General features: G+C 38.4%; 2 protein-coding genes, 1 long non-coding RNA gene and 3 other non-coding genes across 7 annotated transcripts; 4 read left to right on the top strand and 2 right to left on the bottom strand.

The window, feature by feature from the left end:
- Positions 1-9,115: 9,115 nt before the first annotated feature.
- Positions 9,116-9,188, top strand: TRNAR-ACG (transfer RNA arginine (anticodon ACG)). Its single transcript has one exon. It is a non-coding gene; the product is annotated as a tRNA-Arg (tRNA).
- Positions 9,189-11,080: 1,892 nt separating this feature from the next.
- On the top strand, positions 11,081-14,959 carry LOC103710539 (annexin Gh1-like). The gene is made up of 5 exons (XM_008796304.5): positions 11,081-11,267; positions 11,412-11,557; positions 11,651-11,869; positions 13,191-13,403; positions 14,412-14,959. Exons 1-5 carry the CDS (start codon positions 11,192-11,194, stop codon positions 14,703-14,705), a joined length of 948 nt encoding a protein of 315 aa, XP_008794526.4. The 5' UTR covers positions 11,081-11,191; the 3' UTR covers positions 14,706-14,959.
- Positions 14,960-17,834: 2,875 nt separating this feature from the next.
- Positions 17,835-20,660, bottom strand: LOC149753205 (uncharacterized). Of its 2 annotated transcripts, none has more exons than XR_016395984.1 (3): positions 20,469-20,660; positions 19,839-19,891; positions 17,835-19,580 (listed from the first exon to the last, which is right to left on the bottom strand). It is a non-coding gene; the product is annotated as an uncharacterized LOC149753205 (long non-coding RNA). The 2 variants fall into 2 exon arrangements; XR_016395985.1 differs by having other exon boundaries at positions 17,835-19,516.
- A 1,983-nt stretch (positions 20,661-22,643) lies between these two features.
- Positions 22,644-33,905, bottom strand: LOC103711269 (putative pumilio homolog 7, chloroplastic). Its single transcript, XM_008797357.6, has 5 exons — positions 32,077-33,905; positions 31,795-31,957; positions 27,581-27,744; positions 23,251-23,509; positions 22,644-23,165 (listed from the first exon to the last, which is right to left on the bottom strand). The coding sequence occupies exons 1-5, from the start codon at positions 33,498-33,500 to the stop codon at positions 23,058-23,060; spliced, it is 2,118 nt and encodes a 705-aa protein (XP_008795579.6). The 5' UTR covers positions 33,501-33,905; the 3' UTR covers positions 22,644-23,057.
- An 11,982-nt stretch (positions 33,906-45,887) lies between these two features.
- Positions 45,888-45,993, top strand: LOC148703717 (small nucleolar RNA R71). The gene has a single exon (XR_015982318.2). It is a non-coding gene; the product is annotated as a small nucleolar RNA R71 (small nucleolar RNA).
- A 13,003-nt stretch (positions 45,994-58,996) lies between these two features.
- On the top strand, positions 58,997-59,106 carry LOC148715299 (small nucleolar RNA R71). The gene has a single exon (XR_015974340.2). It is a non-coding gene; the product is annotated as a small nucleolar RNA R71 (small nucleolar RNA).
- The last annotated feature ends 6,165 nt before the right edge of the window (positions 59,107-65,271 follow it).

Genomic DNA, 65,271 nt, shown 5'->3' with positions numbered 1-65,271 from the left:
GTCGGGCAAGATGGAGATAAGGGAGGACAGAAGTGGACGACACATCCTTTCGTTCTGTTTTTTTTTTTTGTAATAATGAACGGGACTGTTTGTTGGAAAGGGTGGTGCCTGTTCCGGTTGTGGTGAAGGGGAGACCGACGAAGGCTTTGTTTTGCCTTGTTTCAAGCTGCTGAAACCAGGGATCCGCACTTTGGCAGGGCAAGGCGCACGGCTCTGATACCAAGTTAATGCCAAAACGGGAGGGAGAAATGGCTGCAGTGATGAGAATGTACTGTTGGGATTGCTGTACGTTGTAGCTTTAAGATGGAAACAGAAGAAGAAGGAGAAAAGAATGAGGAAGAGGAAGAAAAAGAGAAGAAGAGAAGGAGGAAGAGAGGAGGAGAAGACGTGGGGGAAAAATTGTTAAACCTTCATTAAGCCCTAATCATGAAAATAGGTCTCTATATATAGGGCCCAAATACACAATTTGCATAAACCCCCTTACACAGCAATAAATCCTAATAAACCCACAAATAACACAAATAAACCACAAATAAGCCCTAAAATGCAAATAAGCCCAGAAATAAAATAAACCACAAATAAACCCTAAAATGCAAATAAAATAGTGCCCTTCTAGCTGATGTCCCCATCAATTCAGCTCTCTCATAATGATAAGGCAGTGTGGAAACTGTTGGGTTTTGACCCACATGACCACATCGTGGTCAGTTACGAGGATTATCGTAACTGTCTCCTTGAGAAGTGGAAGCATAATATCCTTGATGGTAGGATATTCGAAGGGGTCTCACCCTCTGCCTAGAACGGAAACACAAAAAAAAAATGGACTCCATCTCCGGGTGTTTGAACAGGGGCCAAGAGGGAGAAACAAACTAAGCTTGATCATCGATCAGATTACTCATGGATCCAGGTATGCTCCCTTTTCATGATTGGTTCTATTATGATCCTATGAACAGATGTTTTTACATGTGGTATCAGAGCCAGGTTCATCCTAGAACTAGATCACAGTAAAGGATAGAACCAGATCATGGTAAAAGGCCTATTTTGACAGTCCCATGGACAGTCCTCCACGGCCGCAGGGACAAGGCATTGGGATGGTCTGACCCTATGACGGCCGGCCAAGCAACCCCAATGCCGGATCCATGGATTTGAGAAACAACCCCACCCGGGGTTTGACCCTGCTGACGCCGGATCTGGCCGGCATATGGCGCCGTGAGCCATCAGAGGATCCGGCGTAGCCGCCGGCCATGGTCTCCCTCCCACCCTTAAAAAAAAAGGGGGGGGGGGGGAAGAAAAACTCTTACGGGATGATCGCCGTCGGGCGGCGGATTCCAGCAGGGTAGTCTCGGGTGGCTCGATCGCCCGGGTAGTCGCCGTCGGGCGGCGTTTCATCCGGCGGCAGGCGGCATGAACGCCGATCGCCGCTCCTCGCCGCTCCTAAGGGCCGACGGGTTGGGTTCGGCGGAACCCCAACCCGCCGGCGTTGCCCCTGCTGGCATGCGACCGCCGGTGGGCTCGCCATCGGGCGGCGAGTCCACCGGAGGGAGGCGGCGCACTCGTCGCCCGGCGACCGGAGGCAGGCGGGCTGGGTTCGGCGGAACCCTAGCCCGTCGCTAAAAGAGGAGGAAGACGGGTCCCGACCCGTCTTCGGTTCTTTTTTTTTAAAAAAAAGGGAAAACATTATTTTATGCAATAATGGGTTTCGGGTTTGGGTTTCGACCCGAACCCGGAATTGGTAACCCGTCTGCATTTAAAAGGGCATAACGGGCATAACGGGCATAACAGGCATAACGGGTTTGGGTTTTTGGGTTTCGATCCGAAACCCGAATCCGTTTGGCCAATAAAAGAAGAATTTTTGGTTAAGCCCCTATGAAACATTTTATTTATGCATACAGCCCTTCCGGGATGTTAAAAAGAATGAAAATGTTTCAGTTAAGTCCCTGTGAAACATTCTATTTATACTGAAGTCTTAGAGGGCTGTTAAAAGATGAAAATGTTTCTATTAAGTCCCTGTCAAATATTTTATTTATACTGAAATCCCTAGAGGCCTGTTAAAAGATGAAATTGTTTCTGTTAAGCCCCTGTAAAATATTTTATTTATGTTGACAGCCTTCCAGGGCTATAAGAAACAAAATATTTTAATTTAGTCCCTGTAAAGCATATCATTTATGCAGAGGTCCTCAAAATAGGTTAATTTAGTCCCTGTAAAACATATTATTTATGCAGAGGTCCTTGTAGGGTAATGTGATAAAATTTTTTGTCATTTATTTTACATTTTAGTATACTTGATAGCATGATATGACACATGTACTGATTGTGTAGATTAGTAAAATATTAAATACATATTTTATTTTAATTTGTCATATTATGAATTGTCAATTATGTGCAATGTCATTATTTTAATTTGATGTCTATATTATGAAATAGTTTGGTAGTTGCCAAAGTAACCCAACTAGAATGTTTAATAGACATCAAGTCATCAAATACTCTAATCCCAGGTATTAAGATAATGACTTTGCAAATTATGACTTACAGTTTTTCAATCATGAGATATTATGGATTGGCCCAAAGGTGCACCACTTTCAAATGATTGATTTGCTGAGTTAGGATAATTAATGAGTATCCTTGATTTAATAGGTATTGGATGCTCAAAGGCAACAGACCTATTTGAATTTTGGACCTATATCATTAATTATTCCTAGGTGAATTGGGAATCACCATAATAGTAATTTAGTGTTTCATAATTACTACCCAAAGGTGTATTATGGTAATACTATTTATGTTATTCATCATTATTGCTAACTCAAAGTGTTAATGTTGTAAGCATTTTCTTATTGTTAATTTTCTTATTGCAGTATCTATTCCTGTTTCGCTTCATTCGCAAGCTTCATCTGTTACGATCTTTAATGGAACTAATTTCTCAGAGTGGAATGAACAAGTCCAGTTTCACCTAGGTGTTCTGGATCTTGATTTAGCACTCCGATCTGAGAAACCGGCTGACATTACTGATTTGAGCAGCTCGGAAGAAAGGTCTTTTTATAAGACTTGGGAAAGATCGAACAGATTGAGCATTATGTTTATGCGGATGAGTATAGCGAATAATATCAAGTCAACGCTTCCTGAATGTGACAGTGCTCAAGCATTATTGAAAACTGTGGAAGAATGTTTCCGATCTGCTGATAAGTCTCTGGCTGGAACATTAATGGCTAAACTTACCACCATGAAATTTGATGGTACTTGTGGGATGCATGAGCATATCCTTGAAATGACAAATATAGCTGCTAAGCTGAAGGCTCTTGGGATGGATGTGAATGAATTCTTTTTAGTTCAATTTATTTTGAACTCCTTGCCTCCTCAATTTGGATCATTTCAAAGTGTTAATGTTGTAAGCATTTTCTTATTGTTAATTTTCTTAGTGCAGTATCTATTTCTGTTTCGCTTCATTCGCAAGCTTCATCTGTTACGATCTTTAATGTAACTAATTTCTCAGAGTGGAATGAACAAGTCCAGTTTCACTTAGGTGTTTTGGATCTTGATTTAGCACTCCGATCTGAGAAACTGGCTGACATTACTGATTTGAGCAGCTCGGAAGAAAGGTCTTTTTATAAGACTTGGAAAAGATCGAACAGATTGAGCATTATGTTTATGCGGATGAGTATAGCGAACAATATCAAGTCAACGCTTCCTGAATGTGACAGTGCTCAAGCATTATTGAAAACTGTGGAAGAACGTTTCCGATCTGCTGATAAGTCTCTGGGTGGAACATTAATGGCTAAACTTACCACCATGAAATTTGATGGTACTTGTGGGATGCATGAGCATATCCTTGAAATGACAAATATAGCTGCTAAGCTGAAGGCTCTTGGGATGGATGTGAATGAATCCTTTTTAGTTCAATTTATTTTGAACTCCTTGCCTCCTCAATTTGGATCATTTCAAATTCACTATAACACTATTAAGGATAAGTGGAATGTGAATGAATTGACCAGTATGCTTGTTCAAGAGGAGACAAGACTTAAGCAACAAGGACATCATTCTGTCAATCTTGTAAGTCATGGAGCCAAGAAGAAATGGAAGAAGCCAAGAAAGGGCATGAAGAGTGGACCATCCAAGAGTAAAGAGCCTCATCATGATACCGAGGTTCATAAGAAGAAACAAAACAAAGATAGATGCCATTTTTGCAAAAAATTGGGACACTATCAGAAGGACTGCCATAAACGCAAGGCATGGTTTGAAAAGAAAGGTGAGCCTTTGGCTTATGTATGTTTTGAATCAAACCTTACTGAAGTTCCTTCTAATACTTGGTGGTTTGACTCAGGTTCTAATGTTCATGTTTCAAATACGATGCAGGGATTCCTTACAACCCAGATGCAAGATCCAAATGAGAGTTTTATCATTTTGGGGAATGGGGTTAGAGTTCCTGTAATAGCTGTTGGAACCTATCGTTTGTTTTTAAATACTGGTTGTCATTTAGATTTGCTTCAGACTCTTTATGTTCCTTCTATTTCTAGAAATTTAATTTCTGTTTCTAAACTTGATGTTGAAGGATATTTTTTTTAAAATTGGGAATGGTAGTTTGCGTCTTTTCAAAGACAATGTCTTCCTTGGTTCTGGTGTTTTGTGTGATGGCTTATATAAAGTAAATCTTGATAATCATTTTGCTGAAACTCTTATGACCTTGCATCGTAATATTGGAATTAAACGAAACCTGATAAATGAAAGATCTTCTAACTTGGGGCATAAAAGATTGGGTCATATATCCAAAGAAAGATTAGAGAGATTAGTAAAGGATGGGATTTTGTCAAACTTAGACTTTACTGATCTCGGTATGTGTGTAGATTGCATTAAGGGAAAGCAAACCAAACACACAAAGAAAGTTGCCACAAGAAGTGAAGAACTTCTTGAAATTATCCATACAGACATTTGTGGGCCTTTTGACTCTCCATCATTTGGTGGAGAGAAGTATTTTATCACCTTTATTGATGATTTTTCACGTTATGGTTATATCTATTTGTTGCATGAAAAATCTCAGGCAGTGGATGTCCTAGAGGTATACATTACTGAGGTTGAAAGACAATTAGATAAAAAGGTGAAAATTGTCAGGTCTGATAGAGGTGGTGAATATTATGGTAGGTATGATGAAACAGGACAACACCCTGGCCCATTTGCTAAACTCTTAGAAAAGCATGGCATACGTGCTCAATACACTATGCCGGGAACGCCACAGCAGAATGGAGTAGCTGAAAGGCGTAATCGTACACTTATGGATATGGTTAGGAGTATGTTAAGTAATTTTCTGTTACCCATATCGTTGTGGATGGAAGCCCTTAAGACCGCTGTATATATATTAAATCAGGTTCCTAATAAGGCAGTTCCAAAAACTCCTTTTGAGTTATGGACGGGAAGGAAACCGAGTTTAAGACACCTGCATGTTTGGGGTTGTCCGGCGGAGGCCAGAATTTATAATCCACATGAAAAGAAATTGGATTTTAGAACGATTAGTGGATACTTTATAGGTTATCCCGAAAAATCAAAAGGGTATAGGATTTACTGTCCTAACCATAATACAAGAATTATAGAGACCGGTAATGTCAAATTCATCGAGAATGGTGAAACCAGTGGGATTGATAAAACACAAAATGTGAAAATTCAAGAAGTTAGGGTGCAAGTCCCTTTACCCATGACTTCTAAGAAAATTGTTGTTCCTACAGTTGTCACACAGTTTAATAACAATGAACAACAAATTAATGATCAAACACTCCATAATGAAGTTATCACCACCGAACAAGTTGTAGAAGAACCACAAGGGATGACATTAAGGAGATCTCAAAGAGAAAGAAGATCTGCCATTCCAAATGATTATATGGTTTATCTACAAGAATTTGATTTTGATATAGGGACAAGAAAAGATCCGGTTTCTTTTAAATAAGCCATAGAAAGTATTGATTCTACTAAATGGATTGATGCCATGAAAGATGAGTTAAAATCAATGGATCAGAATGAAGTCTGGGATGTCGTTGATTTGCCCGAAGGTTGTAAGACAGTTGGGTGTAAGTGGGTCTTTAAGACCAAGCTCGACTCAAAGGGTAATGTTGAACGACATAAAGCTAGACTGGTGGCCAAAGGTTTCACTCAGAAAGGAGGCATTGATTATAAAGAGACATTTTCTCCTGTATCTAAAAAGGACCCATTTAGAATCATTATGGCTTTGGTTGCACATTATGATTTAGAGTTGCACCAAATGGATGTAAAAACTGCTTTTCTGAATGGAAATTTAGATGAAGAAGTCTATATGGACCAGCCCGAAGGTTTTCCATTAAAGGGAAAAGAACATATGGTTTGCAAATTAAAGAAGTCAATATATGGTCTTAAACAAGCTTCCCGACAATGGTATCGCAAGTTCAATGATACCATCACTTCCTTTGGTTTTAAGGAAAACACTGTTGATCGGTGTATATACCTGAAGGTCAGTGGGAGTAAGTTTATCTTTCTGGTCCTATATGTTGATGATATATTGCTTGCCAGTAGTGATCTTGGCTTATTGTATGAAACTAAGGTTTTTCTCTCAAAGAACTTTGAAATGAAAGATATGAATGAGGCAACCTACGTGATAGGCATTGAAATATTTCGTGATCGATCACGTGGATTGTTAGGGTTGTCTCAAAAGGCATATATAGACAGAGTTCTAGAGAGATTTGGTATAGAGAACTGTTCAGCCAGTGTTGTTCCAATTCAGAAAGGGGATAAATTTAGTCTCATGCAATGCCCACAGAATGAATTGGAACGTAAGCAGATGGAAAATATACCTTATGCTTCTGCAGTTGGTAGCTTGATGTACGCTCAGACCTGTACCAGACCGGACATCAGTTTTGCAGTTGGAATGCTAGGAAGATACCAAAGTAATCCAGGGATGGATCACTGGAAAGCTGCAAAGAAGGTGATGAGATACTTGCAAGGAACAAAGAATTACATGCTTACATATAGAAAGTCAGATAGCCTTGAGGTGATTGGCTATTCGGATTCAGACTTTGCTGGATGTGTGGATAGTAGAAAGTCAACGTTTGGCTATTTGTTCCTATTGGCTGGAGGAGCAATCTCATGAAAAAGTGCCAAACAGACAAGCACTGCTTCGTCCACCATGGAAGCAGAATTTGTGGCATGTTTTGAGGCCACGGTTCATAGTTTGTGGCTGCGTAACTTCATCTCGGGACTTGGGATTGTCGACTCTATTGCCAGGCCGCTGAGAATCTTTTGTGACAATACTGCAGCCGTCCATTTCTCCAGAAACGACAAATATTCTAATGGTGCCAAGCACATTGAGCTTAAATATTTTGTTGTCAAGGAGGAAGTTCAGAAACAAAATGTGTCTATAGAAAATATGAGGACAGAGCTCATGATTGCCGATCCTTTGACAAAAGGTTTACAACCGAAGATTTTTAAAGAGCATGTTGAAAGAATGGGTCTTAGTTGTAATCCATGATATTGATTGAGGATTGTATTATGTTTATTTCTTTGACACTTAGATATAATTGATTATGTTTCTGATTTTTCTGTTCTTCAAATATATGTACATGTATGGATTTGAATGTATGATTACAGGAATTGTCTCTAACAAAGACATATGTTTGACCATTAAAGATACTTCTCATTTATGGACTGTGGTTAAATAATTTGCTAGTGTTGTAGTACTTGGAAGGAACTATGTCATTATGTTGATGTGGAACCGCCTTGACTCGCATTAGTAAGTTGTTTAATTATGGTATTATGATGACCCAACTGACTGTGGATTAGAATGATGCGCGCCTAATGTTTATATCATTCTAACCAAAGTATGGTCATATGGGCCAAGTGGGAGAATGTTGGGTTTTGACCCACATGACCACATCGTGGTCAGTTACGAGGATTACCGTAACTATCTCCTTGAGAAGTGGAAGCATAATATCCTTGATGGTAGGATATTCGAAGGGGTCTCACCCTCTGCCTAGAACGGGAACACAAAAAAAAAAAAAAACGGACTCCATCTCCGGGTGTTTGAACAGGGGCCAAGAGGGAGAAACAAACTAAGCTTAATTATCGATCAGATTACTCATGGATCCAGGTATGCTCCCTTTTCATGATTGGTTCTATTATGATCCTATGAACAGATGTTTTTACAGAAACTTGATAGAAAAGGTAACTTCACTGCATCTATTTATCAATTCTTCAATGTCGGATGAATTAGATGTCAGTTTGCTTCTTCTATCTGGAGTCTTGATGTACCTCTGAAATGCAAATATTTTCTCTGGCTCTGAAGAAAGCGATATCCTTGGAAAAAAGATAGGTAGGAACATAGGAGGTTGTGTTTTATGTCATCAAACACAGGAACCAGTGAATTAATTGTTCTCTTATTGCTTTCTTTTCTCTACCATTTGGAAAGGGATATGTTTCTCTCTTGAAGTTCTTCATCCTCAAACCTTCTTTCAGGACCTTTGTATAGAATGGAGACACAAATTTCTCAAAACAATTTCAGCCTATTACTCTTATGTTGTTCGTGGAGATAATCTGGGCTATTTGAAATAAGAGAAATACTCAGATTTGTCTTAACAAGCAATCCTCCATCATTTCTATTGCTAGCGCTGGCCTTCAAAATTTTAATCAGTGGTCTATTCTATGCAATCAAAAAAGCTACCAGCTTTCAGGAGAATTCGTAACAAAATCAAGAATATTTCTTACTCTCTTTCTATTGCTTGGTTTTTATTGAGGTGGTTATTATTTATCCCTTACCTCTCTAATTGATCTTGTTCTCTCTTCCAAGTTGTAATTTTTTTTATCTTTAGTCATAAAAGTTGGGTGGGTCCTTCTAGCCTCCCTTTATGATCAAAAAAGCAAAAATAAATAAAGAACAAACAATTATTGTACGAAAAAGAAAGAAAGAAAGAACAAGCAATTCTAGCATTCATTTGCTCCCAAATATAACTAGGATAGGATTCTCTCTCCCCCAGTCACAGGGACCATTTCACAGTAGTCCTGATCCTGTCATCGTTGGCACCGGCAAACTGAACGGGCGTGGGGGAATGGTTGACTGGTTGTGGACCATAGGAGCGTATTAAGTAAGATTAGACTTCCGGCCGGCCCAAGAAAAGACTCCATGGCCCAATGGATAAGGCGCTGGTCTACGGAACCAGAGATTCTGGGTTCGATCCCCAGTGGAGTCGCCGGCGTATTATATTAACCTATTAGTGCATTATTTTACGAGCCTTTTTGTCACTTCTCTGCGCTCCGCCATCCGCGCCACGTCACCGGGTCGCCGCACGCGCGTTCACGCTATAATCCACCCCTCCACGTGCTACAGATCTCCACGTGCTGCACACCATGTCGCTCCTAATCTCCCATTACCGTCGGATGGTGCTGCCTTTTGCCCATCCAACGGCCGAAAAGAACAGGCCAAGCAAGTACGACAAAAACTATGCCTTCGTTCATATCGACTATAAATTAATTTACAATATAAAGTCTAACACGAATCTTAAAGTATGAGTACTCATAGTTGGCTCCCACGGCATGATATCAGTTTTTGCTACGTGGCGGAGCCACGGAGGTAACCCGCCTATTATTCAATTCACCGTCATAGACATGCCTATGGCCATTCAAGGTGCTTGATCGGCGACGGATGGAGTATTGATGTGATGGAGAACCCATGGGTTGATGTAGTTTTTTTGAGACTATGGCCGACGACTATCAGCACTAAGGTGGGGAAGGGACTTCGAGTTTCTGATCTGCTCCGGCCGGAAGAGGCAGAGTGGGATGGCGACAGACTAGGCCAGCTGTTTGGAGAGCATCTAGTAGAGCGGGTTCAGTCGATTCCCCTTTCGGGATCAGCAGGTCCAGATGTCAGGGTCTGGAGCACTATCTCTCGAGCGAGCGTTGGGATCGGAGAGGTTGCCCGGCTCCTTCAGCCAGGCTCACAGCCGGGCCTAGATTGTGGCTGGGTGTGGAGGTTTGGGCTACACCAGAGGGGTTGCTCTCTTTCTTTGGAAGGTGGCCTGGGAGCGGTTGCCGACATGCTCAGTGTTGTGTAGACGAGGTATGAGCCTTTCCCCCTCATGTCCAGACTGTGGGGTGGATGAGTCGGTGGATCATGTTCTATTCCACTGCGTATAGGCGAGAGGTGTTTGGAGTTTGACTGGGATCCCGGAGGACACCTGGAGTGGGAGGGATCTCTTCCTGGAGGAGGTTCGGCTGTGGGCTAGTGCACCTCAGATGCAGGGATTGGCTATCAGGGCGTCTTGTATAGCATACCAGATATGGCTGGCTAGGAACGCCCGAGTGTTTGGTGAGCGTCGGCTATCGTTACGTTTTGTGATAGAGCGGGCTTGCGCTCAAGCTGCAGAGATTGTTCAGGTAGAGCCAGCTCATAAACCTTTGACAGCTCGGGACATCTGGGGTTCCTATATTGCTTCGGCAGCTCCACACAGGGTATTCTTTACTTGGGAGCCCCCACCCCCGAGTTTCCTCAAGGTCAATTTTGATGACTCTGTCATGGATGGTAGCAGGAGGGGAGGGGCCGGATTCGTTGTTAGAGACCCGAGTTTTGATGTGGTGGCAGCAGAGGGCCGTTAAATTTTTGATATCTCTGTTCCAGGGGCAGAGCTGCGAGCGACCTGGATGGGCCTGTCTTATACGCGGCGGGTACTCCGGGCGAGCTCGGTTTTTCTGGAGGGTGATTCGGCCACGGTGATTAGCTGGATCCGTAGGGGCCCGAGTAGCCATGGATGTGCTCATCCCTTGCTTCGCGACATTTGGATGATGGTGGAAGAGAGGGTTACATTACAGGCCATGCATGTATATCGTGAGGCCAATGGGGCGGCCGACTGGGTGGCTGCGTATGTAGCGAGCCACTCAAGAGGCACCCTATGGGCTGGGGAGAGAGAGATGCCCGGAGCACTTCGGAACATTTTGTATTCTGACTTCTTAGAGTGTATTCATACCCGTGATGTATGAAATGCCCGCTTTAGCAAAAAAAAAAATAATATATATATATATATAATTTATCAAACTACCCGACAGCAGATGCTACGTAGGAGAATCAGGATTAGTTATCTTATACCGGGGAGAAGGATACCCTAAACCTTTCTTCTTCCCTCTTCAAAGCCTCGTCTCCTCCTCTCCATTCCCTTCGTCTCTTCCTCTCTCGAGATCGCTTCGTCTCTCGAGCTCAGCGATGGCATCTCTCAAGGTTCCGGCTACCGTCCCTTCTCCATCGGAGGACGCTGAGCAGCTCCGCAAGGCCTTTGAAGGTACTATTGCCTCCTATTTCCTTTGTCCCTTCGTCTTCACTCGGGATCCTCGGGTTAGGACTTCCGATCTCGTCTCAGAAACCCTAGAAAGCTTAGTCTCACTCGGGTTGCTCCATTTTGATCGATTTTTCGTTTTTATGGTAGGTTGGGGCACCAATGAGGGGCTCATCATCTCCATCCTCGGCCACCGCAGCGCCGCCCAGCGCCGCGCCATCCGGCAGGCGTACCGCCAGTCCTACAATGAGGAACTCCTCAAGGCCCTCGACGGCGAGATCTCCGGCGACTTCGAGGTTTGATCCTCCTCTTCGGTCCCTAAACTTTCTTCTTTGTTTGCTGTTTTCCGGGTGCTGGTTTGGGCTGAGATTTGAAGGATTTGAGGGCAGAGGGCAGTGCTTCTGTGGACGCTGGATCCGGCGGAGAGGGACGCGTGGCTGGCGAACGAGGCGGTGAGGAAGTGGCGCCCCGAGAACCGGGTGTTGATCGAGATAGCCTGTGCGAGGAGTTCTGGAGAGCTGTTTGCAGTGAGGCAGGCGTACCATGCGCGATTTAAGAGATCACTTGAGGAGGATGTGGCGGCCCACACCACTGGGGATTTCCGTAAGGTAATCGCAAAGGGTTAGTAGTGGATCTGTTTTGATCTTCGGTTTTGATGCTTGATCTGTGATCTGGGTTTGGTCTCTGGATGGAGATTTTTGTTTAATAATAGTTAAATTTTGATCTTGTCCTTTTTTTTTGATATAACTTTCTGTTTAAAACGATTAAGTTGGCATTTTTGGGCAGTAGTTTATAAGTCATATTTTTGTTTTATTTATTTGATCTGCATTTTTTATGCTTCTTTTCTGACTTGTGTTTGATCTCTGAATGAAGATTTTTCACGTGATGGTTGTCAAATTTGAAATCTGATTGCTATTTAGGGTGCCTTCAACGCCATAGGACTTTGAGAGAATATTATTTATTTTTGTTTGTTTGTTTTGTATAAAAAGATTGTTTAGTATGTGGTTTCAATGTTGCTGCTCTGCTTGAAGGTTTTTTTTGCTTGGTATTCATCAAACTTGAACTTCGGTTACTGTTTAATGTGCCTTCGAGGTAATCAGGTTTTGGTATCAGGGATTCAGTGCAAGATTATTCAATTGATTTTTGCCTTGATGCTTGTTTTAGTCTTTGGATTTTATCTCTGCGTTAAGGCTAGGTGGTCATCAAATGCAATGTCATTGGACTTTGGCCTTCTGGAATTGAGTGTAGTGTATAAATTTCTTCCCCTCTTTTTTGGTTGAAGTGTGGAGAATTTGTTTAGTAGAACTATTCTTGAAAACTAAACCGGGAGAGTGGGATTGTCCATAACTACCTTCCACCTCTTTCTTATTCTTCGCTGTTAATTTGTAGGTGCTTCCACTAAAAGTGTAGGTATGTTAGTCTGTTATACTGAGGTGCTGCTTGGCCGCTTGAATTTCAAAACGCTGGCCTTGGACCATGGTAGTTGTACTCTAGGTCCTGGGGATTAGACTTTTGATCAATGATTAATGGTATGAGAAGTACCAAAGTCATGCCTATATAGAATGATCCACAGAATAAGAATAGATAGAGCTGCAGTGGTGACTTTGGGAGTGGGGTGTTATGAAGGTGCTTATAGCAGCATTACATGGAGTACCTAGCCTGCATTGGAAGATGTTTCTGTTGAGAAGCTTAAGCAAAAAAGGATTAGTAAATAGTTTGCCAGAATGAGGTATTCAATTTCAGAACTTAGTTAATCGTCTGCTCAAAACATTAGGGTCTTCCTGTGTCTCCCAATCTCACAACACATTTGGGAGGCGGTAAACTAGTGCTGTGTAATTAAACAAAAGAAAGACAAAATATAGAGCAACTACAGAGAGCAAAGAGTTTTTCTTTTGTGCGTTATTCACGAATGGTTGTTCTGTGTTTCAGCTTTTGGTGCCACTTGTAAGTGCCTACCGCTATGAAGGAGAAGAGATCAACTTAACATTGGCGAAATCAGAGGCTAGGATGCTGCATGAGAAGATCTCTGATAAGGCCTACAACCATGAAGAGCTTATCAGGATCCTTACTACAAGGAGCAAAGCACAACTGATTAAAACATTTAACCACTACAATGATGAGTTTGGTAAGCCAGTGAACAAGGTATACCCGGTTCTTTTAATTAAGCTCTTCCCTTCACAACCAGTGTTGGTGCTTAAATTTGTGCCGGAATTTATTTGGTGTTCCTCTGTTTTCTTTTTTTCTTTTTTTTTTTTTGGGGGGGGGGGGGGGGGGGGGCTGTTTTGTTTCTAAATTGCACCTGATTTTCCCCTTTAAAAAATTATGCTAATCATTAGTGCCCTTTTTTTGCAATAGATGCCTACACTCTTATTCTTTAAAATTTTCTTGCATATATTATTCTGGTTTGATATATGTCTCATAATTATTCATTCATTCCTACCTAGTGCCATATGCTTTGCTACTAATGACTTTCACCTAGGCATATCAGATCCTCCCTTGCTTTAAATTTCAGTAAAATAATTTGAGACACTATTATGCTCTTCTTGCTAATAGTCATCACATCTTAATTGTCTTGTTCGTCACTTTCACGTCAATCTGTGTAACTCCTTATTGGATGATATTCTTCAAATTTGACAAAAAAATATCCAACTTTAAATCTTTACCTTCCCAGTTAGTGGACAAAATCTTCTACCTAGATGCTGTAGCCTATTTTTTTCCCTTTTTTTTTTTCCTCTCTCCTTGAGTTCTCCACTTCCCCACTCCTGCACCTGAGTCTGCTGGAATGTACTCTTGATTCAGGTTCTTTAATGTGTATGTGATTGAATTACCTATCTTTTGTTGCGTTCCTCGCTCAATGAAATACATTAACATGTCATTTTTTATTAGTCTGACAGCATATCTCCACGTCATCTGATGAATTCATATTTTACTAGTTATGGAAAATTTTCCGCTTAACACTGGAGTTGAGCACACTGTACACATGTAACTCGTCTGCCGGTCGGCTTTGTATTGTTTATATCCCCATAACAAGCCTGAAAAATAAACAAATGAAATCTAAACTGTTGCTCCCAGCGCATTTAATGACCAAAAATCTACATCCCAACTTTTTTTGTTGAACTTTCTAACTGGGTTTTAGCTTGGTTTTCACAGGATTTGAAATCTGATCCCAAGGATGACTTCCTGGCTGCTCTGCGGGCCACCATTCGTTGCATTTGCTGTCCTGAAAGATACTTTGAGAAGGTCATTAGGTTGGCCATAAATGGGCTGGGAACAGATGAGAATGCTCTTACTCGAGTCATAACTATTCGTGCTGAGGTGGACTTGAAAGTGATCGCAGAGGTTTACCAGAAGAGAAACAGCATGCCACTTGAGCGTGCAATTAAAGGCGACACTTCTGGAGATTACGAGGCAATGCTTCTTGCACTGCTAGGGCAGGAAGCTTGAGGAGCTTGCTCCCTTTGGTGTCGTCTCCTTTGAATGAGAATAAAATCCTGGTGTAGCTGAAGGCATGTTCGGGTGTGGATGGTCTCTCAGTTTGTGCTGTAGTAAATTGTGAGTGTCAGGTCGTTTCCCTGTTTTGTGTGTGCTATGTTAATGTATGTGGGTTTTTCCCTTCATCAACATCTGTGCTGTAGGGAATTTCGCCCTTCTTTTACCCTTGGTATGTCTACTTTCTGAATATCGTGGAGTTCTCTTTAGATTTTGGCCCAATTATCGGGATGTTGGTTGACCTAGTTTTTTTTTTTTTTTTTTGCTTAAAAAAATCCTTCAGACCAACCATGATTATTTAGTAATGATCGGTTTGGTTGCCGGAGTAGCGGTTCTCTCTTGCAGGCCTTCCTATTCCACTTATCAGTGAGTTCTACGCTACTTCTTCTGCAGGTACTATCTAATTACGGCATCTCCATGATAAATTGAAGCTGCATCATATATTACCACCTTATCACGGTACCGAAGTGTCTGTTATCTATTAATTTATTTCCTAGATGGCAATTCGATGCCCTCAACGCCACCAAATTGATCTATATCCAACTTTTTCCATCTCTCTCTCTCTCTCTCTGGAGGAGGGTGGGTGCTGTGTTACCCATGTAAACTGAAAAACTGATACTGGTGCAGCTTTCATCAGACTATACATGTTTACATAGAAGCAAATCATGCTGTCTACTGGGTTGTTTTTTTTACGACTCATCATGCGAAAGAATTTGTCTGAATGGATAGGCTTTAGCCAATTTTTTTTTTTTTCTAATTTTATTAACCCCATTCACGTTGTAAGCTGCAGTTGTTAAAAAATAAAAATAAATAATAATAATAATAATAAAGTTGCGGTGTTTACTCATGTAAACTGAAAAAAGTCAGTCCCCGTTAAAAGTTGCACCCAAAAGCTGGCGACGGTAAGGAAAAACGGTTGGTGCAGCTGAGGCCGCCAACTGGTTCGTACCAATCAGTAGTTTGAATCACTCGCAGTGGGGTACGGTACCTTGGTTTGCTTCCCGCCTTTGTAGCACAATTCATGCTGCCAAACTTATCCAATGTTTCTAAAATTAATTTTTAGTAAAAATAAAAATATAAGCATAAAAAATAAATAAAATAAATAAAATTATTGATGGAGAGCAGTTTAGTGTGCCATGAAAAGGGAAGGCCAAATTCTTCGGTGAGCCTCTGTTTAAAAGTTTGGATGGTGTTTAAGTCTTGTACAGAATGGAAATGAGGTTTGTTCTTTTGGGCAGCCAAGGTAGCACAAATTCACCCAATCTAGAAAGCTTGCTATCTTATCCTATTTGGATCAGATTTTGATTAAGAAACTTTTAGTTAGGATCGCAAAGGGTTAGACTTATGGATCCAAAATTTTAAATCAGTTGGGCATGTGTTTGGACCGATAGAGCTCTGTTCAGATCAAAATAATTTACGTAGAATTGAGTTATAATCTTAGATAAGAATTTTTTGATGACTGTTCTTTTCCTCGATGCTGATTATTTAAATCATTTTGAAATCTAGCCCGTAAAAACTGTTAATATTGGATTTGACAGGCTAATTTAAGTTAATTTAGGATTGAGGTCAAAAAAATGTGACTTGAAATGATCCATGGATGGGTATAAGTCAAAAGGTCCGAATCTGATGTCAAATCAGATTAGGTAGGCATCAATGTTTTGTATGTTATTGTCCTTCCTTTACCAGACTCAAATGTTATCCGACTAACTCATTGCCACCATAGGGAGCACCTTGTCATAGTCTCGCATTAATTGACGAAAGAGCACAATATCAAATTACAAGCCCGGGCCAGTTCTCCACAAATACCTTAAGCTTTTGGGGTCGTGAATCCACAACAAGTGATACTAGGGCCCTGTTTGGGGGAGCTTTTGGAGGACCAGAAAGCACTTTCTGGCCCTCCAAAAGTACTTTTAGATGAAAAACTGTGTTTGGTAAATTTTTCAAAAAGCTGTTTCAGCTTTTGCGGGAAGCTGAAAACAGCTTTTGGGAGGAAGCTCCAATTTGAAGCTTTTGGGAGGAAGCTGTTTCAGCTTTTTCGGAAAGCTGTATTTTTGACAAAAATGTCCATATTAAAATAACATAATTTTATAGTTTGTCCCTTTATAAACCTAAAAATCTGCTGGAGCCAAGAACCCTAGCCGTCAGACTCCCTTCCGTAAGAAAAGGTATTTTTCTTTTCAATTTTTGTATGCATTTCTTGAACCACATTTTAGAAGAAAAAAATTTTAATCCTTATCCATACCTTCCGAAATCAATCTATTGTTTTTTTTTCATCAACCTCGCGGCCCACGCTGAGGTCCTCCTCGAGTATGGACCACGAAGAAGAGCCCCTGGACCGTGGAAAATTATTTTATGAAAAATTATGAAAAATTATTATGAAAAATTATTTTATACTAATAATTATAATATTTTATACCTTTATTTTTGTATTATACTATAAGTATAATATCATATTATATTATATCATAATACATTAATATGTTATGTTAAATAATTTAATATTATGTTATATTATGGAAAATTAATTTATACTAATAATTATAATATTTTATACCTTTATTTTTGTATTATACTATAAATATAATATCATATTATATTATATCATAATACATTAATATGTTATGTTAAATAATTTAATATTATGTTATATTATGAAAAATTAATTTATACTAATAATTATAATATTTTATACCTTTATTATTGTATTATACTATAAAAATTATATTATATTACATTACATTATAATACATTAATATGTTATTTGAAATAATTTAATATTATGTTATATTATGAAAAATTAATTTATAATAATAATTATAATATTTTATACCTTTATTATTGTATTATACTATAAATATTATATTATATTACATTACATTATAATACATTAATATGTTATTTTAAAGAATTTAATATTATGTTATATTATGAGAAATTAATTTATACTAATAATTATAATATTTTATACTTTTATTATTGTATTATACTATAAATATAATATATATTACATTATATCATAATACATTAATATGTTATGTTAAATAATTTAATATTATGTTATATTTACAAATATTAATTTACTCTAATAATTATATTACTATTATGCTATATTAACATAATATTATTTTATATTACAATAATATTATACTATATCGTATATTTATGTATTAATTTATGTTATGTTTTATTATGTTCTGTTGTATAATACTATGCAATGTCCTTTATGGTAATTTTGTCATACAAAAGTACTTTCTCAGTTTGTTTACCAAACACAAAACAAAGTACCACAGCACTTTACGAATGTAGTTACCAAACAGCAAATAGCTTTTTATAACAGCTCTACTTCAGACAGCTCTACTTCTAACAGCTCTACTTCCAATAGCTCTACTGCCAGCAGCTCCCCCAAACAGGGCCTAGAACCAAGTCCAGTTTCTCAATCCAAATACTAAGGACCGGGTCATTGGTGGGCCTCCCGTCTCGAGTTAGAAGCGAGGGCATTCGAGGTTAGTGTAAAAGATTGTATTCACACATCGATTGATAAGGGGATGCCGTGTGACATCTTGCTAAGTTCTCCATCCAACAGCTTAAAATTTATGAGCTATGTGTGTGACATCTTGCTGTACATGGCGGACTTTGAACAATACACTAGAGAACACTTGATTACACTTATCTGAAGGTCTATATATAATATATATTGTAGTAAGGAGGGCAAAGTCACCATTACAATCTCATAAAAAGAACACCAAAAACATGAAGCAGACTTAAAAACTAGTGGTGGGAAGGCATCAGTCCAATTAGAGAGATGTTAGATACCCAGTTGGCCAGCAGATCGGCCACCTCATTCCCCTCTTGATAAATGTGGGATCATAGACCGCTACACCGCTCCTTTTATTAGTTGATGTGGAACTATTGCAATCTCCCTTATGCAACATCGTGACCCCTTTGTTATGAATCAGCTCGTACTTGAGAGGGGAGTCCATCGATGGCCTGTGTCCTATACAACCTCATCAGGTTCTCCTCGATCTTGGAATCTCTTAGAAAAGGGACTGCATGAATGATAAGGATTGTGACGTATGTTAGACCTAGTTTTGATGCCATCTGTCACGGCCCCGACTCGAGATCGCGAGTCGGGGGTCCACGCCAACCGCCGCACATCCGTAGAAAACTCTTCCCACGAGTATGCAAGGCATCTTAACCAAATTCTCAATATATCAAATAATTCAACTAAATAAATGCAATCTTATTCCATTAACTAACTCGAGTCATAAAGTCTCACAGTTCTAAATACGCAGCGGAACAATAAAGATAAAACATCAATTTAAATAAATCCTAATCTAAGATAACTTGTGCCACAGTTCTTCTATTTACTCTCCCATTTTGCAACCCTGATAGGTTAGTTCTCGGAAGCTGTAAAATAACAAGAAATTGTATAATGAGCTAGACAACCCAGTACGTAATACATACCTTAACTAGACAATTCATATAATAACATAAAATATATATACAAATTACAATGAGTCAACATAATAACATAATCAATTTCTTTTCAAACACAAATTTATTAAAATCCGTATCTTTCAAATATCCATATACATAATTGTAAATCTGATTCAAAACAAATCACATTCAACTCAACAGCCTTTAACTACGACTACACTTATACCCTGTGGCTGAGCCAAAAACAGAACCGTACTTATACCCTGCGGAGTGGGCCAGAATACTGCACTTATACCCTGCGGAGTGGGCTAGAATACCACACTTATATCCTGTGGTGAGGCCAGAATTGCCAATGCATAACCCCCAATTGGCAGGGTCCAAAACATAGTCAGGCTGAGAGTTCCAAATTTGATGCACATCAAAATTCTTTTGTAACATAATAGATATATCATATTCCGATCTAAATATGCATATACGATGCAAGAACAGTAGATATATCCAAAAATATTATTCTAATTCATATATCTATTTTTCATTTAAATCATCATCTCGTAAAATTCATAAATCACATATAAATTCATTAACAATTTATTCGATGCAAAAATAATATTATATAAATGAAGAGTCTAGAGAAGGCAATTCATTACTTACTTCGAACGCGATCCACAACAAATCCAATTAATCTCACAAATTCCTCGCAAAACCTAATATCAAAAATCATATTTTTTTTAAATTCATCACAATATATATATAAAACTTAAATCTTAACATCCTCCCATGGCCAACCCTGCAGAAGTGTCTAGCACCTCGGGTTGAGGTTCGGATTCAGGTTCATACCCGTAAACCACCCTCCTCCCTTTATTTTATTATTATTATTATTATTATTATTTTCTTTCTTTCTTTCTTTTCTTTTTCTTTCTTTTCTTTTCTTTTTTTTTCTTTTCTTTTCTTTTCTTTCCTTCCCTTCCCTTTTCTTTTTCTTTTCTTTTCTTCTCTTCTTCTCTAAAATCTTCTCCCGACTTCTTTCTTCCTTCCCCCCTTTCTTTCTTCTCCCGCGAAGGAAGGTCGGCGAGCTCGGAAGAGGCCAAGTCGAGGCCGACGGCGCCCGCAACGGTCGGCCCTCTCCTTCTTCCCGTGGAGGAGGCATGCGGACGGGAGAAGAAGAAGAGCCCGCAACGGTCGGCTTTTTCCTTCTTCCTTCCCTTCTTCTTTCTTTCTTTCTTTCTCTTTTTTTTTTTTTTCAAATGGTATAACAAAGAAATGAAGGGTAGAAACCCTTACCTCAGCCCCGGCGAAGATCCGGCGGCAATGGAGAAAGAGGAAGACCCGTGCCGTGGCTTCTCGACTCTCTCTCTCTCTCCCTCTCTCTCGGCCGACAGCCCAAGGAAGAGAACCCCCAACCAGGAGGGGAATTGGGTGTGGCTACTCTGCTTCGGATGGCTTCAAGAAGGAGGAAGGAGCCCTAAAAAAACAGGCATCCCTGGCTTTCAGGATGAATTTCTCCCTTCATCCCGCGCCCTCACGTGCGTCGCACGTGAGGCCGAAAGCTTGGGCTGGGCCGATCAAATGAACCGGGCCCAGTTCCAGGGTCTCACACCATCCTTCATGCTTGCAAGTCAAAAACTTAATTTATTTAGAGGAGAACCGTCCAAGCTAATGAACCCATGTGACACCCATTTTATTAGTCGATATGAAAATATGATATTTGACTAAGGGCTCCTACATAAAAGGGTGTTCAAAGACAACTAAACAAGAGCCTAGAGACCGGGGAAGACCCTCTATTAATAAAGAATTTAGGTGCACATATGTTACAAACAAATATAGAACTAAAAAAAAATTAATTAAATTTTTTTAATTATTTGGATTCTAGTATTTTATTTTTATGCAGATTTTTATTAGAATTTTGGATTGCCTAATGGTTATGGTATTAGAACATAATTCGCATTACTGGGAATACAAAATAGTGAGTTGATCAATAAATTAAATTAAAAAAAGGACACGGGGGAGTTCGGTCCAAACAAACAATCACTCACAACAATGATGGTTTCGGCATGCGGTAACTGGGCAAGGTTGCAACGACGATCGGGGAGAAGTAGGAAGCTCGGCGGGATAGGAGAAGGAAATCTAAAAGGGATTGTAATTTACTAAACAAGAGAGAAATCTAAAACTGATTGCATTGAGCTTCCATAGTTGCTTTAGACAATCTAATGCCTGCAATGTTCATTTTCGGAAGAGCCCTACTTCGGGATATGTACTTTTGGATAGTAAGCACACACCAATGATGTTTGTTATGAACTTTATCTTACAAAAAGAAAAAGAATAAGGCAATCTCATGATAGAGAGACTATTAGATAAATAGCTACAACATTCATATTTTGGCATTCTTAGATAAAATACTATTTTAAGATTATTTGTATTTTAAAATATTTATTCAATCAATACCTAAATAACAATATTCTATTGGTGAATATTGATCTGGAAAATATTACATTAATTGCTATTTCTTGTTATAATGGTGAATAATAAATGTTTAATTATCATTACTTCAATTCAAAATAATTTCATTATCGTATCTTACTATAAGATAAACTTCTCACTAACAAGGTCCAAAAGGTGATGGCAAGGCGAAGGCACTTTCATGGTTTTTTAACGAAGTCGAAAACAGGAGGCGAATACGTGAATTTAGTGCAATTTGCCCTGTAAATTTCAGCATCCATAAAAATCGACACAGATATGGACATATTGATATCCAAATAATGTGCAGTCCATTTTTCAGCAAGATGGGTTGATGATAATTGATCAAGGTTTTTATCTTTTGTTCTTTACTTTTCCTTTTAAAAAGGGTTGGAGCTGCGACATGGGGGCTACAACCATGCATCAGTAAACAAAGATAATAAAAGAAATAGAGAAGAAATAAATACATTGCTGGCAGAAGAGACGATACAGGCTTCCGCCCATGGGTGAGTAAACCAGTGCCAAGATGATGATCATGCTGCAATGACCAAATCTGAGGTAAACCAGAATGGCATCACCTAAAGATGGCACAACCAGAACCAGGATTCACGTTGCGGAGATTGTTGAATGAAGCCTACGAAAAAAGCAAATCTGTGGTAAACCAGCCCGGACTCACGTTGCAGAGTGTTGAATTCAGCATATGAAAAGCAGCAGAAACAGTTCAACAAAACGGAAGGAGAGCATTGACAAAAGTCATGCGATTACATTGGATTCATGTATATGACAGTGGGCAGGCTATTCGGACTTCCCAGCTCTGACAAGTTCATGGCTGAGGGTACCATAAGAGCTTATGATTCCAGAATAAACTATGTCTGATAAGTACAATGATTAAAATAAAATCTAAATAAACAAACCATTAAAAACAGGAAAACCAATCAGTCTCCATATTGAATACCAAATCGTGAAGATTTGAGAAGCAAAATATAGGGAAAGAACATTACGTGGAACAATCCAACAACAGCTAATATCTTATAATATCCAGAACATCAATGTCTAACATCGGCTTGAGCCAGGACTAGGGAACCGTACTGCTACTACATTGTACAATTGCATATGATGCAACTGTTATAAGACAGGAGGATAATCATAGTTCTGGTCATCAAAGTCACAGCAGACAATAATACAGTCGATGCACAATATACCCACATTACATACGTACCAAGGTAGCTGGAAGCAAAATTGCTTCTTTTTACAACACTACACCCTCACGCATAACTAACAGCAAAAGGACACCAAAACTTGACAACGGGTATTCTCAGACTCTTTCAGTTGAGAACACTTAATCAGGAGGTTACGTTGATAGTCTATTAGTGAACAGGGGACAACAACACGGCCCTTTACCATCCAAAATGCACATCACTTCCTCAGCAGTGTTCGGGAGAAGATCCGCTTGCAATATGGGCTAGTTCGAAGGATTGCAGCATGAGGACGGATGGCTTCGACCAGTGCAGCATGGAGAGATCCCTAGAAAGAAAACATTGACATTAGAGGCTTTATATCAACCCACAAAATTATTATTTAATATCAACAGTAAGCTGGTGGCAGAAACCTTGGAATTCCCAAGGGCAGATTGAATGACATAATTTGCATAAGGGTCCTGCAGTAACTGATCAAATCGAGAGACTGAAAGCAATTCCACAATAATTTGTGCTCGGTATTCTTCTCCAAAAACTTTGAGGCACTTTTCCACCACATTGCTGCTGAACTTTTGTGTCGAGAGGTTTACATAATGTCCTTTAAATTGGGATGCCAAAGTTGCAGTTGCTGATGGACTTTTTAGGTCTAGGATATACTGAACAACGTAATTTCTGAGGCACAAAACAGAAGCATTATAAGTATGAGGATGCAGTGATACAAAAACAACAGAGGACCCTAACTTTAGCATCTACCTAGGATAAAAATTAGTATGGTCAAAAATGTTGCATCATATAAAAAATATATAAAAAAGAGATCATATAAGGAGAAAAGCTTAGTGATTATGGATTTTTGAAATTTGTAAATGGTTCCACAAAAATAAACATTTGCTGGATTAATACCTACCAAATTAATTTCTTACAAGATGCTTGGAGTCAAAATGCACAAAGAATTTCTAAATGAGAAATTCTTGAAACCTCTGATGGTAGACTTTATGAAGCATGTCAAACTACTATTCATTTGTTGGTGTCATCATCATTCTGAATTCACAGCCAATGTTATGAAATTCCAGAGCCAGATTCTGATAGCTACCTCTCTAGGTCAGATAGCAGGCCATCCCAAGGCATTTTCGTATGTCCATATTTGAAAGCTGTTTCTGAGTATCCTCTTAGATCTAAAGCGCCCAAGTATCATATATCATCCCTTTGGTTAATGTTTCTTTTACTATTTAGATTTCTCTGAAGAAATTTTTCCAGCATGTTTTCTATACCTGTCCTCCAACTTTCATGAGATAACCTTGCTTTTCCATCTTAATGACATTTTGAAATAGATCTCAGATAGAATTTAATCACATTTACTCCATATAATGTCCAAGGAATGACTTTAACATGTAACTAGTCTAAAGTCCTTAACTTCGACCTTGATTCATGACTAGTATGCTTCTCTCCAAAAGTAAGCTGGAAGGGTAGGGAGAAGAAAAGATGATCTGATCATTGAAGGAAACACATTATCTTACAAGCACAACCACTATCTAATATGACAAGATCATTAGGAAGTTGGCTAAGACATAATCTAATATGACCTTGGACCTTAGTTTCCAGGCTTTAGGACCTAGTATCGACCCAAAAATACCAAACCTAATCTCTGAAAATTTAATAGATCCTGAACCTGCACATGAAACAGCAGCCAACACCACTATAGCTGGTGTTGATGCTAGTGCATGCTAAGTCAGTATCGATGGGCACTGAAACAACTCAGAAATATTGAGGAAAATTGGTTTTCTGTAGACAATAGTGTTAGGAGTAGTTTCAGCAGCAGAACCATAATTTCTGGATCATCCAGCAGTTTCTCACTTCTCAGGTAAAATGCTGTAACTCTTCAATCCAAACTTAAATCTTCATATCTTCTTAACACATCACGAATTTTACTTGATAAAGTACTGAATAACTGTGTCTTATCTTCAGATTTAAGAAATTTTGCCCTTGGTCAAGCTCCCTTCATAGTGCTAATGCCTGACAAAAGGCTGCTTCCACTTTCTGGAACTTCGAAATTCCTCTATGCCACACCCTCAGAATGTGCAAAGCATTTTAAAGTATCATCCATATCCATCCCCAGAGGAGCTAGCCACTTTTCACCTCTCAAAGCATAACTCTTCACATAGTTTACAATTACATGTATTTCCTAACATTAACATAAAACTAGAATTAAAAAATTAGTTTAAAAGGAAGATTTTGTAGCGTAAGAAATTTGGGAGAGGACTGGGAATAAATTCTTAAGATCACTTCCATATGTATTCAATTTGCACCATTTCTAGAAAAAACAGCCATTTCAATTGAAAATACTAGGAGAGGCCCGTCTAGGACAAACAAGCAGATACTCAGGTACTAGAGAGAAAATGCATATACATTCTTCAACTCAAAATATTCTCCAACTCCACACATCACCATTCTATATTACATTTAAACCAAGCTTATATTTATATACTTACAGAAAAAGAAACCATTACGGACTGGGATTAAAGCATTAATTGCATACATACTAATTAATGTAAAAGGTGTCTGGCATTAGAAAATCTTGACCAAATGATATTTTGGAAGATCACACCACTACTTCAAGTTTGATGAGATGGGTCCTTATTCAATTTATAAGTTCAAACAAGTCCAAGAATGAATTAACAACTCAATATATAACCATAGTTCCAGCAACTGCCTTTCAGAAACATGTCAAATATTTATCTCCACATATATAATGACTCTATGTAAGAAATAATTTACCAAATTCTATTATACGGAGTTGCAACTAATCATTGAAAAAAATTCAGTTCTTACAAGTATATGCTCAATACCCAAGTAGGCTTACAAATTTGATCATGATCAAGTGTTTTTTGGATTGTCTCATGTCTTTTGATTGGTGTTTATCCCCACAACATTGATTTTCTTACATATAAAGTATTTACTTGTTACTAATAAAGTCTAGCCACTATTCTTCCTTAGATCCCTTATTTCACTCCGATCGTATCATAGATTAGGATCGACGCAGAGAAAATGAATGCATTTGTACACTATAAATAAAATTTAAGTGGAATAGATGGAACATTGCATCATGCCACACAAGGATCGTTGAACCGTACCAGTAGGCGTACCGGTCGGCCACCGGACTAGTTCGGACCGAACCAAACCGGTACCACTGGTTCAGCCTGGTTCAAGTATCCACTGGTTCCAAGCCAGTACTGGCCGGTTCAGGCCGGTACGGGCCAGTTCTATTTTTTAACGGTACCGACCGGTTTACACCAATTCCTAGCCGGTACGGGCCGGTATCATTTTTTAATGCCAAACTGGATGGTTTGGTACAGGCCGGTTCAACATTGCTTGATGCCACATCACATATAAATGCTTTTTCTCACACTAAAGGAGGGGGGAATTCAACCGACTGGCTTTCACTAGTTTGTCAATTTTATTTTATTATGATCCATTTCGAAAAAATACGGATCGTGCCAAAGATTAAAAACTAATCTTATTATTTTTTTCTTTCTAATTTTTTGAGGATAGTTAAAAGATCAAAGCCAAATTATTCATAAAGAATGTCAACTTAACAAGAAAAACCTTCATACACTAAAAAGTCAATTTTTCTTTTTACAGAAGCATAGAAATTTCATTATTCATAAATGATATAAGTGGACAGTTTAGGTTTTAGAGCAAGAAGTAAATATGAGATAAACAATCATGCACTACAAACTTGATAGCTTCAGAATCACATTATTTGATTAGCTAATTGTAATCATAATACTATGATAGAAGAATATCACAGATAAGGAATAAATTAGCACAGTGCTGATCACTACTGCACATGGTTCTAATTTACCACAGCCAAAAAAAAATTCATATCACAAAAGATTGAAAATAAAAATAAGGAACATATTATACATGACTATAGTACTACTCTTAGGTTTTAGACCAGAAAAGAATAAGAGATGAACTATCAAGCATAGCTAGGTTGATGGTCTCAAAGTCACATTCTTTGATTAACGAGACCACGATCACAAGATTATAATAAAAGAATATCTAGGAAAGATAAATGAATTAGCACACCACTCTGTGGAAATATCACACATGGTCATAGAATTAGAGGCTTCTTCTAAGCATGATTTGAATTAATTACCAGTTCAGAAATATAAGAACAGCCTTATTCTGCTAGTAGAATAAACAAGATGGATTTGTTTCAACACTAAATTGTACAAGTGAACATTCTTCAGAATAAAAGCTTTCTGTGGACCACGACCACTGAGCTCATGAAGCAAAGAATTCAAAATGTATTTTAATAGGCAAAAAATCAACCTGGAATGTGCAGACCTCTATATGTTGTCATAATCAAGGTTTGCCGTACCGATACCGGACCCTGTATCGGTGCCACACTATCATAGTGTCGATACGGTACGGTACGATACAGCATACCATCACTCATAATATTTGAAAAGGATAAATGCAATCAATTACAAAACAATCTTTAAGTAGGAAACAAACTTCTGATTTCCACATAAAATTTTTAATTAAGAAGTCCCAAGTGGATGGTAGAAACCTAGCAAATTTTTCGTTCTCATCAACCTCTCTGAGCTGGTGTTAATCAAAATATTCACTATAAAAATATTCTTGCTTATTGAAAGAATTGTTGATAAAAAAAACAAACCATCACAAATTAGAAATATACGTGAACAACAATAAGCTGCTTTGTTATTAAATAATAATTACCCAAAAGCATCTTGAGCAAGGAAAAGCCCATTAGCAGAAATTTCAGCAACTAGCTTTGCTTGATGTTCTCCAGTGGCATGGCCTATGCAACGTTGCAAGACACAACATCCATGACGATGAGTCGCAATGTCAACACAATGCTCAGCAGCAGCATCAAAAATAAACTGTCACAAAGAAAAACATAAAAATGGTATGACATGAAAAACAACAAAAATGGAGTTTTTTATGTGATAATACGGAGTTGGTTAAACTTAAAAAAATAAATGATTTAGTACATACTAGATGAAAGTATAATAAATTTACAAATCAGACTTAAGATGCATTATTGATTTGATCAAGGACTACTAGTGGTGATTTTAGCAAAATTTTAGAACAAGGTGAAAGTACATTTGTGAATCACAAGCAATTTCAGAATTCTACAGCTTGTGTTTTCCTCTCAAGATAGTTTAAATTGACATATGCCACTTGTTTATGTTTAGACTTTAGAGGCAGTAGTTTAAACCAAGTTTCTTTCTTGGAATGCAAACACAGTCTAAAGAGGAGAGTATAGCAATGATCATCAAAGTGGAATACAGAAACATGTATCACGAAAAGGAAAAGATGAGTAAAGAGGCAGAACATTTAGTAGTTATCATAAAGGGAGAGCCAATATGGTTACTTGTATGGACAAATGTTTGTGGATGGCAAACATAAATCAAGATCTGGTCCTAGTTTACCGGCCAAAAGCATTGGGTGACCAGGGGGTCATCAATCTTCGTGTCTTCAACCTATGTCTTCTCAGTAAATGGTGGTGGCGCTACTTCCATGAACAACACCAGCCATGGAGAAAACTTATCAGATCTCTCTATTTCTCAACTTGCCTGCTCAGCCAGGCCTCTTATTACAAGGACCTAAAGTTTGCATCATATTCATAAAAAGGCATCATCAAAAAAGGAACCTGATTCAGGGGCTTGTTGTTAACTCACCGAGCTTGGTATCCCAGCAGGTGGTTTTTTATTTCAGAAGCTGGCTGGGCCTTTACAACGGAAAACACCGGCAGGGCATAGACAAAGTGCTCGACACCCTTAAATCCATGTAGAGCCCTCCACTAGACACAACGATGAGTATTTAAAACCTGGATGACCTTATCCCATAGTATTCAAAACCTTGATATCAATAAAGATACTCTAAAGTGAAACCATAAGATGGAACCATGACTAACACATCAATTCATGACCTTGCCTTAGTTTCACCAACACATCTTCAATACACTGCACATCTTTTCATGCCTGATTGTATATCTTGAAACCTTTTTGATAGTTGATATGGGGAAACCAAAGCTATACTCATTAGCACTTCGATCTTATCTTGTTTTGTATCATTTGTACATTGAGTATATCTTGATACATGTGGATTAATCCTTGTATTATTTTCAGCTTTTTTAGTGTACACACGAATTATTAACTTTTACCTTAAAATCCAAGAATCTTCTATTCATCATTTTGTCCTCCCAAAATATACCATAATTCAGGTTCATATTAGATTGTTCATTAAGCCACATGTTTACAGCTTATTTTTAGCAAAAAGTAATGTAATTAAAATCCTTCAGATGTTGTAGCTGTCTCTTTCAGTGGGTTGGAAGCCATGTAAGGTTATTCATACAACTTCAACTTCCAAGACGAGCATCTAAAATGAGTTTATGTGAAAATTATGTTTCATGGTGCATCAGAATGTTAATTACTTAATCTTACTATCATTAAATGCTACAATGAGTGATAGATTGTCCTTAGCTAGAAGTACTTTTATGTCTAAATAGCTAGAAGTTTTCTAGTTTGTTAGTGTGCTACTCAAATATACAGATATGCATCTATGCATCTTACCAATTTAATTCAAGATCCGGCAATGTCATTTCTAAATGCATCAAGATTAAATCCACAACTAATGGTCAAAATTCCATAGAAAGCAAATTGTTGAACATGTGCATTTCCAAGCATAAGGAAAACGGATATCAACAATAAAACAGGTATGAATTGATAGATGCAGCAATGTATTCAAAATAAAAGTTTTACCAGGAATATTAAAAAAAACAATAACACTCCGTATTCATATAGCTTAATTCAGTGATAACCTAGGTGTTTGGTACCAGTGGATCATGATTAACTAAGTTCTCCATGGAGTTAGACAAGCTGTTATTAGTATCTTTTCGTCAGTCAATCTATGCCCTTCCTAGTACCATCAACATATTTGGTGCAATAGGATCAATACACAAAAAGCCATTAAAGCAAACTTCACTAAAATGGTGAAACCAATGAAAAAAAGAAACCATTAAGATTTGGAATCAATAATGATGATCCTCAAATGTATATAAGGGATGGTGTTTGTCTTGAGTGATATTTGAGGCAAAAAATTCACCAATAAGGAAAACAGAACATTCTTTCCCCAGAAAAAAAGTTACTTGTACAAGTCAAAACATCAATCAGATTGTCGTAGAGGACACCCTTCCAAATAAACTTGAGCATTTTGAAGGAGATACTTCAAATACAATTTAATTTAGGTCAAGGGATAAAAATAGTATCCTAAAAATTATTGTTGACAATTACAATCAACAGCAATATATTTGATGCAGCATATTAGAAATTCAGATCTGTACAAAAAAGATATGGTAACAAATAAAGCACAAGCATGGGATGTCAGTTTAAGATCCTCTTGTCTGTACCACAAGTTTCTAATTTTGAATGGCAAATAAGTTTTGTAGGAGAGCACAAACCAACTATACCTCACTATTCCTTTTATTGGACTCCCTTGATTTGTAATTTTACAAGCATACTAAAGGCACTCTACAAGTATCTTTCACAAGGTAAGAACTTTGCTAGTGTAAGTTTGGTAGTATAAGAAGGAAAGTACTTTAAACCTTTGTAGCATCTTTTATAATTATTTCCTCATGAACTCTGAACCTCTTACACTTAGTCTTTCCGCTCAATCTATCTATACCTTCAGTACAAGATTAAAGTTTGAATATCTTAGTAACTAAACATGCTTTCATGCTTTCCCAGAGAAACGTTCATAAGAGGCAAATGCCATCTAATGAGTAAATATGTTCAGAAGCAGCAGAAAAGGGCAACTTTGAGAAATATGATAAATGTATTTAGGTTATTAGCCTCATACGCATGACATGACCACTCTGAGTGCATCATTCCATCCTAAAATGTAAAAAGTTAGACATTTTTGCTTGCTATAGTGTTTCTACTGATGAGATAAAAGTGCAGGGTTAGTTCAATGTGGCAAAACATCTCACACGTGCTGAAGTGCATGAGACCTAAGAAATTCAGAAGAAATATCATAAATAAACAGGAAGCAATACAAAAATCTACCAAAAAATCATGATTTCCTGGTCATATTACAGAATATTTTGTATAATGGGCCCAATCTAATTAACTATCAAGGGAGCAAGTCTTCAAGAGTTTTACATCAGAAGAAATGGAAAAAGCAGTATGTAAGGAAATTTGTACTTGAAGAAATGCATTTCATACAAAGCCATATATCTGCAAAGAGAAAATAGCAGATGTAATTTGACCTCTTACAATTTCATGAAAGCAGGAAAGAGAAACAACTGTTGCGCACGGTTACATTATGTATATCATTATGCATTATCAATTTCTTGAATAAGGACAAAGTATTCAATAGTTCAGTAGCAGAACAAATGGAATAACAATGTGTCCTAATTCTGTACTCAAGTCTATACTAAATGCATTTAAGTCAAATATATTTAAAGAGCAAGAGTAGACAATGACCATATAGAAAAAACAGCAGGACACCTTGACCCAACAGTAAGAGTTACATAACAATGAATACCATAAAACTCATCTAAATGTGACAATAAACAGATTAAAATCACTCATGTGCATTAAAAAATCAGTTATCTTTTTATATTCTCCCATGCATAACAATTAACACGAATGCAGTTTGAGAGCAAGAGTAGGCAATGACCATATAGAAAAAACAGCAGGACACCTTGATCCAACAGGAAGACTTACATGACAATGAATATCATAAAAACTCGTCTAATGTGACAATAAACAGATTAAAATCACTCATGTGCATAAAAAATCAGTTAACATTTTACATTCTCCCATGCATAACAATTAACACGAATGCAGTTTGAGCATGAACTAGAAAGCATAAAATGCATTCAACCAACAGTTAAACTAACATGAAGAAAAAAAATATATACATACCTTATTGTCTTCCGGTGCGAGAGATTGCAAGCAACGCTGGACCACATGATTGCCATTCAAGTCCTTGATAAGGTCTAGAAACCCTGGTTGAAGGGCAGAAATCACCAGTGCAATTTGCGGCGGGGTTTTGAGGGTCTCTATCAATTTCTGCACTGCCCTTGTCCTGGAACAACATAGCATCACAAAACACCAATTAGATCAAATTAAAGTAGAACTTTGCATGATTAAGGAAGGATATCGAATCACAAGTAAATACAAAATAATATGAGCCAAGAGCAATACCCATGAGTGTTCAACGAGATCCTGATGAGCTCAGCGGGGTCTTTCGTGAGCACAATAAGTATCTTCATCCTCTGATCCTCAGTGCAAACTTCCAGCAGCTTCTGCATGAGATAATTCCCAAAAGGGTTCACCATGAGCTCGCCCACATGATTGATGATCGCATTAACAATCATATCCACTTCGTGAGGCTTCCCCTCGTCAAACTTCCGCTGCAGGATCCGGCACCCATGCTGGTCTTTTGCAATGTTGTAAATATACCATTCAAAATCCAACAAATAATCATGTTTAAGGGGCGAAAGCTGCGAGCACGGACGCCTCGGACTGTGGACACCATCCACATTGACAACAGAGCTCCTCCTCATCACATGCAGCCAGTCATCGAGCCGTGGCAACTTCTTGTGCTCCCTCTGGAACTCCCTTCTATTGTCCCCCACAGAGGGCAGCCCCTTCCCCTGTATAATTAAACTATCCTCGCAGCCAAAAGCTTCAACATTTCTGAGGTTTCTTATCTGCGGTTGGGACTGCGGAACGCAACCATTCGCCGGCATCCCTGCCTCAGCCCCCCCATTCATCACCGGCAACCTCGGTGAATTCAAGAAACCGACGTTCCAATTAAGATCGACTCCGCCCTGCTGCGGGAAGGCTTCAGCAGCCGAAGCCCCGTAAAGAGCCGTCACCGGATTGCCATCATAAACTCCCCCGTGGTGAGAGTTCTGGCCCAACCCATCATTGCTGCCTAGCTGCAAGTCATTCAAGCCATTCAGCACGTCCTTCCAGTTCTGTTGTAAATAGAAGCCGGTCGGGTAGGCAACTGGGGCGCCGGACCGCCGGGCTTGGAGCCACGAGTCAAGTAAATTAGAGTAATGGCGCTGGTAGACCAACTCCAGAAACCTTCGCTCGTCGTCAAACGGCATCGTGCTCCGTGGAATGGAGTGGCGAACAACTCTGTAATCCTCTTGGAAGGGTGTCCACGCACTGGCATTGCCGTAGCCGCTCTGGAGAACATTAGGGTCGGCCGGGCCGTTCCCGAGCCGCCCGATCCCCGCCTCCCCGAGGCCGTTACCGACATGCATGGAATCGAGGCGATCAAGAAAGCCGAGCTCCTCCATCTGCTGGTGGCTGCCAGGCACCGTCGAGCGGCGCAGCCCGTCGTCGCTGGACATCGAGCTCGACCCCGACGATGACGACGCCCCTTGCGACATCAACCAGTTGCCATGCGCATGCCCATGGTGCTGCGGCAGGGCGGCGCCGACATACATGTCATAAGGCACCGGCTGCCCATGCCAGGGGTTGTCGCCTGCGGCGGCGCTACGATCGTCGGTGTGAGTAATGGGGAGGTGATGATGATGATGGGGCGATGTTGCATGGGGGATCTCGTCCCAGAGAATATCCATCTCCTTCTCCTTCTGCTTCTCCATCTTCATGGCTCGCCGGTTTTTCTTCAGGAATTCGAAGAAAAGCGCCGAAAAAACGACGAAAGATCGAGAAAAAAAGCGGAAAGGTGATCAAGATGGGGAGAAGAAAGGTTTCAGAAGAAAATCCAATCGATAAAATACAAAATTAGCGGATTTGGGGATGGGAATTGGGATGGCATGGGGGTTTTTGAAGATCGGAGAAGGAGAAAGGTTTAGAGAGAAAGAATCTTTCGAGAGGGATCGGGAGAGAGGGGGTGGTGTGGCGGTGAACGTTTCGGTGTGGAAGCGGCGAGGGGTTTGTGAGGGAGCGTTGATACACGGGGTGTTTGCTGCGGAGGCGGCCGACCATTAGAGACCGGAGAAGGGAGAGGCGAGGAGTAGAGAGGAAGAGACGCAGGGGAGACGAAATTTATATGTGTGGGTTTATGGGGTTTTCTCTTTATTTTAATACTAATTCTGAAACTTTTTTTTTCCCTGCTTCTACCTAGAGTTAAAGTTGGAGTGGGAATCGGTAAAGTTAAGGTAAGTTTACCGTCAGGTCTGGATTTTGCCCCTCAAGACTCGAGAGACAACTGGTGTTGCCGTGTTGAATTTGAATCGGAACGAAACTCTAGCCTTTGAATTTGAGTTCATGCAAGTAAAGTAAATTAAATTATTTATTTGAAATAAAATATTATTTATAATTTATACTTAAATTAGAATTATTTGTATTTCAAAAATTGAATTTGAAAAGAAATAAATATATTTATTTTAATATTTCAAGATAGCTGAAGTACCACCAAGCTTTTTGCTAGGCCACATGGGCTAAGCTATAATAAATTAATATTATTACGTGCGTAAATATTATTGCTAATAATTTAATGAGTCTTGATATAAACTTCTTAACATAATTTAATTGACAACTTAGATTTCATTATTCAAAATATTCAGTAAGATCACAAGAACACATCATCGAAAAAATTAGGAAAATAAAGGCGTCTAGAATGATTTTTGGAAGTATTTAAATAATTTCCATAAAAATAAGTTAAATATCGTGTAAATTTATGGAGATACCACTAAGATGGCTATTACACTTTTCATCCCATCAATATGTTATATATTTTAATAGCAACTTAAATGTTACTGTTTGAAATATTTTGTGAGATCTCAACGACACTTTAATCAAAAATCATCAAAATTAAGGTTGTTTGAAATGATTTTCAAAAGGGGCTAAATATCTCCACCATAATCTTCTAGTTCTAAGCTATCTATTTCACGCACATTTGATCGATATCAATCGAGATGATATCAAGGAGAGAGAATGATGTATTTTTACTAGAAAGTTAGTTGTTACCTTAAATCTCTTAAAGATATATTTCTATCGTTAAATCAAGAGTTAGTTTCTCATAATATCTTAAATTTCTACATATAATATTTACCTACTTAATCTACTTAACAAATAAATATATAAAATTCAGATATTAAAAATTTACACGCTCAATTAATTCTTAACGTTTGACATTAGAAAATTTGTGTTTATTGTATGCTAAAGCAAGTACATAGAAAAAAAAAATTCCTCCTATTTTTTTAAAACCAAAATTTAATTTTTTTTGATAAAAAATAAATTATATTAACTTCCGCATCGATATATAGCATAGGACAAATTACGTTTTTAACAAAATCGGAATATTATATTTATTGTATAAAAAAGCTTTAGATATCATCGCGAAAAGTCTTGAAAGGGAAAAAAATATTTTTCTCAGATATTTTAGTTTAGTTTGTTGCAAAGCATCCCCAGAAATCCGCCCCCACCGCTAGCTCCGCTGTACAGAATCAGCAGCTCTCATATCTACCGTTTGCTTTTAATCGGACGGTGGGAAGGGAGGAGCGGGTCGTACGTTCCGAGCGTGAGGCCGGTGGGCCCCACGCGGGAAAGGGCGCTGCGGGCGACGCCGCACGCGGTGAGTTCGGAAGAGCGCAACGATTTGGACGTGGACACGTGTCAGGCTGGCGCCTACTGCAATGATGGCGCGTAGTAGGGCTGGTCCGCGATAACCGAATATAACTACCCGGTGGGGGATGGGGAAGAAGGAATACCCCCAAAAAAAAAGTTACTGCACATGCTACTTTGGTGCAATTCTTTTGGGTCTGTTTCCACCAAAACATCTTGGTCTAGGGCTGATATGGCTTCCATAAGAAATATTCAACGTTGCTTGACATGCAAGGTTTGTAGATTTGACCTAGACCTTGACTTTGACCCGATCTGACCCGGTTTGATTTGGATCTAAGCGACTAGACCATTTTTTTTGTATTGTGCGGGGGGTCTACAGTTTAGACTTTAGACATAGTAGCTCAATGAGGATGGTCTTCCCTCTCTCTCTTTTGTGGGATAAAATAGGGATGGTTGTAGTGCTGCAACTTTGATTTAAATAAAGTGGCACAACTGCATCAGAAATTAGGATAAAAAAGAAAGTTGAGTTGAAGTGTGTTAGATCTTTAGATTATTCAATGTGGTATTTGTTACGCATTGCACCTAATAGTACATTCCTATATTGTTGAGCAGATCAATCTTATGCAAATGTTGTGAATCCCTGTGTAAGATGAAAAGGTACTTAACACACATTGGATCTATATAATTTGCTTTGAAATCGAGGCTGCTTAGGACCATAAATTGAATTGTCTTTATAAATACATTGCAAACTTATACAATTGAGAAAAGAAAAGTAGGATTGACTACGAGTTTTGATCTATATTAAAAATAAAGAATTTATGTAGTTTGATTTTGAGATATAAGTTCTTAATCAATAATGTTCTATATCACAATGGGATCTCTCCCATTGTGACTCTGAGCCAGCTTCAATCTTACATTTTAATTTTTTTTCCGATACCAAATGACCATCGTATACACATTCTTAGGAGCTTACCAAGTCCAATTTCGTTAGCATTTTCGGTTCTCTCTAAAGACATGTACACCGCATATGTATATTAGTGCAAATAATGTCGACTCAAAATGAGCTCAGTATTCCAAAAGGTTTTGTTAACTATATTATTTTATTTTGGCCGAATACTAGTGATGTATATTTAAGAAAAGCAAGAGTCTCCCAACTAATCATTTTAAAACTAGTTATCACTAAAGAGTATGCGGATTGTTAATCTAAAAAAGAAGACATCCATAAAATATTACTTAATACTACTTACATGTTTTTTTCTAATAATATTTGTTGACTCATTAGTGATAGTTTGTGCCTGTTGGTGTATATGTACTGATATAAGTCCTAACTTCAAGAAAAAAAGTTAAAAATTGAAGAGTCAAAATCTCTCCCTCTCGCCCTCTCTCTCTCTCATACGCATGCTGGTACCTTATTTCAATATTTAATTTGTAGAACTTTAAGTTCATGAGCAATCACTTAAGTTCACGATAGATAGCAACATTTATTTGTTAGCTTTAATTTTGAGTCCATGAAAGTAACTAAAGTTTATGAACTATTTTTTTATTTATCTGGATTTATCTGCATATGTGGATAGGAAATTAATTTATGTGTGTTCTACAAAGATCCGTATCTAGACAAGCATAGATATTTGGGACTCAACTCTATAGTTAACAAATCTTTTCATTTTCCAATTTGGGGGTAACTCTTTTATAGAATAGATTTACTTCAGTTTAAACAAAGTAGATTTTAAGTTTTCGATTAATTTATAGGTGCAATATCTATATAGATTACTAAATAACTATTCTACTTTTAAGCTTAAATGCTATTTAACAATGTATATGATGTAATTATTTAAAAACAATTCAAGTTAAAATCTAGTTCATTATATGAAATATCAGGAAAGATCGCAGGAGCCTTGTACAATAACCTTTCAAGTAGGAGAACTTCAAAATCTTTATTAAGTGGATAAATTTTTCCATGGCATCAAGAAAATAATGAAAAATAAGATGTGATTCTAGAAGATGTTAAATAGCTTCAATCAAAATCGAGGACAAGCAAAGCAACTAGATATCTGTTCAATTATTGATCGGTTATTTCAATTTCAAAAATAAACCACGCAATAGCACGTATCCTGTAGGATAGTGATTACGGGTGTCGGTCCACAGGAATTGAAGAATAAGTTATTTTTCTTTTAAAAGAAAAACTCAAGAAGAGAAATTTGCTAACTTGATTTAACTAAATTAAACTATGAGTGCAAATTAGAATTTATTAGAATAAATAGATCTAGGGTTTGGAATCCACCACATAGCATTGCATCAGGGACTGTGTTCTTAATTTTTGTCTTTTGGAGAGGCATGCAATTTGGCTACAAGCCTTTTTAAAATAAAAGCATAAAGAGTTTTAGGAAGATCCATCTCAGGCATAGCAAAAAGTGTCTACCTAATTATGCTAACCTAGAGTGCAGCACACCTCGTCTTCCTAGGCATGGATCATCTTAGACTACTTTAGCAGACATGAATAATAAATAGCATGCTCAAAGTTTAAACATCGTAAAAGGATTTTTCATTGATGATAAGAATTTAAACAAGCTCAAAAAAAATTAAAAGAGTAAGAACTACAATGCCCTGATACATTGCTAGGGCTTCATCCAGCCCTAGACTAGACGTTTAGCCGAGCATGGCTTCCGGATGACCTCCCATCTTCAAATGAAATTGATCACCTCTCATTATTCCCAAAATATACAACTATTCTCTTTCCCCCCCCCCTCTCTCTTCTTTTTTTATTTCTTTCTCTCGGCTTTCTTCTTCTTCTTCTTCACCGAAACAGAGTATCCTCTGTTTCTTTCCTCCACCGAGCTCCCCCTCTCATCGATGGCCACCCTTCTCCTTTTATAGCTGTCCGGAGTGCTCGTTCGGGAAGGAAGAAGAGATCACGGCCGGCTGATTCCGGGGCGTGATGCCGGAAGGCAGATCGCAGACGAAGAGGATGAAGGGCCGCGGGATCAGCGGAATGGAGCTGGGGGGAATCTGGTCGCCGGCTGCACCGCGGGATGAGAGGGGATCTGGGAGATAGCTGGGTGCACGGAAGGCGGCCTGGTTCATCGCGTGATACGCTGGGAGCATGCGTAGCTTGTCTCGGACGCCCGGAATGGCAGCTATGCGGAGGCGGGGATGCAGGCGGAGGATCTGGCTAGTTGGAGATGTTGCTGGCTGATACGCACGGTGATCGCAGGAACTGGGAAGATGTGAGGCGTGATGGCACGATCTCTACTGATCTGGGCGTGATTGGGAGCTGACATCCGGGACGCCATGGCTGTGTTCGAAACGGAAGGAAATCCGGATGGCCGGAGACGCGCTGCAGATTACTCGGATGAACGCCTGATTTGCTGGCTGCATCGCGGGATGAGAGGAGATCTGGAAAATGGCTGGATGCACGGAAGGCGGGCTGCTCTATGAGGCGGGATCACGGGAAGGATAGCGAACGGGAGGAAGGAGATAAACAGTGAAACAGTTTTAATAAATTCATTTTTTTTTATTATATTATTTCTCACTGTTCATATGAACAGTGTTTTTACGGGACACTGTTCATATGAACAGTGAATAAGTGATTCTCCCCGGAATTATTTTTATTTATTTTATTATATTCATTATTTCCCCCTTTTTTTGTTTTAAATTTATAAATTTTATATGAAGGTAGGTAAGGAATTGGTTGGGAATTGACTTTGGGTTTGAGGTGGGTCATGATGATTGACTTGTCCTTGAGCCCATTGTCATTTAAATTTAATTCTTGCTAAGCTGCTTCAGATCGAACTCGACTAGACAAGACTAAAAACAGGACCGTGACGTAATAAAAAGGGTTAATCAAACCTCTGCCCCATACAAAATAAATTATAACTTTCGATCGAATCAGGACCAAAACCCATTTAATTATAACCTTAGCTTGACTACAATTCTATCAGGTTACCAAACCGGGTCAACACAATCTCCTTCTTATATGTTTTCCTGTAATTTTCATGAAAGATTGCAAACAAGAGAGAGACAAGTTCAGAGTCTGATTTAAGAAAAGAATTATTTGCTTTTTACCATATTTTAAATTTATTGCAATGATCATTCAATTTCATGGTAAAATACGTATTTATTAGTTTAAGAATATTGATAAGTGCTATGGAAAGATAACTAAATTATAGATTATCAAGCACTTATCACATCCCCAAACCTATGTTTTGCTAGTCCTCGAGCAAAATAAAACTAGAAAAGAAGAATTTTAACTCACTTTCGCAGGCATCGCGGTTACATTTACCATATGTAACAAGGCTTTAAACCCCTAGGTTACCCTAGTGGACGAGTTGTAGTCTCGTGAGGGTTTCCAGCGAAGATACCCACAAACTTCAATAAATCATTCATTGTTATGATTAATTTGTTTTTTTAAAAAAAATAAAATAATAATAATAAAAGATACATAAATGATAAGAATTTCAAAGCACACCTGGTTTTATTTACTAAGTCAGCCCAAATCCTAGGTCAAGATGCAATTCAAGTTGAAGTCATTAAGTTTCCGTTAGGGAGTTGTAAGACTTATTTATACTGGAGTGCTTGGTGAAATCTGGGCCGTACACAAGCTAAGGGTTCGGATCAACAAAATATTGCAAAGACTAGTAGTTTCCAAAGATTGGTCGAAAGGACCTGTTCACTGATTCAAAATCATTTTATCTGCAGGATTTTGAGAGTTGTGGATATTTACTTTAGTACCTCACGGGCTTTATCTGTAATATTCCAGTTTACTCGAATTTTTACAACGACGGCTTTCACACTATTGTCTTTTTCAAGATCAATAGAGAGTTTTTTTTGTTCCTTTTTATATATATTGTGCACTTTTACTCTTGTGGTGATTTCTCCGTGTAACGAGCAACCAGTCGACAACTCTCACACCAGTTGGCATAAGATGTCGGGCATCAAGACTCCCCTACGGACTTATGCTCAGAGTCCTCATCACAAGCCCACCTGACCTTTGACAATAGGTAGCCCTTTTCGATGTTCCTGACTAAATCCTTTTTTATTGATGATTTTTTTTTTTTTGGATTAGATAAGTATGATTCATCAGGGTCCAAGGTTGCTACTATACTATCAATATAATGTCGAGCCTAGACCTTAGAAGTGTCGGCTAGTGTGTAGTGAAATTCCGAAGTATTAATTAGCTTACAACTCCCTAAGAGAGACTTAATGAAAAGAACTTAAATTTATATTACTTCCGACTAGTCATTGGGCTTTTTAGATTTTATATTCCTTGTGTGTTTAGCATTCTCGCATTAATGTATAGAAATGAGGTTTTTTTAAAAACAAAAACTTTTTTTTAATATTTTTTTTAATTATTATTATTATTTTATAAAAAATGAAAATGAACACATTTTTTTTAAAAAAATATTTTTATTTTTTATTTTTTTATTTCTTTTGATAAACCTGACATTATGAAGTAAAAACGAATGCAAGAGATGCAAACAAAACAAAAAATGAAAAAAAATACTTAAAAATACCCCCAAACCTAAACCTAACATTGTCCTCAATGTTTAAATAAATCTAAGAGAATTGGGTTGCCTCCCAACAAGCGCTAAGTTTATTGTCTTCAGCCAGACACGGTGCATCCTTAATTATTTTGATAAACAGGGTTTGTCAAATTAAGGGATTCGATCAATTGCCCATCGGTAACACAGTCCACATAAGGTTTTAACCTTTGACCATTGACTTTTAAAATATGTTCACCATTGAGGTGTTGGATCTCTACTGCACCATAAGGAAAAACCTTTTTCACTACGAATGGTCCATCCCACCTAGAGCGAAGTTTACCCGGGAAGAGTCGCAACTTTGAATTGAATAGCCAAACCTTTTGACCAGGTTCGAAGGACTTACGGTTAATATTTTTATCATGGAAAGCCTTAGTCCTTGCTTTATAAATTTTAGCATTTTCATAAGCCTCATTGCGCAATTCTTCAAGTTCACTTAGTTGGAGTTTTCGGTGAGGACCAGCTACTGCCATATCTAAGTTAAACTTTTTTATAGCCCAGAAAGCTCTATGTTCAAGTTCTACCGGTAAGTGACAAGCTTTTCCAAAAACTAATCGGTAGGGAGACATGCCAATAGAAGTTTTGTAGGCAGTACGATAGGCCCAGAGTGCATCATTTATCCTTTGAGACCAATCTTTCCTATCGGGACGTACCGTTTTTTCTAAGATGTGTTTTAACTCCCTATTGGACACCTCGACTTGTCCACTCGTTTGGGGATGATATGGGGTAGCAACTTTGTGGGTGATGTTATATTTGCGAGCCAAAGCCTCGAAAGACCGGTTGCAAAAATGAGATCCCCCATCACTAATGATGGCTCGGGGTGTGCCAAAACGACAAAAGATGTTTTCATGTAAAAATTTAATCACAACCTTGTGGTCATTAGTTTTAGTGGCGACAGCTTCTACCCATTTTGAAACATAATCAACCCCTACAAGAATATATTCGAAACCAAAGGATGGTGGGAAAGGGCCCATAAGGTCAATACCCCAGACATCAAATATTTCTACAATTAAAATAGGATTGAGAGGCATCATATCTCTACGGGAGATGGTACCCATCCGTTGGCACCGTTCACAAGTTTGGCAAAAGTTATGGGCATCTTTGAAAAGAGTGGGCCAATAAAATCTACTCTGTAAAACTTTTGCTGCAGTTTTTCTACCCCCAAAATGTCCCCCACAAGCTTGTGAATGGCAGAATGAAAGAATACTTTGAAATTCGCATTCGGGGACACATCGACGGATTACTTGATCGGGACAATACTTAAATAGATCGGGATCATCCCAATAATAGAACTTTACTTGTGAAAAGAATCGGTTCTTGTCTTGAGTTGACCAATCATCAGGAATTCGTCCTATGGCAAGGTAATTTACTATGTTTGCAAACCATGGCATTTTCATTCCTTGTACCCCAAATAATTGTTCATCCGGGAAAGCATCATGTAAGGGTGAGGTATTCTTAGAGGGTTCAAGAAGAATCCTAGATAAGTGGTCTGCTACGACATTTGCAGTTCCTTTCTTGTCACGAATTTCTAGATCAAATTCTTGTAGTAAAAGAATCCATCGAATCAGACGGGGTTTGGTGTCCTTCTTTGCAAGAAGGTGTCGAAGGGCAGCATGATCAGTGAATACGGTAACCTTGGATCCTAATAGGTAAGATCGAAACTTGTCTAGCGCGAATACTACAGCTAGCAATTCTTTCTCAGTGGTGGTGTAGTTCAATTGTGCATCTGAGAGTGCTTTACTAGCGTAGTAGATGACATGAGGTACCTTATCTAGCCGTTGCCCTAAAACTGCCCCAATGGCATAGTCGGATGCGTCACACATTAATTCAAATGGAAGGGTCCAATTAGGGGGCCGTATGATAGGTGCAGTGGTCAATTTCGAGCGAAGATTTTCAAATGCCTCCTCGCATGCTTTATCAAAGACAAAGGGAGTGTCCTTGGCCAGAAGATTGCACAAGGGTTTGGAAATCTTACTGAAATCCTGAATGAAGCGACGGTAGAAACCAGCATGGCCAAGGAATGATCGGATTTGTTTCACAGTTTTGGGTGGGGGGAGATTGGAAATAAGATCGACTTTGGCTTTATCTACTTCAATGCCCCTCTTGGACACGACGTGTCCTAAAACTATGCCTTCTTGAACCATGAAATGGCTCTTTTCCCAACTTAATACTAGGTTGGTCTCCTTACATCTTTTCAAAACTAAGGTCAAATTGTTCAGACAATCGTCAAAAGATAGGCCAAATACTGAGAAATCATCAATGCATACTTCTAGAAAGTTTTCCACCATATCTGAAAAAATGGCCATCATGCATCGTTGAAAAGTTGCGGGTGCATTGCATAGTCCAAAAGGCATCCTCCTATATGCAAATGTCCCAAATGGGCAAGTAAAGGTGGTTTTCTCTTGATCGTCCGGGTAAACAGGTACTTGATTATATCCAGAATAACCATTTAAGAAACAGTAGAAACCTTGACCAGCCAACCGTTCCAAAATTTGATCTATGAAAGGTAGAGGAAAATGGTCCTTCCTAGTCATTGAATTAAGTTTCCTATAGTCAATGCACACGCGCCAACCTGTGGTTGTGCGTGTTTGTATCAATTCTCCTTCCGTATTTTCAACCACAGTGATACCTGATTTCTTGGGTACCACTTGTGTCGGACTCACCCACTTACTATCAGAAATTGGATAAATGATTCCGGCATCTAATAACTTCACCACTTCTTTCTTGACTACCTCCTTCATATTAGGGTTGAGTCTTCTTTGTATTTCTCGGGTGGGCTTTGCATCATCTTCGAGATGAATTCGATGCATGCAAACAGAGGGGTCAACCCCTTTCAAATCGGCTACAGACCATCCTATGGCATGTTTATTCTCTTCTAGCATCCTTAAAAGTTTATCCTCCTGTTCAGTAGATAAGTTGGCTGCGATGATTACAGGGAGGCTATCTTCTGGTCCTAGAAAGGCATACTTAAGATTTGTCGGAAGTGGCTTCAACTCAAGTTTAGGTGGAGAATCAATGGAAGGACAAAGTGGTGTGCTAGCAATGGGGGGAAGAGGTTCAGGTCAGATCTTCCAAGGAAGGGAACTCATGGGAGATTGATTATCGAGTAAGATGTTAACTTCTTCTACGGCCTTGTCTATATCAAAGTTGTCAATGTCAAAGTGTGCCAAACATGCCTCTAAGGGATCATTTGCTAAGATATAGGAAAGGGCGTTCTCTACAAGATCATCCATTTCGTCAATTAGGCAACACTCGTCTTCCCTCACATGTTGGTCAGCGGCATGAAATACATTCAACTTAATTTTCATGTTCCCAAATGATATATCCATTGCCCCAGTTCTACAGTTAATACAGGCATTGGCTGTAGCTAAAAAGGGATGACCAAGAATCACAGGGATTTGTTTTTTTATGTTGGGCACATGTTCCGTATCAAGGACGATAAAATCTATTGGAAAATAGAATTTGTCTACCTTGACAAGAACATCTTCAATCATCCCCCGTGGTATCTTCACAGATCGATCAGCCAATTGTAAGGACACCGAGGTAGGTTTTAATTCACCTAACCCAAATTTTTCATAGACTGAATAGGGTAGAAGATTCACACTTGCCCCTAGATCTAAAAGTGCTCGATCAATGGAGTTATCTCCTATGACACAGGAAATAGTGGGAGCACTAGGATCTTTGAATTTTGGAGGGGTGTTGTGTTGGAGAATCGAACTTACCTGTTCAGTAAGTAGGACCTTTTTAGGCACATGTGTCCTAGATTTCCGCTTTTGGGTGCAAAGATCTTTGAAAAATTTGGCATAGGAGGGAACTTGTTTGATGGCATCAAGGAGTGGGAGGTTGATTTTAACTTGTTTGAAGACCTCTATCATCTCTTCTAATGAAGTTCCCTTCTTGCCAAAGGGAGAGGGTGCATTAAGTGCTTCAAGGAATGGAGCCTTTGGAATGTGGGTTGTGGCAGATGGTGGACTAGCTGAAGAAGGTTTTGGATTTTCATGTGATACATTCTTCTCTTCTTTCTCTCCTTCCTTATTGTTACCCTCCCCAACCTTATTATCTATTATACGTCCACTCCTTAGGGTAGTCAAAGCATTAGCTTGCTCATGATTTAGTCGAGTTTCTTGAGCCACGTATTGTCCCCTAGGATTACTCATTGGTTGACTTGGAAGCTTACCTTCCTCTCGCTTGTTTAATGCATTAGCTAGTTGACCCATTTGGGATTCTAGCTTAGCAATTGATTGCGTGTGAGAGTGCAATAGTTGTGTGTTTGCCTCCAAACCTTGAAGGGCAGTCAACACCTTCTCCTCAAAGGCTGTATTTCTTTGGGTTGGAGGAGGAGGATGCTGAAATTGAGTTGAGGGACGGTAGAGATGAAAATTCTGAGGATTTTGAAAATTTTGGGAGAAGGGTTGGGAGGTATTAGAAGCTTGCTGCCTCCAAGAAAAATTTGGATGATTCCGCCATCCCGGATTATATGTATTGAAAAATGGATCCTTACCCGGTCTGGGCTGTGTTTGGGCAGCATTGATGTGTTCTTGCACGAGTTCGGGATATTGGGGTGCTGAGGGGCACTCATGAATAGGATGTGATGGGCTAGAACAGATAGCACATACTTGTGCTTGGGAAGAGCTAACGACATGTCCTCCTATCATTAGTTGGTCAATCTTATGGGACAATGCATCTACCTTGCTAGACAGGTCCATAGAATGACTTATTTCACAAATGGCCCCCTTTCTTTGAAAATTCGGGGATGCTTGACGAGAACATGAAGCATGGTGGAGGAAGTTTTCATTAAGATTTTCAAATAGTTGCCATGCTTCATGCTCATTTCGAAGCATGAAAGTCTCCCCGCATGCAGCATCGATCATCTGACGGTTTCGTTCCGTCAAACCGTCATAGAAACATTGCACTAGCTGCCACTTAGGTATTTGATGATGAGGGCATTTACGGATTTGGTCCCGAAATCTCTCCCAAGTTTCATGAAATTCTTCTCCCTCGGTTTGGGAGAAGCTTGTAATGGCACGTCTAAACTGGTTCGTTCTTCCTATTGGAAAGTATTTTTTAAGAAATTCTTGTTGCATTTGATCCCAAGAACGAATTGAGTTAGCTTCTAAAGAATTCAGCCATTGTTTGGCTCTATCTTTAAGGGAGAAGGAGAATAACCTAAGTTTCAGGGCATCATCAGTGAAGTTCTGAATCTTGACAGTGGTGCAAATCTCAAGAAATTCATCTAAATGTTTGTATGGGTCTTCGTTGGTGAGCCCATAAAAAGATGGGAGCATTTGGATCACACTAGACTTTATTTCATATTGTACAGCTGCTACCTCAGGTAATCGAATGCAAGATGGGAAAGTGTAAATAGTAGGAGTAAAGTACTCCCTCAGGAGTTTGGGTTGTTCTTCAGCCATCTTAAGAGGTGGGGATGATCCTAATGTTTTGATCTTAGCTCGAATGTTCCTAAGGGTTCGTTCTATTTTAGGGTCAAAAGGTAATAGGTTTTGTACTCTAGAACGACTACCGTGCATACACTAGTACTCGATCAATCAAGCATGCAATAAAAGAGAAAAGCATATCAATCCTAGTCTTTGTCCTAAAATCACTAGACAGCTCCTAACTGGTTTGAAGAGGGCACCTAAGCCTCCAATCCGGTCTAATGAACCGAGCTGACCAGATAAGCTCCCAGGTAAGTGGAGGGGTCACGATGCGTTCGCAAAAGTCCCACTTAAAACCCACTTGCCTCGAACAGATGAACTGTCTCCCTTATAGGGACAAAGCTTGCCTAGACATCAACTAAGCCATAGAGCGAAATTGGTGCAACTTTCGGTGATCTTCGTCCTATTGAGCTCGAATGTCTCTAGGGGCCAATGTCTAATTGATTTTAATTAAAATGACACTATGTGAGATTGAGTTCACCTAAATTGGGCAAGAGTCCGGTGATGAAATCCGGCTCTTATCTTGTTGGGGTGATTGCCCTTACTATGTGCGGATCAATTTGTGTATGTGTATCAAGCATGCATTCACACTTTTGCTGAAATTGAAATCAAACAATCACCACAAAATTTCAAGCTAATAATTAATTTAAATAAGAAAGGTTTAGAGATTACCAAAGAGAATTTTCCCAGCAATTTAAAATTTTTTAAGCAAACCTCTAAAGCATTCCTTTTTGATAGCCCAGATCTCCTCTTCGATTCTTGATCAAATAAGACCAAAAGAAAAAATAAAAAAAAAATTAGTAGAAGAGAAAACGGAGACAAAAAAAAATACAATAATAGAAAATAATTTTTTTTATATAATTTTTTTTGAAAGTTTTTTTAAATTAATTAATTTTTTTTTAATGATAGGAAAAATAACTATGCAAGCAATCCCCAGCAACGGCGCCAAAAATTGATCGGTTATTTCTATTTCAAAAATAAACCACGCAATAGCACGTATCCTGTAGGATAGTGATTACGGGTGTCGGTCCACAGGAATTGAAGAATAAGTTATTTTTCTTTTAAAAGAAAAACTCAAGAAGAGGAATTTGCTAACTTGATTTAACTAAATTAAACTATGAGTGCAAATTAGAATTTATTAGAATAAATAGATCTAGGGTTTGGAATCCACCACATAGCATTGCATCAGGGACTGTGTTCTTAATTTTTGTCTTTTGGAGAGGCATGCAATTTGGCTACAAGCCTTTTTAAAATAAAAGCATAAAGAGTTTTAGGAAGATCCATCTCAGGCATAGCAAAAAGTGTCTACCTAATTATGCTAACCTAGAGTGCAGCACACCTCGTCTTCCTAGGCATGGATCATCTTAGACTACTTTAGCAGACATGAATAATAAATAGCATGCTCAAAGTTTAAACATCGTAAAAGAATTTTTCATTGATGATAAGAATTTAAACAAGCTCAAAAAAAATTAAAAGAGTAAGAACTACAATGCCCTGATACATTGCTAGGGCTTCATCCAGCCCTAGACTAGACGTTTAGCCGAGCATGGCTTCCGGATGACCTCCCATCTTCAAATGAAATTGATCACCTCTCATTATTCCCAAAATATCACAACTATTCTCTTTCCCCCCCCTCTCTCTTCTTTTTTTATTTCTTTCTCTCGGCTTTCTTCTTCTTCTTCTTCACCGAAACAGAGTATCCTCTGTTTTTTTCCTCCACCGAGCTCCCCCTCTCACCGATGGCCACCCTTCTCCTTTTATAGCTGTCCGGAGTGCTCGTTCGGGAAGGAAGAAGAGATCACGGCCGGCTGATTCCGGGGCATGATGCCGGAAAGCAGATCGCAGACGAAGAGGATGAAGGGCCTCGGGATCAGCGGAATGGAGCTGGGGGGAATCTGGTCGCCGGCTGCACCGCGGGATGAGAGGGGATCTGGGAGATAGCTGGGTGCACGGAAGGCGGCCTGGTTCATCGCGTGATACGCTGGGAGCATGCGTAGCTTGTCTCGGACGCCCGGAATGGCAGCTGTGCGGAGGCGGGGATGCAGGCGGAGGATCTGGCTAGCTGGAGATGTTGCTGGCTGATACGCACGGTGATCGCAGGAACTGGGAAGATGTGAGGCGTGATGGCACGATCTCTACTGATCTGGGTGTGATTGGGAGCTGACATCCGGGACGCCATGGCTGTGTTCGAAACGGAAGGAAATCCGAATGGCCGGAGATGCGCTGCAGATTACTCGGATGAACGCCTGATTTGCTGGCTGCATCGCGGGATGAGAGGAGATCTGGAAAATGGCTGGATGCACGGAAGGCGGGCTGCTCTGTGAGGCGGGATCACGGGAAGGATAGCGAACGGGAGGAAGGAGATAAACAGTGAAACAGTTTTAATAAATTCTTTTTTTTTATTATATTATTTCTCACTATTCATATGAACAGTGTTTTTACGGGACACTGTTCATATGAATAGTGAATAAGTGATTCTCCTCGGAATTATTTTTATTTATTTTATTATATTCATTATTTCCCCCTTTTTTTTGTTTTAAATTTGTAAATTTTATATGAAGGTAGGTAAGGAATTGGTTGGGAATTGACTTTGGATTTGAGGTGGGTCATGATGGTTGACTTGTCCTTGAGCCCATTGTCATTTAAATTTAATTCTTGCTAAGCTGCTTCAGATGGAACTCGACTAGACAAGACTAAAACAGGACCGTGACCTAATAAAAAGGGTTAATCAAATCTCTGCCCCATACAAAATAAATTATAACTTTCGATCGAATTAGGACCAAAATCCATTTAATTATAACCTTAGCTTGACTACAATTCTATCAGGTTACCAAACCGAGTCAACACAGTCTCCTCCTTATATGTTTTCCTGTAATTTTCATGAAAGATTGCAAACAAGAGAGAGACAAGTTCAGAGTCTGATTTAAGAAAAGAATTATTTGCTTTTTACCATATTTTAAATTTATTGCAATGATCATTTAATTTCATGGTAAAATACGTATTTATTAGTTTAAGAACATTGATAAGTGCTATGGAAAGATAACTAAATTATAGATTATCAAGCACTTATCAATTATTCAATGCAATATTAGTTACTTATTACACCTCATGACATTTAGTGTGTACATTGTAAAAAAATAAATTTTGTACATGTATCACACATATGTATCACATGCAATCGATATTGCATTGGAAGACAAAAAGTAGTGCTTAACATAAACTGCACAAACTCTTCTTTCAAATTTGAGGTTAAGACAATTATTTTAAGTGTGCAATAATTGCAATTTGCCATTTAAGTGGAAGCTTGATAAAACCTCCAACAAGTTATAAAATTGAGGCAAAAAAGAAACATGAAATGGAGTCTGAATTTTAAATGTTGTTTGGTTGTCAGGATCTAATAGAATAGGTTAATACAAGAACCTAAAACAAATAATTATATAGATTAATTGTTTGGTTACTTTCCGTGAAACTAATCTTATAAAAACTAGTAGGTCATGCAACTTATAAAATGAGTTTTGTCACAACAACTTTCCTCTTTTTTTTCGTAAAACTTGTTTTATGAAAATTAAGTTCCTTGATTATATTTTTGAGAAAACACGTAGATGTTCCATCAATTGATGTAAAATGAAAACTTTACTTATTTTGATTTCAAAATCTAACAAAAAAAAAAAACATATACAAGCCATATTCACTAAATTAGCTATAAAATCTCATTGACTTCTTTCTTTGCGAGTTTGGAGCCTCTCCATATATTTTTAGATTCAAGAGGAATTGTTTACTAGTCAAGAGCATCCATATATGGTGCGAAAGGCTGTGATTGAGTGGGAACCCACATAAATGTACAATCCATGTTCTGCTCCAGGCCATGCTCAATTATGGCCTTTCGCACCATATTTGGATTGTCATGATTGGCAAACAAGCCCTCTCTAGTCCAATCATGGATTGGAGAGGATACCAACTCTGATCCTAATTACTTTCAATAAATCACATTGACTTCATTATTTTGTTTTAATCTAGTACTTACAACATGCTATTTAAGGAGATATGAGTGTCTCACTTAATTCTCACAAGTCTATTTACCATTCTCCTTCTATTGCCAACGTGCGAGTATTCTATATGACTATCCTTATCCTAAAAAAGATAATGATAATTTTGTAGTCGACATTAATTACTTATACTTTTCTTTTCTAAAAAATTGCATGTCCCTTTTGCTTGAACTTCTAATATCATAATTCATGATTCAAACATATTGGAGCATATTCTAACTAAATCGTAATTTCAAGAAGGAAAAGAAAGTTAAAACTCAAAGGATCAAATAAAACTCTCTCTTTGTCTCTCTTCCCTGGTTTACATATAGGCACACATACATGCCTTTTTGATGTTTACATTGTAAAATCTTATTTTCATGTGCGATGGATTTAAGTTCTAGATAAACTAATATACCTATTTTTCATCCTTTCAGTTTGAATTCATACAAGTTAAACTGTAGTTTTTGGATTTTTCTAGTTTCTTTTTGGATTCAAAACTATTAGTTTGTATAGACAACAAAATTATCTATGTTTAGAAAGAATTGAATTTAAAAAACTTAGAACTATGCATTTGCAAGTTCACTTTGAAACTAACTAGATTTGATCATATTCCAATTTTAATTAGTTTCCCTTTGAAATAGATTTGGTTTAACCTAGACAACATAGGCATCAAGTTTATTACTATTGTAGATATGCCAATTAATAGAAACTATATGACTAAATTTTTAATTTGTTGATTTATTTTTAAAAATATGATATATTTTAATGTAATATAATTTTAATATAATTAAAATTAAAATTTAGATTTCATGGTTTGAAATATGAGCCCAATGTCTAAGCATTCATCGGGCTAGTTATGTCTACGACAAATCAAATATCAGAGCGATCCATGCATCGATAAATATAAAACATGATTAATTTATCTAATAAATAAATATGCGAGAATCATAACATACCAGTGGATATTAAACAATTAGAATACAAGTTTAGAGTGTACTTGATGAAAGCAACATGACAAGGGTTCATCCTTCACCCTTTGCCAAAGGAACTAGCCTCCCATTACAAAAACAGCCTCCTCTTTTATATCTTTTTTTTTTTCTTTTCGGAAACAGGGCATACCCTGTTTCCCTTTCTTTCTTCCCTTCTCTCTTGTGAAAACAGTCACCTGCTCTCCTCTGTTTTTTTTTGTGTGGGAACCCACCCCCTTCTTCAAATCGAAGCCCCTTCTTATAACAATCTTCCTCCCTTTCCAGCCGAGATGCTCACGAGCGTTGGAAAGGAGGAGGATGCGGACGGCTGGGAGGTGATCGCGGCTGATGCGGCGCTTCACGGGATCGGGCGTTGATCGCGGGATCTAGAGAATGCCCGAATGCGAGCTGATTGCGGAAGCTGGGATGAACTGACGCTGGCCCGGAAGCATGGGATCTCGGGCGGAAGAAAAGGAGGCAGACGGCTGGGAGATCATGGATGGACGAGCCGCAGATCTGGAGGACGCCCGGAAAGGAGCTAATCGCGGACGGCTGGAGCGGCTATGACGCGGGATCACATGCTGAAGAACGGACTCGGAATCTTTGAAACAGTGAGGAAGGCGGATGCTTGGGAGGTGATCGCGGCTGCTGTGGAGGAGCGTTGATCGGGTTGTGAGGCTGAGAAGGGATGGACGTGTGAGCCGGTGGGAGACGCGGATGGATCGCGGATGACAGGGGCGTGGACGAGTGAATTGCGAACGTCTAGGATCGCTGGGACTCAATTTTCGGAAGTTGGGATTACGGGGGAAAGAAGATCATGCGGGAGAAGCTTCACGGGCTCGGGCAGGATGAGAACGCAAACGGGTTGATGCGGGAACTCATCACGGGTGAGGACGACGTGGAGGGGACTCGATGATCACGGGATGATCGCTGATGTGGCCATTTCGGATCTTCTTGGTTTGATAAATCTAAGCCCTCGGATGTCCCATTGCGTGTTGCCTTAGGATGGCTGGCATATATCCCTCGAGTGCAAGTGTGCTTGAAGATTGGTGGGTTTGATCAGACCATGATGAGGTTGGGCGTATGTGGTCTAAGTTATGCATTTGTCTAGGCCCAATTTATACTAAATACGCATTGTAACTTTGATTTCTGATCACCTGCACCCAATCAAAAAAATATAATATTCAATTAGTGATAATATCGTTATCCGTTGGCAATAATACTAATTTAAGTAGTATGTAGATCGTACTTTTGTACTCTCATCACACCCCCCAACTAGCTTATTGCTAGTCTCTAGCAATTCAGAGTAAACAATAACATGAGAGTACAAAAAGTGTTGATCAATCCTTTGACTTTTTATTAAGGCTAAAGACATAAAACTAAGATATGTACCCACTTTTGTGGGGCATCACGATTGCACTTAGCGCGTGCAACAAGACGTTAAACCCTAGATTACCCTAGTGGACGAGTGTTGTCTCGTGAGGATTTTCAGGGATGTTACCCACAAACATCATGAATGATATGACATGAGATTCTTAATAAAAATAAATCCATATGTAATTAATTGATATATATTTTCAAGTATGGCAACCGTCAAAGCAAGAAATATAAAAGTGTAGTGTGCATCAAATCACATGACTTTCTCAGAGTACTAATACCTCCACCACAACAGGGCACCGCCTGAGTTTTAGGTGCACTTCTCAAGTCCACAAGTGTTTTCTACAATTTATTAGAACCTGATCCATCAAATTTTCAGAATATCACATGTTGTCTAAATTTGTCAAGAATGGTTCGCATGTAAGGAAAGAGTTATCAATCCCAACTAAATAACCCGGGTACATAGAGGTCCAAAATAATGGAGTCAAACCAGTCATTACCACATGTCACTAGGTTCAGTCTGACCAATCCTATTCATGCTTATTTTTATTTTTATTTTTATTTTTTTTTATTTCAATTTTTTTTTATTTTTTATTTTTTACACACATGACAACTACAGCTATCCGACCCCATTAGGCTCTAGTAAGGTCCATGTAGCGAGCTTTCAGCCAATGACCCCCGATCCAGTTGGCTCAAGACATTAGGTGAAACACCCCTCGGGCTTAATTACTCGAACCAGACTACGCCACGAGGCCAGACTTGTCATCAAAAGTTTTTTTTTTTGAATAATAATTATGCAAGAAAAGAGAAGGTAGACTGAACCATATAGATAGTTTTATTATATATGTGACTGCATCGTGACTATAAGTCAACCAAGGTTGGACCATAAGGCACCTAAGTAATCTAACTGGGATATTCAACCTCCATCTTTATATGAAAACCAAATCATGAACCTTATGGTACCAACGAGGATACTCGTACTTCTTTTACGGATAAGGCTAAAAAAAAAAATGCAGTTAACAAATGTGAACTCCTGAGGCCTTCCTATTGTCATTAAGTACACGTGTGGGGATCTAATAATAGGTCTCTGATTAGTCATAGTATGCATGTGTTCCTTGCCTTAATAGTTGCACAAACTTAATATGAAAATACATGTGTATTTGCTCAGAAAAGAAAGTAATAGAATAAATCAAAAACAAGTTTTTTTTTTTTTTTTGCAAAATATTTCCCTCCCCCCAACTTAAACATTGCATTGTCCTCAATGTAAAAGATACAAGAAACGATATATGAAAGACAATAGAGAAAATAATATTGGAGAGAAGAGTAATACCTTGAGCTGTTGAGATCCAGAAAAGAAGACCTACAAAATAAGAAGAAAAATAAAAGAAAAAATAATTCTAACTAATATACACATACCTTTGTCGTCAAGCTCATTCATAAGAAAGCTCCCCTAAGAAAAAGGAGTCCTCTTCATCTGAAAAATTCTCAAGAAAAGGTTTTAACCTGTGTCCATTTACCTTAAAAATTCTACCATCCCGTGGATTCTCAATCTCTACCGCCCCATGTGGAAAAACAGTTTTTACAATGTAAGGACCTGTCCATCTTGATCGCAACTTACCAGGAAACAGATGTAAGCGGGAATCATATAAAAGAACTTTTTGCAAAGGTTCAAAAGATTTTTTCAAAATTGATTTATCATGTAAGATCTTCATTCGTTCTTTGCAAATTTTAGCATTATCATAAACATCTCTGCGAATCTCATTAAGCTCGTTCAATTGCAATTTTCTAGCTGGACCGGCATCATGTAAATCAAAATTCAATTTTCTAATTGCCCAATACGATTTATGCTCTATTTCTACAGGCAGATGACATGTTTTTCCATAGACTAGCCGGTAGGGGGACATGCCAATAATGGTTTTGTATGCAGTACGATAGGCCCATAATGCATCTGATAGTTTTAAGGACCAATCTTTTCGTAATGGGTTCACCGTTTTCTCTAAAATATGCTTGATCTCCCTATTGGCTAACTCTACCTGGCCACTAGTTTGCGGATGATATGGGGTAGCAACTCTATGGGTGACACCATACTTTTTCAATAAGGTCTCGAAAGGCTTATTACAAAAGTGTTTTCCACCGTCACTAATTATGATCTTAGGCATCCCAAATTGTGAAAAAATATTTTCTTTTAAAAACTTCAGGACAGGTTTGTGATCATTGGTCCTACAAGCGACAGCTTCTACCCATTTGGATACATACTCGACACCGACTAAAATGTACTCATATCCAAAAGACGGTGGGAATGGGCCCATAAAATCGGTGCCCCAACAATCGAAAATTTCGATAATAGTAATGGGTTGAAGAGGCATCATTTGCCTACGAGTTAGACTTCCAATACGTTGACATGGATCACATGTCCTGCAGAACTCGTGGGCATCTTTGAACATAGTAGGCCAATAGAAACCACATTGCAAGACCTTTGCGGCAGTTTTCTTAGAGGCAAAGTGTCCATCGCAAGCATCAGTGTGGCAGAAAAAAAGTACGCTTTGTATATCATGATCCGGTATGCATCGTCTAAAGATTTGATCATTGCAATATTTAAACAAATAGGGTTCATCATAGTAATAATTCTTTACTTCGCGCAAGAAAATTTTTCTATCTGTCGACCCCCAATGCTCCGGCATCCGGCTTGTAACAAGAAAATTTACAATATCTGCATACCATGGTATACTAGAACGTGCAAACAACTGCTCTTCAGGAAATGAGTCCTTGATGGAAAACTGTGGTACTGAATCATGAAAAACTAATCGTGATAAAGTCAGCAACCACATTCTCTACTCCTTTTTTATCTTTGATAGTGATGTCAAATTCTTGGAGTAGAAGTATCCATCGTATTAAGCGTGGTTTGGCCTCTTTCTTATCCAACAAATATTTTAGTGCCGCATGGTCCGTGAAGATAACAATAGGAGCACCAAGGATATAAGAGCGAAATTTATCTAAGGCAAATACTACTGCAAGCAATTCCTTCTCGGTGGTAGTGTAATTCATTTGAGCATCGTTTAAGGTTTTGCTTGCATAGTAAATGACATATGGCTTATTATCCTTGCGTTGTCCTAGGACAGCTCCTATTGCATAGTCGCTAGCGTCGCACATAATCTCAAAAGGTAATGACCAATCGGGTGGTCGCACGATGGGTGCAGTGCTAAGCATAGACTTCAACTTTTCGAATGCCTCCTGACAGGTTTCAGTCCAATTGAACGGTGTATCAAGGAATAGGAGATTACATAATGGTCGAGATATGACACTAAAGTCCTTGATGAACCTCCTATAAAATCCGGCGTGACCCAAAAATGATCTAACATCTCTAACCGTCTTGGGTGCAGGTAGCTTAGCAATTAAATCAGTCTTAGCTCTATCTACTTCCATGCCCTTCGATGAAACAATATGTCCTAAGACAATTCCCTTTGGCACCATGAAGTGGCATTTCTCCCAATTCAGTATCAAATTCTTTTCCATACATCGAGCTAAGACAACTTGTAAATGTGACAGGCAATCATCAAATGTGTCGCCAAAAATGGAGAAGTCGTCCATGAACACTTCCAAAAATTTCTCGTTCATGTCTTCAAAGATGCTGAGCATGCATCTTTGGAATGTTGCAGGTGCATTATACAACCCGAATGGCATTCGTCGGAAAGCAAATGTGCCAAAAGGACAAGTGAAGGTAGTCTTCTCTTGATCTTCCGGTGAAATTTCAATTTGATAATATCCCGAATAGCCATCGAGAAAACAATAGAAATCATGCCCTGCAACCCTCTCCAATACTTGGTCTAGGAAGGGTAGAGGAAAGTGATCCTTTCGTGTGACCAAATTCAGCTTTCGGTAGTCAACACACATGCGCCAACTCGTCGGGACACGAGTTGGAACTAGTTCACCTTGTTCATTTTCTACTACCGTCAAACCCGATTTCTTAGGAACGACTTGAGTAGGGCTTACCCACTTGCTGTCGAAAATTGGGTAAATAATACCCACGTCAAGCAACTTGAGGACTTCTGCCTTAACCACATCTCTCATTGTAGGATTTAACCTTCGTTGCATTTGCCTTGTGGTTTTGGCATTGTCCTCCAAATATATCCGGTGCATGCAAATTAAGGGGCTAATTTCCTTCAAATCGGCAATAGACCACCCTAAGGCTCCTTTATGATTCTTTAAAACATCAATTAATTTTCTTTCTTAGGTATGATCAAGTCCAGACGAGATGATTACAGGAAAAGTATCTTCGGGTCCAAGAAAAGCATACTTAAGTTCCTTTGGTAAGGGTTTCAATTCGAGCTTGGGTGCTTGCTCATGGGATAGTACTATTTTCACCTCTCGAGGCGACAATCTCTCAAATTCTCCTACTTTTGGTCTCTATCCATTGACCATCTTGATATCCAGATTATCCACAATAGGTGTGACTGACAAATCATCATCATTGGTTCCATTAGGACACCAATCAATTAAGCTATCATTGAATGGGTCGTTAATTGCTTTAGCTAACAAATAATCTTCTGCGATAGTTTCAACCCAATCAACCTCCTTACTCTCTTCGGGATCATTGGGTTGTTTGCACACATTAAAAATGTTCAATTCTAAGGTCATGTTACCAAAAGAAAGCTTCATGATGCCATTCCTACAATTTATCAATGCATTAGAAGTTGCAAGGAATGGACGTCCTAAAATGACCGGAATCTGAGACTGTGAGTTCGAAGCCGGATGTGTGTCCAATACAATAAAATCGACAGAAAAGTAGAACTTGTCTACTTGGACTAATACATCCTCGATAATCCCCCTTGGAATTTTAACTGACCTGTCAGCTAATTGCAAAGTGACGGAGGTTGGCTTCAACTCACCTAAACCAAGTTGCTCATATACAGAATATAGCAACAAATTCACACTCGCCCCTAAATCTAACAATGCTCGCTCTATCCTAAAGTTGCCTATGATGCATGAGATGGTTGGGCAACCTGGATCTTTATATTTAGGGAGAATGTTGTGCTGCAAAATAGCACTCACATTTTCAGTTAAAAATGCCTTCTTCTTAACATTTAATCGACGCTTAACAGTACACAAGTCCTTCAAAAATTTGGCATATGAGGGTACTTGTTTGATTGCATCAAGAAGAGGTATGTTGATCTTTACTTGTTTAAAAAGCTCAAGAATTTCAGAATTAGGTTCGAGCTTTTGCAACGGCTTTAACCATTGTGGAAAAGGTGAAGGAAAAGGACATTCAACTTTCTCGGTAGAAGTTGGGACCTCAACTTTTTCTTTGTTCCTTTCATCGACTTTGGGAGCATCAGAATTAGAAGTGACTCGCGGTCTCAATGGGACGGTCTGATCGATAACTTTCCCATTACGCAAAGTCATAATGCTTTTTTGCATGTTCTGTATGCGAACTAGAGGGAGCCGTATTATTACTACCGTGCATTTGTGGGTTAGGTTGGGGTTGAGCTGGAAGCTTACCCTTCTCTTGGGTACTTAGGACGGTAGTCAACATTGACAATTGGTTCCTTATATCTTCAAAATTTCGAGTATTTTGAGCATTGATATTAGCTTGACCTTGTAGAAAAGTTTGTATAGATTGCAAGGTATCCTCAATATTCGGCTTCTGAGAAGGTGGTGGTGCATAAGTAGGATGTGCAGGTGGAGGAGCTGAATGGTGTGACTGTTGAGGATGATCGTTTCTCCACCTAAAGTTTGGATGATTCTTCCAACCAGGGTTATAGGTATTCGAGTATGGATCGTTATAAGGCTTTTGGTAGGAGTTCATAGCATTTGCTTGATCGTGCAAGACTTCCTTGAATGCCGGTATGGTGGGGCAATCTGTAGTAGTATGACCCGACATATCGCAGATACCACAACACTCATTTCTGAGCTCTATAGTCTTGACAGGCTCAACCTTCCTAAGCTCAATTTCTTCTACCTTCCTAGTGAGGGCTGCCATTTTAGCATGAAGATCATCCTCAGTTCTGAGGTTGTAAAGGCCTCCCTGTACAGAGCTAGTAGGCTTAGGCAAAGACTTGTTGTTTCTATCCCCATTATCCCAAAGTTGGGCAGTCTCAGCAAGGGAATCCAAATACTCCCATGCCTCATCAGGTTGTTTTTCTAAAAATCTACCATTGCACATGGTCTCTACAAACTGTTTCAACTGTGGAGATAAACCTTCATAAAAGAAGCTAATGGTTCTCCAAGTTTCGAACCCGTGATGAGGGCATGAGAGAAGAAGGTCTTTAAATCTTTCCCAACATTCATAAAATGTTTCATTATCTTTTTGTTGGAAATTGCTAATATGTCTTTTTAAAAAGTTGGTCCTTTGTGTGGGAAAGAACTTCTTTAAAAATTCTCTCTGCATATCTTGCCAAGTTCTTATTGATCTAGGTCGCAAGGAGTTTAGCCATATTTTGGCCTTATCCTTTAGAGAGAAAGGGAACAATGTCAACTTGAGGACATCCTCGGTGATGTTTGGCACTCTAAATGTAATGCTCAATTCTTCAAAATCCTTTAAATGAAGATACGGACTTTCGGACTCTAACCCATGAAACTTGGGCAGCAATTGAATTACCCCCGGTTTGATGTCAAAATGTCCTACATTATCAGAAAAAATTATGCATGAAGGCTGACTAGTCCTAGCCGGTTGTAGGTATTGTCTTAGAGTCATAACATGGGGTTCTCGTTCTCGATTGTGGTGACTCCCCGCATCTTCATTTAAATCATCCATCTCACAAGGTATGAGATATTGAGAAAGAATTTCAGGGGTATGTCCTAAGGGATGATCTAAAGTTGTACGACTTAATCGACCAGTGTCATCCCTATTCCACTTTAGCATGCAAAATATTTCCCTCTCTTTTTTTTTTTAATTATAAGTACCAACTAAAGATAACCTAAAACGACACCCTAAAACAAAAATCTATTCACAATCAAACATGCAACAAAACATTACACCTCAATTTCTAATATTTTTCTTAAATTTCTAGACAGCTCCTAACTGGTTTGAAGAGGGCACCTAAGCCTCCAATCCGGTCTAATGAACCGAGTTGACCAGGTAAGCTCCCAGGTAAGTGGAGGGGTCACGATGCGTTCGCAAAGGTCCCACTTAAAACCCACTTGCCTCGAACAGATGAACTGTCTCTCTTATAGGGACAAAGCTTGCCTAGACATCAACTAAGCCACAGAGTGAAATTGGTGCAACTTTCGGTGGTCTTCGTCCTATTGAGCTCGAATGTCCTTAGGGGCCGATGTCTAGTTGATTTTAGTTAAGCTTAGGATATTTATGCACTGGGGTGATTTTTGGGCTAAGGACGAGTGATGAAATCCCGACCTTATCTTTTTAAATGGGTTCAGCCCTTAGAATATTTTATACTGATGCCTTATACTATATGCAACAATCAAGAGATTTTTTTTTTAATGTTTTATGACATGACATTAAATTTCATTGAATAGGTGATCAAGCAAATTATTTATTTTTTTAAAAAAAATTTATGAGTTGACGTTTGAAATTTGAATTCTGAAATTTGAAATTTGAAATTTTAGGTTTTTCTTTTTTTTTCCTTCAATTTTTAATTAGCAACAAGGGTTAATGAGATATGATAACAATAAAATTCTGATTCTAAAAAAAATTAAATGCAGAAAATTTAAAACAGAAAGTAGCAAGGTTTCATATTAATCTAATGGTCTTAGAAGTCTCCGAATGTCAATCAGACCGTTCAGATTATTGAAAAATATGTCTTGCACCAGCTGACCAAATTTGAGGCAAATCAGACAGCTAATTTCTATGATATCAGAGTTTGATGCAAAATGTGCAGGGAATTAAAAATAGTAGTAAAGATTTAATTTTTTTTTTTGAAAGAAAAATACTAACTACTAAGGTAAAAATGAAATCTAAAATTATACTAATAACTCAGCCGTTCCCCGGCAACGGCGCCAAAAACTTGATGCAAAAATAAAATTGTTCTCCCAAGTGCAGGAGAATCGCACAAGTAATATAACTCGAGAGTCCGAGGTCGATTCCTCAGGGAACGGTCTATGAAGTATCAGTTTAATTTCAGATTTAATTTCAGTAGTTTAGAAAAACTAATTAATAAATTAAGTTCGATAATATAGAGATGGCTAGGGATCCGGAATCCCCCCTTGACTATATTACTTTCAACAAATAAACTTGACGATTCTCGATTAAGGATCGAATAGATAAAATAGTTTTAATCATGGAATATATCGATTGAATACATGAGCCCAATGTCTAAGCATTCATCGTGCTAGTTATGTCTACGACAAATCAAATATCAGAGTGATCCATGCATCGATAAACATAAAACATGATTAATTTATCTAATAAATAAATATGCGAGAATCATAACATACCAATGGATATTAAACAATTAGAATACAAGTTTAGAGTGTACTTGATGAAAGCAACATGACAAGGGTTCATCCTTCACCCTTTGCCAAAAGAATTAGCCTCCCATTACAAAAACAGCCTCCTCTTTTATATCTTTTTTTTTTTTCTTTTCGGAAACAGGGCATACCCTGTTTCCCTTTCTTTCTTCCCTTCTCTCTTGTGAAAACAGTCACCTGCTCTCCTCTGTTTTTTTTTGTGTGGGAACCCACCCCCTTCTTCAAATCGAAGCCCCTTCTTATAACAATCTTCCTCCCTTCCCAGCCGAGATGCTCACGAGCGTTGGAAAGGAGGAGGATGCGGACGGCTGGGAGGTGATCGCGGCTGATGCGGCGTTTCACGGGATCGGGCGTTGATCGCGGGATCTGGAGAATGCCCGGATGCGAGCTGATTGCGGAAGCTGGGATGAACTGACGCTGGCCCGGAAGCATGGGATCTCGGTCTCGGGCGGAAGAAGAGGAGGCAGACGGCTGGGAGATCATGGATGGGACGAGCCGCAGATCTGGAGGACGCCCGGAAAGGAGCTGATCGCGGACGGCTGGAGCGGCTGTGAGGCGGGATCACATGCTGAAGAACGGACTCGGAATCTTTGAAACAGTGAGGGAGGTGGATGCTTGGGAGGTGATCGCGGCTGCTGTGGAGGAGCGTTGATCGGGTTGTGAGGCTGAGAAGGGATGGACGCGTGAGCCGGTGGGAGACGCGGATGGATCACGGATGGCAGGGGCGTGGACGAGTGAATTGCGAACGTCTAGGATCGCTGGGACTCAATTTCCGGAAGTTGGGATTACGGGGGAAAGAAGATCATGCGGGAGAAGCTTCACGGGCTCGGGCAGGATGAGAACGCAAACGGGTTGATGCGGGAACTCATCACGGGTGTGGACGACGTGGAGAGGACTCGATGATCACGGGATGATCGCTGATGTGGCCATTTCGGATCTTCTTGGTTTGATAAATCTAAGCCCTCGGATGTCCCATTGCGTGTTGCCTTAGGATGGCTGGCATATATCCCTCGAGTGCAAGTGTGCTTGAAGATTGGTGGGTTTGATCAGACCATGATGAGGTTGGGCGTATGTGGTCTAAGTTATGCATTTGTCTAGGCCCAATTTATACTAAATACGCATTGTAACTTTGATTTCTGATCACCTGCACCTAATCAAAAAAATATAATATTAAATTAGTGATAATATCGTTATCCGTTGGCAATAATACTAATTTAAGTAGTATGTAGATCGTACTTTTGTACTCTCATCAAAATATGCTAAAAGATCACATGAGCCTTTTAACAAACTTTGGCTATTTGAGATCTCCAAATTCTCTATGGATGGCTAGCTTTCTCTATAACATATCAAGCAAATCACGAAGATTAAGATCCCACAATATGATATCATAAGAAATTAAATATCTTCCCCCAAAATAAAGGAGAAACAAACATCCTTGACATGTGCTTAGACCTTTACATTGTTCAATGGAGTATTATCTACACATTGTAATTAAGATGTACAATATATAATATATAGCTAGCAAATTTTGGACATCTGCAATGCAAATGTGGTCCATCTCATGTTTCTCAAAAACATGAGGCACATCTAATTGTATTGGAGATCACTTGCTTGATGTATGATATACCATCTCTGCTTTCGAGTTTGAGATACTTAAAACTATTTTAGTTTGAATGCACAAAAATCTTAGTTTATTTCGTAGATGGAATTTGTATGAAGCTAATTCAAACTTATAAATTGAGAAAGAAGGAAACATCAGCCACAATGTAAGTTTATTATTTAAAGTCTTAAACTATTTTGGTTTTAAAATGAAAAGTCATAGTGAGTAATAGGTAAGCCAAGTCAACTAAAAAATGAACGTACTACAAACTAGTTGATTTATAATTTTGTTCTCAAGTATTTGTAGAACATACACATAAAAAGAGCATGAGTCTTCCACTTAATCCTCCCAAGGTATATCAATATTCTGCTTCTTTTAATAGTATATGAGTGCTTTCTATAAGTATAATTCCTTCTTAAAAAATAGTATCACACTTAACACTAATTTAAATATTTTTTTTTCTAAGTTAGATATTATGTTAGTGGTGAGATTACCCTTAAATTTGGGTTTCGCTCTTCAAGAAGCTCAGTTGATGTTGAACGTGAACCAAATTGGATTTTTTTTGCTAGAGCATGGACAATTGAGACTTAATTCTACAACTAAAGCTCCTTTCTAAACAGAATAGGTAGAGAGGCATAAAGTTTTTTGCGAGTCCATACAAGTTGATTGTAACAAACTACATTAGCATACTAATGTATGATTAAATATTATTTTATTAATCCAATAATACTAAAACATTTTTAATATAATAAATTAAAATTTTATATTTTGTTATCCAAAATATTTGGAGAGATTTCCATAGTACATCATCGAAAAACTATGAAAAATAAGGTTGTCTAGTATGATTTTTGCAAGAGGTTAAACATCTTCTACCAAGAAAATATCTTCAAAATTTACATACCACATCATGAGGACATCTATGAGACTCGGCGTTCCATCCTTTTTATATTTTCTAGATTTAAACAGTCCATTTCATGCATAATAGTTTCGATCAATATGATATTAATTTAATGCACAAGATGAAATGAAGGAAAGAGAATGGGGTTTCTTACTAAGGCGATGGTCATTCTATAAAATCCCCTCTACATATATTTCCATCATTAAATTAGGAAGCTAGATGCCCATGATATCTTAAATTTCTCGTATAACAATTTACTTAATTATAATCTATAAATATACATGTACAATAAACTTTCAATGACAACTTCTTATCCCAAAAATAAGCATGTTTGATGACAATCCTTTTTGTCATCATTAAATTTTAGCTATGGACGACCTCGTTATAATAAAACTCTTGCCACAAAAATTTTCGTGGTAAGATTTTGGCTTTAGTGAGGGCTTCTATTATCAAAAAAATCATGTTTTCTTGTAGTTTTAATTTTAAAATATAAAATCACAATAAATAATATATAAACTAAGTGAACTCACTAATGAACCTCATAGATAACAAACTAGTTGATTTAATTGTTTTGTTTTAGTAAAGTATTTGTAAAATACATTTTTAACGGAGAATGAGTCTTCCACTTACTTCTTCCAAGCTTAATCAACATTCTACTTCTTTTAGCAAGTATGATTATCCTATATGCACATCCTTACCTTGAAAAAGATATTTATAATATGACACTTAACATTAACTAAAGAAGTAAAGGATCAAACGAAACTATCTATTTCTGATGTCCATGTAGATATATCCATTGTTTTGGCATTAACAAAGAATTTATGTTTGTGTGTAATGGATTAAGCTTATGATAGAAAAATGATTATTTGTTTATGTTGGCTAGAAACTTTTCTAATTTGTTTAAAACTAGAATTGTCTATTGATTTCAATTGGATTTAAGCTCACTAAAAAATTTTGAATTTATTTGTATATTGGTAATTAATCCAAATTATGAATTTAATAACTGATAAAGGTATGGTTGGTGCAAGAAATCATTTGACTAAAGATTGACATTTGGACCTAATTTTGTATGCATTTTGAAAAAAAATAGTACGAAGCTACTTGAAAATCTCGAAGGGCATCCGTGGAATATAGTAGAATATAAAATGAGTTATGAAAGTTCAAATTATATGAAATTATAACTTAAGATAGCTTAGTTATGATATGCAAAACATAAAGATGTATAGAGATCGTGACAATTGCAAAATGGCCTATTAGGATAAAATGGTCTGTCATTTCATTTTTTGGTTTTTATTAGGTATATACTAAGTACATGAACATGCTCCCTCCAAGCGAAGGCTATTCTTTCTTTATTTGGGAGAAGATACATATCCAAGGCAAGTCATGCTTACATTAGGATAAGATATACCTAATTAATATTTTGTTTATTGTATAGAATATAAGAGATTGAATTTTCAAATAGATTCTCTTACCAAATTTTATACTCAAAATACCATTAATTTTTAGTTAAGAAAAATAAGAATTACTTTTCAAACCAAGTTGAAATACTTGTTTTGGCAAATATGTTCTAGCAAATATTGGAA

Source organism: Phoenix dactylifera, chromosome 7 (assembly GCF_051530095.1).
Source record: "Phoenix dactylifera cultivar Ajwa chromosome 7, Ajwa_hap1_PhDact_Kaust_v1.1, whole genome shotgun sequence".
Taxonomy (NCBI): Eukaryota; Viridiplantae; Streptophyta; class Magnoliopsida; order Arecales; family Arecaceae; genus Phoenix; species Phoenix dactylifera.
The sequence above is the reverse complement of the archived record's forward strand: the minus strand, read 5'-3'. Positions and strand labels throughout refer to the sequence as shown.

What these genes read in the sequence shown, in the direction of transcription:
- LOC103711269 (XM_008797357.6), bottom strand. Translation starts at nt 33,500, where the DNA reads ATGAAGATGGAGAAGCAGAAGGAGAAGGAGATGGATATTCTCTGGGAC. An exon ending in TCGCACCGGAAGACAATAAG is followed by an intron (nt 27,745 to 31,794) that starts GTATGTATATAT and finishes TCTTTGTGACAG; the next exon opens with TTTATTTTTGATGCTGCTGC. An exon ending in CTGCCCTTGGGAATTCCAAG is followed by an intron (nt 23,166 to 23,250) that starts GTTTCTGCCACC and finishes TTTTCTTTCTAG; the next exon opens with GGATCTCTCCATGCTGCACT.
- LOC103710539 (XM_008796304.5), top strand. Translation starts at nt 11,192, where the DNA reads ATGGCATCTCTCAAGGTTCCGGCTACCGTCCCTTCTCCATCGGAGGAC. An exon ending in GCTCCGCAAGGCCTTTGAAG is followed by an intron (nt 11,268 to 11,411) that starts GTACTATTGCCT and finishes TTTTTATGGTAG; the next exon opens with GTTGGGGCACCAATGAGGGG. An exon ending in CCACTGGGGATTTCCGTAAG is followed by an intron (nt 11,870 to 13,190) that starts GTAATCGCAAAG and finishes TCTGTGTTTCAG; the next exon opens with CTTTTGGTGCCACTTGTAAG.